General features: G+C 40.6%; 3 protein-coding genes across 4 annotated transcripts; 1 reads left to right on the top strand and 2 right to left on the bottom strand.

Moving 5' to 3' along the window:
* Positions 1–4,580: 4,580 nt before the first annotated feature.
* On the bottom strand, positions 4,581–9,940 carry LOC116399055 (dihydropyridine-sensitive L-type skeletal muscle calcium channel subunit alpha-1-like). Its single transcript, XM_031875900.1, has 4 exons — positions 9,711–9,940; positions 9,354–9,459; positions 4,847–4,986; positions 4,581–4,608 (listed from the first exon to the last, which is right to left on the bottom strand). Exons 1-4 carry the CDS (start codon positions 9,896–9,898, stop codon positions 4,581–4,583), a joined length of 462 nt encoding a protein of 153 aa, XP_031731760.1. The 5' UTR covers positions 9,899–9,940.
* A 17,963-nt stretch (positions 9,941–27,903) lies between these two features.
* Positions 27,904–40,097, top strand: apobec2a (apolipoprotein B mRNA editing enzyme, catalytic polypeptide-like 2a). The gene is made up of 4 exons (XM_031875901.1): positions 27,904–28,269; positions 34,748–34,972; positions 35,864–36,172; positions 39,621–40,097. Exons 1-3 carry the CDS (start codon positions 28,040–28,042, stop codon positions 36,165–36,167), a joined length of 759 nt encoding a protein of 252 aa, XP_031731761.1. The 5' UTR covers positions 27,904–28,039; the 3' UTR covers positions 36,168–36,172; positions 39,621–40,097.
* Positions 40,098–65,440: 25,343 nt separating this feature from the next.
* elf3 (E74-like factor 3 (ets domain transcription factor, epithelial-specific)) lies at positions 65,441–69,611 on the bottom strand. Of its 2 annotated transcripts, none has more exons than XM_031875897.1 (9): positions 69,459–69,611; positions 69,137–69,288; positions 68,307–68,540; positions 67,953–68,084; positions 67,731–67,865; positions 67,553–67,639; positions 67,334–67,453; positions 66,925–67,120; positions 65,441–66,386 (listed from the first exon to the last, which is right to left on the bottom strand). In XM_031875897.1, the coding sequence occupies exons 1-9, from the start codon at positions 69,569–69,571 to the stop codon at positions 66,275–66,277; spliced, it is 1,281 nt and encodes a 426-aa protein (XP_031731757.1). In that variant the 5' UTR covers positions 69,572–69,611; the 3' UTR covers positions 65,441–66,274. The 2 variants fall into 2 exon arrangements, with proteins under 2 accessions (XP_031731757.1, XP_031731758.1); XM_031875898.1 differs by having other exon boundaries at positions 67,953–68,051.
* Between the last annotated feature and the right edge of the window lie 2,478 nt (positions 69,612–72,089).

Below are 72,089 nucleotides of genomic sequence, written 5' to 3'. Positions count from 1 at the left end.
ATATATATACATATATATACAGTATATATATATACATATACATACAGTGTGTATATATATATACACAGTATATATACATATATACAGTATATATATATACATATATACAGTATATATATATACATATATACATATATATACATATATACAGTATATATACATATATACACATACATATATATACATATACATATATATGCATATACAGATACATATACACATACACACATGTGTGTATATATTTTCATATATACACTGTATATATATCCAGTTTATATATATATACTGTATATATGTACCTGTCACCTACTTTACTTGAGTGTTTCCATTTTATTCTTAGTATTTTAGTTCACTACAAGAGGGAAATATTTAACTGTTAACTTCACTGCATTTATTTGAAAATAATAGTATTCAGGCTACTTTGCAAATTCTTAATATAAAATATAGAAATATATGTGTGACTGTAGGCTTACAGTAAATATTTCATTTTAAACGGGCCTTTCAGCATTATGAGTATACTTTTACGTTGTATTTATGTAAGTAACATTTTGAATGCAGGAATTTTACTTGTAACAGAGAATTTTTACATTTTGCTCTAGAAAACAACTAAATCAATAAAACACAAAGGTGGTATTTATATGAATGAAAGTCAAGAGTGATAAACGTGAAGGGGTCCGTGTTCAAGACTGTTTGATTGGGTTGCCGAGTTGCAGCGGGAACAGAGGGCTCCGTTACTCCCAGCAGGGAGAGAGGGCTCAGCGAGCACTAACCTCACGGCCCCGGGAAGCAGCACAGTCCGGGCTAGCATTGCTGTAAAGCTGACACGCTGCAGAGGAAAAGTGCACGGAGAGAGCCAGACAGCCCACTGTTGAGAATTGTAAAATATTTTTGTCCATAAAATAGACTTTGACTGCCCGCTACAGTCTAGGTTCATGGGAAACATTGTATATGTACATATATGTACAGCTGTATTTATATTTATTTGTATGTATGACAGCAACAAAAAGCAGAGTCAAACATCAGAACTTATGGCCCAGTAAATTCCTACCACTGACTTCATATCTTTGAGTAAGCATTTTAGGAAATCTATTTTAATATAATACTCACTTGCACATACCTGCATGTGATCGTTCCACCTGTCCTTACTGACTGTGGAAAGATCCCTTTAAAAAGTAATTTGATTGTATAGATGGGGGTAGAAACCCACATGAAAAAGGACTGTGGATTTTGTCACCCATCACTTACATTGAATTTGATTTTAGAAGGGATCTCTTATTGCATCCAGTGTGGAGAAGAAGAATAATTACAGCCACCAATAAGTCTTTCAATGTAGGCCTACGTACGGGCATTTCAGTTTCAACATCAAAATGAAGCTCTTGCGAGGCACATGTTGGAAGTGATGAATTAGTATCAGACATGTCTTTCAACATTCATATTACCCTTCAGCAGCAAAGAGCAGACTCAAAGAAAACAGAGAAGACAACGGGCTTCTGGTAAAACAACACTATTTGGTAACAAAATGGCTGACTTTAATTAGTGATAAGTAACCTAATGTTACAACTAACAAGTGATTGCCATTGTATGCTACCTCGGACAGCAAAGACACCACATGTTACATAGTGGAGCGACTGTGTGGAGAGCAGGGCCGTCCTTCAATCAGAGGATCAGCGGTTCGATCCCCGGCTCTGGCTCCGCTAGTCGCATGTCGATGTGTCTTTGAGCAAGACACTTAACCCAAAATTGCTCCCGTAGCTGTACCTACAGTGTGATATAATCTGAATTGTAAGCCGCTCTGGATAAAAGCATCTGCTAAATGACTGTAATGTCAGAATGACATTTATTCTGACTTTATCTTGCCAACACATGTTAAATAAGGTCAGTATTGGCCTCAATCTAGCAATCAGATTGGTGCATTAAATATGGTATTGTTTTTAGTATTACAGTCATATATATAACCCTGTGGGCTGCATACTCTACCTGTGCCTGTGTAGTAGCAGGTCTTGTGCATTTTGCACTTGAAGAGCTCCAATCCCATAATGGAGTAAATGGTGACCATGAAAAGGACCAGTAGGGTGATGTGAAAAAGAGGCAGCATGGACTTCAGGATGGAGTTCATCACGACTTGAAGGCCTTCAGGGGACAACAGGACAACAGATCAGTATTCCTAAAGTATTCTCTCCAAGCAAGCAATCATTCATCGACATTTAATAACTGCGAGTGAAATTAGTGCCACACTTCTGTAGAACGTTGTCAGAAAGCTTTATTTCTAATAGTAATATAAATACTACCACTAAGAATAAAATAAAAAAGATGGTACAATTATGTTAGGCTTGATGAAATGATATAATGTAAGTGGTTCAAAGTATCTGATTCAAGCAGACCAGTTACTCACTGGGGACTCCAGAGACCAGTCGGAGTGGTCGCAGGACTCTGAACGCCCGCAGAGCTTTCATGTCAAAGCCACCACCTTTTTCTCCCACTGGAGCCTCCACTCCACTGATGTGGTTAGAGGCATCCACAAGCACACTGAACAAGCTAGAGGGATACAAACAGAAATATCAGATGGTTGTTTAGAACGTTTAAAGTGAGCATCCTTCCTGTTGTTAATGTTCATTAAATGGTGTTTCTCCTGGTGCATCCATGTTCCCTCACTCACATCCTTTCCTCTAATAGATGTCCTACCTGCTGAAGATGTGAGTGAGTGATGCAGGAAAAGAGGCAAGGAATGGGGGAAATCTGTTTTTAGTAAAATGACATGTTCTTTTCTCTCAGGCGTAATCTGAAGGGACATCAGTTCGTGATGAGTGTGGCACAACTGGATCAGCTGTCAGTCTTTCACAGCTTAAAGTGTCCATGCTGAGTATTTGTATTTGCACAGAGTGATGAAGTTTACAGTTACCACAGCCGGTGCTCTAGTTTGTCTCCATGATTTATGTCCTCTCACATGGCAAACACAACATCACATATCCTAAGTGTGCTTCCCCTTAAGATGAGTTGTTCTACAAGCATCTATCCATTTGTTACTACTGGCAGCAACAGGGTTATCTATTTCATTTATTCATTATTTGCACGTGCATTCATTTATACTCTGTTCATACATTTATTATCTAACTATCCAGATTATGATTTTAATAATATGTATAGATAATTCAATAGCCAATTTTATTTTAGGAAAGAGAAAATAATGTAAACGTATCTTTAGAGGATAGTTTCTACTTGACACACAGAAAGTGAACCCTCCAGCTGTGTTCAGCTTTCCTCTCTGAACAATGGAGTTCATGTTATTGTCATAAGGTTCCATGACTTTGTCCACAAGGCATCTGAACACACAATTCATTGAGACAATGTTCATGAAATGTGGGGTGTGGTGTTCCCACTCATTACAAATGAAATGGTGTGACAGTAGTGCATCACAAAAGGTTCAGGCCCATTCATCAGATTGACACACTTCCTCTTTTAGACCCCCATGTGCATGTGCTTGAACACACACAGACACACACACACACACACACACCTCACTCCCCTTCTTGCTTTCCATGGCTACCCCGACAGGAACATTTACTCACAGAATGTTTTACTCACAGAGCTACCTGTGGGCATTCTCACAAACTATATAGATAATATGGAGCTTTTCTCGCAGCTCTGGTATATAAAGATTTTGTGAGGTCTTACTCACAATTGATTCTGTGCAGCTAAATTATTTATTTATATATAAAATCATGGACGGGAACACAACAGATGCTATTTTGTGTCACTACTAAAAATATTGAAAGTGTTTTAAAACAAATGTCCGTGTCAAATGTTGACACAAACTAGTCTATGATGAATAGCACAATAGGTTTAATCTGAGTATTTGTTGTAGTCAAAATAATCCAATATGTTGTGCTTTCTTTCAGGTCAATGAAGCCTACAGGCGTGTTGGTACTGGAAGTGTTTAATTTAGATACACATGGTCTAAGGAGTGTTACAGTAGAAACCAGGGTGCTTTCATTTATTGATAGTGGTGAAATAGTTGTGTTAAACTGAGCGGTGAAAAACCACCAGCGCCCAAGCCATGCTGGCAGAGTGTGAGGGATGTTCTACTGCACAGCCCGGCGAAGTAAACCAAAGCGTATCTAGATTATGTGATGAAGGCGTGCTGGTTTGCAGAAAAAGCAGTAAGAGTCTGTTGCTCTTCATAACTGTGGCTGCTTGTTATTTATTTATTCTTTTTCAAACTGATCTGCTTACCAATTAGTGACAAATATGTTCATGTATTTTGGTGTTCACCTGCTTTTATTGTTGAACTTGGCGATAAGCATACTACAGCCTCACTGGTTTAAGAAGCAGTAACAGGACATGTTTGGTTTCCTGCAGTAACTTACGGAGTGTAGTGCAATGAAACTAAACTCCAACTGAATAAATTAGCAGAGGATACCAAGACCTCAATGGTGCAGCTCGCTGCGACTCTGTCCTGCTGTCAGGACTCAGTGGAAACACACGTGTTCACAACTTGGTGCAGCGAAATTAATGTGGACCGACCAGGCTCATGGTAAAGCAGCATTAGACCAACTGCTACACACACACAATACACAAACCTCTTATCTTAGGTTTATCTGAGAGATGCAGCTGAAAAGGTTCAATCATCATCACAACAGGTAACACAGGACCACTTGCAAGGGCAGTATGGACCAGGGTCAGCATCAAACCCACGTTCCTCTTGGAATGAGCTGACTCAAACACTATCACTACCTTTTCACCACTATTTTGCAAAGCAATGACACAACATAAACAGCATATAGTAATGTGGCCATTCAGAACATTACATTACAAACACAATGCCCTCAACAGGAACTTATACACTTACCCAACGGATACACAAACAAAGTCCAGAATGTTCCAGCAGTTTCTTAAGTAAGCATCTGTATGGAATAGAAATCCATAGGCAATGATCTTCAGGAAACATTCTATAGAGAAGATGATGAGGAAGATGTACTCCAGGCTTTCCTGTAAAACAACCACAATGGCTTTTGTTTGAATCTGTGTTACTTGTAGTCTCAAATAACTTGTTTGAGTACATTGGTTGCTTATATTTACTGACAGCATTCTGACATATTTGTAATTTTTTTGAACATATTAGAAGTTCTCGAGTTATTTCTTCTGTTGTACCTGTGTTGATGAGGCGTCAGTGTCAAGGTGTTGTTTTCACTCAGGGCTTACACTGTAGGTTGAGTAGTGAAGTCACCTCCCCTGCTCATGTTTCTTTATGAGAGTTTATCAACTTCTGTCTATTCATGTCACTTACAAACTCACACACCACTGAAAGGCTTTATGGCCTCTCCCATTTCAGCAAAGGTATTCAGTGAATGTCTATTTTAAAAGGCGCAGCACACACACAGTGCCCTTCAGGAGTGTTAAACTGGTACATAGGCCTAGTATTGTCCGTGTATCATTGTCCTTGGGTATAATCAAATCAAATTAATTCAAATTAGTTCATTAATCATTGTAATACAAAATAATCGTTCATAGAAGTTCATTATCTTCTTGGTGGATCATTCGTTGTTTTGTAGAAATTCTGATGTCAAGTTATAATCTCAGTGGGTACATCTGTACAACCTAATGTAGTCCAATACAACAGCTACAACAGATCTATCTTTACCAACTTTACAATGTTCAGTTTTTGTTGACATTGTTGGAAATGTGTAACTTCAACAAAAAGGTCCAAACACAATAAGTAATAAATGATCCCGCATTTTTTAATCAATCATTACAAAATGAGGGATCTGCAATTCTTTGAAAATAAAATGTAATAATACTGTGCATTATGTAATAACCAACCAAAATTGATGTCTTCGTCCATACACACGTGATATATATATATATATATACACAGTATATATATATATTTTATATTATTATTTTATTGACAGGTTATATTTTGAATAATTAGGCATTATTCAATCTTCCCAAATATTGAATGAGACCCATATGAACTGTGGTGCCTGCATTGCCGTTATACAGTATTTGAGTTCAATCTTAGTCTATAGCCACAGAAAAGCAGTACCAAGATAAGAATTGTATGGCAAAATTGAGGGACTTTGTTTTAGTGTATTATAATGTAAAATGAGATTACAAACATTATGTAATGCAGCTTGAATGCTATTTTTAATAAAAGTAGCCTGATGCTGTGGTCACACCAAATGCAAAGCAAATATTTTGCGTGACGAGATTACATACAAAGTCAATGCAAAGCAGCGAAATGGACGCGAGTGGACAAAAGAATCAAAAGAAAAAAAAATCAAATGTGTAGTTCAAATATTTCAACTCAAGCAACAAATAATGTGACGCTGTCGCGAAAGCCTATCAGCGTTGAGATTTTCCTCCTGTCATCATTGACGTTCTTGAATCAGAAATGGAGGAAAAAAATATGGTAGCCGTATGTGGACACCCAGATCTCTACGATACCTCATATTTATACAGAGACCAGACGAAACTGTGTGTATAAATGTATGTGTATAAACCACATTGTAAAACAATAACGCTGCCGCCATATTTACGCCTATATGATGTTATTTTGAGTGTTGATGGAGCAGCTACAAAGTTAGCAAAGCAACCAAACTTTGCGTTTGGTGTGAACACAGCATAAGGCAGAGAATAAAAGTGTATAATCATGGTGGGCTAAAATATTGTATGATATGAAAAACATTAACATTTGGAACAGGAGATACAAATGCTATTATTCAAAACTCGCTAGGTAATCTTAAATTGGAATTTATTTGAAATGTTCAATTTATGAAATATGGGGGCCTAAAAATTACTCAAAACTGTACGGTAAATGGGTGATCCTTAACTGGATTTGAATTTAAAGTTTCTCATAATGTCTTAAGGATTTGTTTTTGTATCAGTTCAAATATGAGGAAATTATAAATTATATCATTATAGCAAACTTTCCTGAAATGTTCTCAAAAACAGTAAAATCACATGAAATGTAATATGGACATAGTCTAGGTCACACGTGTCAAACTCAAGGCCCGCAGGCCGAATCCGTCCCGCCACGTTATTTTATGTGGCCCGCGAATCCACCAGCAAAAATTAATTTGGAAAAGTCAAGTCGAAAGTTGGTTAGACTTGAAAATAAAAATATCCCCATGGTCGAAATTATGAGATAGCATGTTGTGAAGTATTATCACCGTGGCTGGACATTGATTACTTGTCCTCCTAACAGTCACTTGGTAACAATATGGTTAATTAGTTATTACCTTTTTTTTTTAAAAACAGGTGGACAGGAGAGGGAACAGCCCGTAAAGCGGTTTTCCAACAAGTGATTGAGTTGAAAAAGATCGACAAATAATCCCAAAATGTCCACGAAGAGAAAGATTGATGCAGAGGGAAGAAGATGTAATTCAAGATGGGAAAGCGAATACATGTCTGTGCTTCAGGGAGAAAAACAGGTCTGTCTTCTGTGTTATGATGCGTGTCGGTGATGAAGGATACAATTCACGTCGGCATTTTGACACCAAACACGGAGCTAAATTTAGCCTCCAAGAAAAACATCAAATTATCCAAGAATTAAAAGGCAGACTGCAATCACAGCAGAATATATTTACAGAAGCTACAGCCCAGTGCATGCTAAAGGTCTGTGAGCAGGTGTGCTCCGATCAGATACAGACTTTTACAAATGTCAGTTTGTGAAGAAACACCATCGCAGACCGAGTTCAGGAACTAGCAGCAATCTAACAACACAGCTAGCTAAGAGACGAGATACATCATCTATCAATGTTTATAAGAGGCTCAAGGCAGACCTGACTCTCAGTGAGGAACTCTTGGATGTAGCTGCCATGCACGGGACGACGGCAGGGAGGGACATTAGTGATGTAGAGAGGTGACAAAAATAGCTTTGAACAAAGTTAATGTAATAACTTGTGTTTGATATTTGTCTTTGTTATTTTCTTTAAAAGTTTGATCTTTGATAGAGTAATGTGGGTTTCTTCACCCTAAATTAAAATGATTTATGTTATAATAACAGAAATGTGCTTAAATATATTTTTACATTGATATAACTGCATGTACAATATTTTTACACTTGAATAAACAATAATCAAAAGCAGAGACAGTTATTTAACAATATGTTAGGAGTAGTTACAGTTATACAGTCTTACAGTTACAACCGGCCCTTTGAGGGAAACCATGATGCTGATGTGGCCCAGAGTGAAAATGAGTTTGACAGCCCTGGTCTAGGTCATCCTGAACAGGATCCCTGTGGAATTTTTTGTCCCATGCAGAGAGTGGACCCCAACCGGGAAGTGTAAGCATATTTCTGGTTCATTATGATACTGTGGTGGGCCTACCTAGAGTGTATGTAATTAATGGGAAACACTGGATTAGTCATGAAAAAGAGAACCCTGCGAGCTTCTTTTTGCGTTAATCAGCAATAAAGTTGTAGCATGATGTGTTGACAGGTTGTATCTAGTCGGTGCTCTCCTCTCCTCTTTCAGTTTCCACGGTGCAGGTACTCCTCTCGTGTGTCTCGGCAGCAGTGTAGTGGCCTAGTAACCTACCTGCTGCGTACTGAGCTTGCATTTTGTGTCATGGTGGTCATTTTGTGATTTTAAGCCTGGTATTTCTGGGCTGCATAGACATAGAGGGCTATGTTAATTATAGATGCCACATTGTCTTCTTTGCCACTCGTAGTCTTTCAAGAGAGGAGTGTACGATAGCGCTGTCATGTGTCGAGCAGCAATTATAGCTCAACTATAACTTCTCAAAACCTTCTTTCTTCTCCGTGTAGATCATAAATCATTGAATAGAAAACCGACTCATTGACATTGGTGGAGACATTTTAAAGTTATAGTGCTTGTTACCCAGACAGATTATAGCTCCCCTGTATAGCTTTACATTGTTTGTGTGCGCTGATCTGTCTGAAACACTACCAGCCAAATTTGATAAAATGTACTGCATTGTATTACTACTGCAAAGTTACACCTCAAATTGTTCTGCAAATGTTGACATCTGTCTTATGGTCACTATTTTTCTGACTGCTGAGCTCCTGAAAAACTGCAGAGCAATAAAGTGTGTGGTGTTTCTATGACAACCAGTAACTGCGAGTTGTCATGTCTTCAGCTGAGACTCAACTGCATTAAACAGTTACCAATGTGGTCAATTGTATGGATTGATCTTTTCTTCGATTTTGATTGTTTGCAAACGTGACAGAAAATATAGATAATGTAAATGTTGCAATGTATTGAAACCTTATAAAAACATTATATGGCCTGTCCTCAATGCACCCCAGGGTACCAACTTTGAGAACCACTGGCCTAAACCACCATCAGTATCTACAGTATATTATAAAAACTAACACAAGCATGCTGACGTACCAAGTTGCTGTTGGTGTTGTTGCTGTCTTCCTCAGGCATGGGCAAGTACACAGCCAGGGCCACACAGTTGGCAAAGATGGCCAGTAGGATGATGATTTCAAAAGGTCTGAAAGTGATTTATAGGAAGCTTCCAGGCTAATCACCATAGCTCATATAGATTTTCCCACATTACACAAATTAAATAACAAGCACCTTGACACACACTCACACATACACCTACAGCTGTGCTACTACTAGAACTCCAAACATATACCATTTAATGACTACTGAAAGTAAATATGGTGTAAGGTAGCTACAATTACATCAAATGTCATTGTAAAATGTAATGTATAGGGACACTTTACTACAGCAGGATACTTCCACTCCACAATACTGATGCATGACTTGCGGAAGGGATTCCTGAGTGTCAAGAAGAGGAGAGAACGTGCAGGCCTCGGGTTGCCTCCTGTAGACATCAGCTTCTTTAGCTTCTCCTTTTGTTTTCTCTTCAGAGTTTCCTCATCCATGATGTAGGATGACAATGGGGGACTGCTGCTGTCTGCCATTGTGGCTTCAAGAGATTTGCACCAAGTTTACTTTGATTTGGAGGTGGTATTCCAAGAGGTCCTTTTTAAAATGCAGTAGTGCTGTTGGCTAGTTCTGTCCACTCATTCGTAACCCTTCTCAACTTTTCTCAATCATCTCTATCACACTCTCTGTCTGATGGTTTGACTGAGCTCCCCCTCTTTCTCTGTCTATATCTGTGGAATGGCAGCTGTCCCCTCTACTTGTAGGGGATTGGTTTACTGAGCAGCTGTGTGGTCAAGAGAATAAATATAGACAATGCGCATGGGTGTTGTAGCATGGGGTGACAAAAGAGGACATTTGCACAGATATAATTTGACTATAGGATATTGTTTAATAAATTATAAATGGGACAACATGGTACTGCAACTAAGAAATCCCTTTTGGCACAAAAAGTATTTCCACCACAGACTTAATGGTGTCCATCTGTCAGATTTTATGAAGTTGTAAAGATGATACGATTTCATAACCTTTCTGAAGGATCTCACCTAGATATATGACATTTGGTAGGCAGATGGAACTTGGAGACTCTCTATAAAAGCCTCTTGGTGGTATACCGTAAACCCAACAGGAAGGCAGCCATTTTGAATTTAATTTGCTGTTTGCAGGCATTTCTTGCCTTTTCCAGGCACTGTACTTTAACAAACTACTGCTAGACATTTCACCAGATTGACTTTAAATTTGGTCAGCACAATCCTAAAACCTTTGCAATGCTAAATTGAAAAAGCTTTAAAGTTTTGGTGGAACCCTGTTTAGGGGCAGCAAAAAAGTGCCTTTCACCATGAAACAAGAAGTTGTGACGACGTGCTCCGGTAAGCATATTTTTTCAATTCCTGTTGTCCGATAGCGTACCTTCACAGCTCCAGCTAAACTAAGATAATTGTGTGCTATTCTTCATTACAAGCGGCTAATTTGCTGCTGTAAATTTAAACACCCATAGCTCTCTCCATTTTTTAGCGACTTCTCGCTTAATCCAACAGTTGTTTACACGTTGTTCAGTTCTGCTAATGTTAGCTACCGTATTTCAGCTTAGCAGCTAGCGATGGCTCCCATCTCTACCTCTCTTGTTCGGTGTGTCACATATCTAGCCTTTCCTCTGCCTCCCTTAAGGATAATGGTACAAGTAATAAGTGTAGATTATTTGCAAGTTTGGAGGCGAGGCTTACAGTCTTTAGCCAGGCCCGAGGTGCACGAGAACGCGCGTTCAATTTAAGAATCCTCATTCCGGGGAGCACAGCTGAGAACACTTCGGCTGTGTAAGAACCCGTTTTTAGGCATTCATGAATCAGGCGGAGATCTTTTCTGACGTTAGTCTTCCGAAGTCCGTAAGAAAACATTTCAGAAGACGCTTCAGAAAATGTTTGAGAATGAGGCCCAATGTGTTTCTAAATTTATTTTTATTTTATTTTGGAGAGCGACAGGGAAAGTCTCCGAGATCGACCCGTCGATCGCGATCAACAGGTTGGCGACCACTGCTCTAGACCTTCCTCTCTAAGATCCTTGAGAAAGCAATCGCAAATCAGTTGTGTGACATTCTACAGAACAATACTTTATTTGAGGATTTTCAGTCAGGATTAAGAGTGCATCATAAGACAGAGACAGCTCTGGTGAAAATTACTAATGACCTTCTAATTGTATCAGATAAAGGACTTGTCTCTATTGTCTTGTTAGACCTTAGTGCTGCGTTCGATTCCATTGACCATTACATCCTATTACAGAGACTAGAACCTTTGATTGGCATTAAAGGAACCACACTAAGCTGGTTTAAGTCCTATTTATCAGATGGATCTCAGTTTGTGTCTGTAAATGATGAAACCTCGATGAACACCCGTTAGTCATGGAGTTCCACAAGGTTTTATCTTGGCATTACCCTGGCATCCAGCACCACCGTACATAATCAGATTTATCTTTGATCAGGATTTGTCCTTTAACTCCCAGATAAAACTAATTGCAAGGAATGCCTTTTTTCTTTTTCAATCTTTTGAGCAAATGTACCCACTCACATCCAAAATGAAGTCACAGATAATAAATGATCTAAGAGCCCAATATGATCAGAATCCTAACACATGACTTCACTGACCAACAATGAGCTGAAACAAGTGGTTTAATAACTACAGATAAAGTCCCTGCACACAAATGTCTCTTATTAGAAGATGACAAGAATATAATATCATGGTTTTCTTGGTTGACACCACTTCACCCTGAATGAACTGAATTTAAAGTTGCAGGGTAAAAAACATTTGTTCTAAAATGAAGTATTTTATTTTAAGATGCATATTTTTCAAAAGCTTTCTGTTATGTAATCTTTAATGCATCCCTTATTTTACTTGAAGTGAGAGAAGAACATTTATTTATTATTAGAGTATATATTATTTATAATTCGTCCAGTTCAGGTTTAAATCTGACAATAAATATTGTTGAGATATTATTCAATTGAACTTTCTTTATTTGATTTGACTGTATGTAGTCTACAACTAACTGACGTTAATACAACTGTTGGCTACTTCAATATATATGGGACTAAATTAAAGAGCAAGTTAGACATTATTGTGATGTTCCAGACCTTTGATGAGGAAATTGTCTCTAACTGGACCTTGTTGAACTCTTTAATTGAATACCCCTGCAGTAAGCCAACTGCAGTTATTTTCTTTTTGTGATTTATTTTGCTACCCCCCGCTCTGACAGCACAACCTGTATTACTGTTACTATGTATATTTCTGTGACATTCTGTGATATTTATTTTAACTTCAACATTATCTGCTGTCTTAAGTAGCGCCATTTGTATCATATTTGCTTCATAAGTTTCAAAGATCTCTATGTAATTAACATGAGCAATGCTTTCCTGAAAAACCTGTTGCGTACAATCCTATACATGTCTTCTGCCATCTGGTTGATTTTCCATGCACTGCAGGCAGTAGCAGGCATTTAAATGCCATTTCCAAAATGGCAGCCGTCACAAAGCGACTCGTTCGTTTTCGGCAGGGAAATCGTTGCTAATTTTGAAAAAGTTAAGGTAAGAATAACATTTATAGTGTTACTAATATTTCAATATGAATATTTACTGTATTGAATTAACCTATAATTACTTAATGTTTCATTCCTTATTTTATTGTAAAATCGTGTTGAAAATATAGGTACAGCAGTACAGCAGGTACGTATATAAAGTAAAGTTCACCTGTAAATCCTTGTATTGTATTTCATTATGCAATCTGGATTATGCCATATCACAATGCCAAATACACTGTTTTGATAATTTAATTAAACAAATTAAAGGTAGTTTTTGTTATAGTTAAGGAACTTACTCAACTTGAGGCTCGGCGTCTCTCCAGATTCTGCAAATTTGTAGTTATCTGCCTATTTGTCTCAAGTCTGTTCACTCAGTACAGTCTTACATACATTTCATAAAGCCGACAAGAACTTCTGGACATTGGTTTCCACAACTTGGACAACTCTATCGGCAATCTCCGGCTCATTTCAGAGATTGTCAAGACACCGGATACTACCAATCCAGCTCCGCCGGCCGGAGAGGCTCGCAGGCGGCGTCGAGACCGTAAACATGGTGGGGGAAGGAGGGCTAAGGGCTAGGCTAAGGCTATCTCTACCCAGCATCTTCCTCGCCAATGTACGGTCTCTGGCGAACAAAATGGATGAGCTGCGGCTGCGGACCATCACTCAAAAAAGGATTATGGACTGCAACATCATGATCTTTACACTTTCCTAATAGTGCCATTGAGCCAACGGAACGCTACATGCTCAGGGCAGATAGGACAGCAGACGACTCCAGTAAGACCAGAGGCGGGGGCCAGTGCATTTATATAAACAAAGCTTGGTGCACAGACACTGCTGTAATTGTGAGTCACTGCTCTGCTAACCTGGAATATCTCATGGTTAAGTGTAGACCTTTCTATCTGCCCAGAGAGTTTACATCTACTGTTGTGACTGCAGCATATATCCCCCTGGATGCTAATGCTAAGCTTGCAGTGAAGGAATTGCATGCTGCCACGAGCAAACTTCAGACTAAACACCCGGAGGCAGCCTTTATTGTTGCGGGTGACTTCAACCACTCCAACCTGAAGTCTGTACTCCCCAAATTTTACCAACATGTCTCCTGACCCACCAGAGACGACAAGACCTTGGACCATGTTTACACCAACATGGCTAAGGCACACAAAGCCATTCCCCTCCCCCACCTGGGACAGTCGGACCATCTCTCATTGTTCCTACTCCCCAAGTACACACCACTCACCAAACGTGAGAAACCATCAGTGAGAACAGTTGAAGTGTGGCCAGAGGGAGCAAACTCTACACTACAGCACCGGTTTCAACTAATGTTGCACGTTGCATCGATACCAAAAAGGTACCGCGGTACCCGTATGTTAAAAAACGATATGATTTTGCATATTATTAGTATCGATACTTCATTAAAATAGCGCGCACCCACTGTTACGCATTGACTGCAAGGGGGCGGGGCTGCCCAGCGCTCACACACGCAACAGGCAGCAGTGTTGCCAACTTGGCGACTTACTCGCTAAATCTGGCGACTTTCCAAACCCTCATGGTGACTTTTTTTGTCAAAAGCTACTAGCGACAAATCTAGCTACTTTTTCTGGTGTTGTTGGAGACTTTTCTGGTGTTTTCACTCTGACGTGAAAGCACGTACCGTTCAGCATGCGGGAGCTGCCGTGAGCCCCTCCGCCGCTTCAAAGCACTCAAAGGTGATTAGTGTCACAGTAGCCGTGGATGAACAGAGAGGTCCACCTACTGCTGAAGGCACGTGACACCGCCTTCAGATCAGGTGATGCGCAAGCCTACAGCTCATCCAGAGCCAACCTGAAGAGGGGTATCAAGAGGGCCAAGCACAGCCACAAGCTAAGGACTGTAGGGGGCGCTAGTGAGCCATTTTGTCATACATGAGCATGCGACCCTTAAAATCGCAAATTTTCACGCAGTCCTGATACGCCTGCCAAATTTGGGGAGTTTTTGAGTATGATAAAGCCCTGAAAAATGCAATTTTAGAGGCAACGGAATAATAATAATAATTCTTTGAATTACAATAGGGCCTTCGCCCGACTTCGTTGGTGTTCGGGCCCTAATAATAATCTCGTGCTTTTATTTTGAAGCAGATTTTTTATGCAGCGGAGTTATTCACACTCCTTCACAGTATTTGGTGTTAATGCCTTGTAATGCTAATAGACACCTGCCATTTCACAGTATAGCAGAACACCCACAAAGTTTGTTTTCACATGCCAATTGAGCATGGTGAAACGCAAGTACGACACCGACTACATGAGATATGGATTTTCTTAGATTGAGGCTTTTTCCCTCTTTTGTCCTCAGTGTGTTTCGTGCAGCGAGGTTCTGGCACAAGAAAGCATGAAGCTGTCAAAACTGAAGCGGCATTTGTTGATCACTCCGCAGAGGATGAACTGAAAACTTTACCTCTGTTAAATGAGACTATAAGTATTGAATTGAAGACATGTCAGATGACATCAAACAACAGACCACAGCTCGAATTAGGCAAGTGGTCATTTTGCATTACAAATGGACGAATCTACAGACATCACAAACAAAGCAGATTTACTGTTTAACGTGAAACATGTGTGGGACGGGGACTTACAGGAACAATTTATCTGCACTAGAGAGCTCCCTACACTACGACTGCAGAGACATTTCAGCTCAAGTTCAAACTGCACCATCTTTATGTAGCCTAGTGGGAAAACTGATGTTGCCACTAAAGCCACTAGAGGGCGCTGTACTACAGAGAAAGCTGGGACGTAAAGAGCGAAAACGGAAGTGAAGTCTTTCTTTTCGAGCGGATAACCTGTGGAGCGTTAGTTGTTTTCCGTTGCTGTATGGGATTGGTGTGCGTGGTGCCAAATGTGCATTTAAGCTAGCAGAAAGATAAGAGGTTGTGAGTATATTGAGACATATATGTATATTCTCTTTGTTAATGGACCAAATGTTTCATGTTTTCATTTCAGAGTTAACTGTGTGGTATTGTTTGTTTTCTTTTCTTTTTACGAACAGAAGAGTTACCATTACAGTTATTTATGCATTGACAGTGTGCACTAGATTAATGCACTGTACAGGTTACTGAGTTACTGACCAGGGTTTTAAAGAGAGAATTTGTGTCTACAGTGTAACTTTGAATGTACAGGAGCATCTTTGTTAAATCTATCACCAGTTCAACATCCCCAATTTCTTTAATACTACTCTTCTCTTTTAAGAGTAATCGAGAAATAAAGATCCCTAAAAATAGTTTTGTGTCCGGTGTCATATAATATTTCACCGGCCTACATTTACATTAAATACATTTGAGAAGTTGAAAATTTGGGTCGCGGCTTGTCATTAAGGGGTGATGGTGGGTCCTGCAGCCAGACCAGTGGAGATCCAATGCTCTAGATGAAGCGGATATATTATATGCCTATTAATTTACACACAATCATTCTGCATTTGTCAGTTTAGTCTGGATTATGACTTTAACTTCTTCTAATTTGTGTATTTTTATCTAACGATCCACATACCAAGCTTTGATTGGTCAGAAGGCGGTGCTTTTATGTGAGTTGATCTCCAACATAAGTATGCAGCATCATAAGAAAACATTGTCTCTGTATTATTATTTATTTTGTCTAAATTAAGATTTCTTCAAATGGCGGTGGGTACTATACTCTTTTTCGGAACTCTTTATATGTTTTATTTAGGGCTGGGCAAGTTAACACGTTATTATCGCGTTAACGCATTAATTAATTAATGCCGACAATTATTTTATCGCACATTAACGCAGTTTTTAAAAAATTATTAAGCGGACATTTTTAACACAAGAACCGAGCAGCGAGCGGTGAACAGCTGTGTTTGTGTGGCGTCACACATGCTACATCCATATTACTCCGTTTCTATTTGTAAGCAGATTTGTCAAATAGAAACGATCTCCGTCCACACAGGCGTTTCAGCATCATTCTCGAGTTGATCTGCATCCACACGGCAGCCTTCGAAGACGGGCAGCACGTGACCATTAACGTACACTGGGCATGCGCGTGACGGTGTAAACAAGAAGTGGATTGGTTGCTGAGTTTAAAAAAAATACGACAGAGTAATAAAGTAGTCTTTAATAATGAAAGGTTGTGTTTGATACTTAAGATCTTCCTCTAAAATCTCCCTCTATAAACTCAAACAGACACAGTTCGTGGAACGTTTTAGAAGTTTTATTTTTCAGACGTAGTTACAGCGCTGCGGGTCTATCTCTCTCTCTCTGTCTCTCTCACATCAAATTTACTTTAAAATCAACACTTACACGTAAACGTTTACTAGATTATGGTCCATAAATGTGGTCAACACACGTCTCTCACTGATTTCCTCCGTGTTGTTGTCTGTTCTCACTCGTAGCTCTGAACATCATGTAACATGTCCGACTAGCTAGCTTCTAAGCTAATTTTAACATTACCGCCAATGGAGAAATGCTAACCGCGATTAACATTTAATACAACACAAATGCTATACTAAAAGAGCGAATAGAATATATCTTCATACATCTTTTCATGCTTCATAAAGACATACTTACAGACTAAGGTCTCTCAAGGCTACCAAACGGAAGAAGTAAAACGAAGCAGTGTGTCTTCTCATTAGAATCTAAAAACAACGAGGCACTAACTGTTGTTCTCACTCGTAGCTCTGAACAGCATTTACGGCTAACTGTGGCTTGGCCGCTGGTCACGCCGCTCGCTAATCGCTCCAATAACAGCTGCTTCCTCCACAGAAATGCAGACTTTTACTGCACAGCTGTTGTGCTAGCAAGACTCCTCCGTTTAGGGTGCTCCTAAACTCCGGCGTAGTGTGGCCGCTCAGTGTAAACATGGCAAAAACGGAGTAAAAACGGAGTAATGTGGACATGGCCTTACTTCTGCTGCCGCTCTCCCCACCACCCTGTGACATGCCCGGTCTGGAACTGTCGGTCCCTCCTGTCTCACACACACACGTGTGCGATCGTCTCGTTACAGGATCATGACAATATCAAAATACATATTGTCGTGTTTTAAAATAAACATATAAGCACGTGAGAACAAACTGCTCTTAACTGCAACTCTTTATTAGCTTAACTTCCTCATGCACATTACTGTCCCGGTACAGACTGGCCAAATCCCAATCTTCCCCCTTAAGGACTCAGACTTTGAGGCGCGCTCCCGCGAAGTCTGTGAGGGTTTAGGGATGTCCCACTGTCACATCATCGAGTGTTTGAGAGCTCTCTAGCAGACATTTTGAGCCCTTTATGAACCCTTTCCGTAAGTCAGCATGGTATGCCAGCTTTGCCTAAGGGAATTACCCACAAATCATTGCAATGTGACATTAAACACGGGGTAACCAGCGGACGCATGGAGACGTAAAAAAAAGGTAAAAAAAGAGGACGGCTCACATGTGTTCAGCCTGTCTTATTACATTTACTCAAGATGGAACAAAAAATAAACATGAAATCAGAAGATATTTATTTATTTATTCATCAAATATTTGATGTTGTCATTGAAGCTGTTTTGACAAAAACGAGTAACTAGATTATATGAAGTTACCTCTCATCTTGTGAGTAAAGAGCCTGAAGATGTTCAAATCAGGGAGTACAAAGAATAAAATAAATACACACAATTATACATCATATTTTTTGTCGTTTTCATGGTAACGTGATATGTTGCAGCAAAGTGCTGTGCCATTCATATTTACAAACATGACGGAGATAGGTTTGCAGTTTTCAAGGTGTATATTTAAATTGCATCTCTTACACACATGAAGATAAAGTTGAACACCGGCTGAATATCTATTATCAGAATCATTATAACTGTATTTTAACACACTGCCTACTATTAGACCTAAACGTCAAATGTCTTTCCGGAACTGGAAAAGCATTGACTCAGCCACAATGACCACGGATCTCCAGCTCATCACCTGCCCAGCCTCTGCATCAATGGATGAATTAGTGGAACTCTATAATACATCCCTGAGCAGTGTTTTTGATCTCCATGCCCCTGTCAAGTCACGGGAGGTCAATTTCTCACGCTCCGCTCCATGGTTCACACATGAGCTGCGGAAAATAAAAACAGCTGGGCGTGTTCTGGAACGACGCTGCAGACACTCTGGGCTCACTGACCATAAGCAGGCTTTCCGTGAGCATCAAAGGGCCTACTCCAACTCCCTTAAAGATGCTCGCTCACAGTACTATTCCAGCTTAATCAATAAAAACCCTGGCAACTCTAAACAGCTTTTTTCAATCATAAACCATCTCCTGAAGCCACAACCATCCTCTTCAACTGAGGCTACAGAGGAGCAATGCAACAGCTTCATTGACTTTTTCAGATCCAAGGTCAACAACATTCACTCTCTGATGTCCAGCTCTCCATCTATGCTTCCCTCTGACACCAACACCTTATCTGCGAGTGTGCTGTCTCTACATCTTGCTGAGGTTCAGGAGAGCCATGTTGAGGAAATCCTCAGAAAAGTGAAATCCTGTACCTGTACCCTGGACCCCATTCCTACTGCTCTGCTCAAATCACATATCCCCAATCTCAGTCCTTTGATCACCAAAGTTGTTAACCTTTCCCTTCAGTCTGGCTGTGTCCCACCTGCTCTCAAGGTTGCTGTCATCCGTCCCCTTCTCAAGAAGCCCACCCTGGACCCAGAGGTTCTAGCCAACTACAGGCCTATCTCCAGCCTCGCCTTCCTGTCCAAAGTGTTAGAGAAGGTAGTTGCTTCTCAAATTCAGGACCACCTCAAACACAACAACTTGTTTAAAAAATTTCAGTCAGGATTTCGTTCAGCCCACAGCACTGAAACAGCTTTGCTCAGGGTGACGAATGACCTGCTGATGACAGCCGATGCAGGATCACCCTCACTCCTGGATCCTCCTACCTTTCAGGCAGAACTGAATATGTCTCACTGGGAAGATGCAAGTCCAGACTGCTCCCTGTCTCCTGTGGTGTTCCGCAAGGGTCGGACCTTGGCCCCATCCTCTTCATTATTTACATGCTCCCCCTCGGTCGTGTCATCGGCAGACATAGGATGTCTTTTCACTGTTATGCCGACGATACACAGCTCTTCATCAAAGCTGCCCCAAGCCCCTCTGCAGCCCTGTCATGTCTCACCGCCTGACTTGGGGAGATGAAGGCGTGGATGAGCAACAACTTTCTCCAGTTAAACAGTAGCAAAACCGAAGCCCTCCTTGTTGGCACTCCACACCAGGTTCAGTCATCCTCCATAACTCATCTCACCTTCGACGGTCAGGTCATCCCCCTCTCCTCCACAGTCACTAATCTGGGAGTTAGGTTTGACCCATACCTGACCTTTAATGACCATATAAAACACCTTTGCAAACCTCGTTTTATCATCTCAAAAACATCTCCAAACTCCGCCCCACTTTAACCCTGTCAGATGCAGAGAAGCTCGTCCACACCTTTATCTCCTCAAGACTGGACTACTGTAACTCACTCTTCACTGGGATCACTGCCAAGAACATCCAGAAGCTGCAATACATCCAAAACAGCGCTGCCAGGATCCTGATGAGAGTCCGGAAGTAGGAGCACATAACACCCATTCTGCACTCACTACACTGGTTCCCTGTCTCATTCCGGATTGACTACAACGTCCTACTACTCACACATAAATGCATAAATGGACACGCACTTCCCTACCTACAAGAACTCATCACTCCCCAAATCTCCACCCGCACCCTCAGATCATCAAACAGCTCGCTCCTACGGGTCCCCAACACCAAGCTCCGCACCATGGGTGACCGGGCCTTTGGCTCGGTAGCTCCACGCCAATGGAACAGTCTCCCTGACCACCTAAGGGCAACACAGACACTGGTCTCTGTTAAAACTGGCCTAAAAACCTTTCTATTCAGGAAGGCGTTTCTGACCTAAATCACTGTCAGTTATTTATTTTGTGTTTCTGTTCATTCACTGTTTTTTTTTATGCTTACTACTTCTTTTATTATAGTTTGTTTTAACTATGTTTTTTACTATGTACTGGCTCTGTGGAACTCTGAGATTTTAATGAAAAGTGCGTTACAAATAGAATGCATCATCATCATCAACTGCTACTGTGTAAAGAGAATACTGCTGTTAAAAAGCACCTTATCTGTTTAAAGTGTTTGCAAACCAAATGTTATTGCACTTTTGTTCATATGCTTTTAAAATAAAAGTGCATTTCATTATTGAATTTTGCGCATAACAATGCAATTAATTGCAATTCAAAACTTTAAATGTTGCCCAGCACTAGTTTTATTTGAAGCTTACTTTTCCTATCTTTCCTCTTTTGAATGTCTTTTCTTTGTGATACCTTTCCAGAGGATGTTCTTCTTTCCTATTAAGTATTGACAGTTTACAGGAGATCATGTAAGACCTTATCACCGCCAACAGTATTTATCAATGGAGCATTGTGAGGGGCATAAAGTGATGGGTAGTGATGGGTAATAAGACATGAACCTCTTGTTGTCTCATGCATAAGTAATTTTGCTCTGAACTTTGTTGAACTTCATAGTGTCTCTGTTGTGCAAAAGACAAATTCTCCCTTGCCTGTTCACAAAGATAACTAACTGTTGTATGAGAATGTTCCATGCCAAGGCCTTTGGGCCGCTGGTTTTGGTTGCTGGCTGTTAGTTGTTCTTTGTTGTTCCCAGTGGCGGCTGGTGGAAGTTTTTCTAGGTAGGGCCATCCAATCAATTTCAGCAAACATCCCAGTATGATTTAATGCAAAAAAGTTAAAGTATCAAACACGTATTACTAATTTGCAGTTAAATATTTAACATTTATTCCATCACGAAAAAAAAAGCAGTAAATAACACTTTGATAAACACGTCAGGACATCTTATTCTAGTCACCCTCACAGGCAATTCAGTATAATATTCTATATCATAATAATATTCAGTATAATATAAAACACACATATATATATATATATAGGGATGACACTTTTCAAATTGCTGCGATTTTTGGTCAAACGTCAAGCGAATGGACATGATCAATGTGTTGCAGAAGAAGGTAAAAACATAAATCTATAATAACAGCTATGAGTAAAGCAGTACTTATTCATTTTGCCTTTATATTTCTTTAGAGATATTTTAATCACTCAATTCATACATCTCACCATTTTACTTTATATATTGTTATATATTTTATTGATGAGGAAGAAACAAACAATCTCATTCCCTTTTTTGCATATTTCATGTCCAAGTGTAGTTGTTGAAGCAACAGCAGCAGAGGGTGCCAAAGAAGACTTCCCTGTGGATGTATCTCATAATCTGCCAGCAGGGGGAAGTGAGGATGCCTTCCTGCAGGGGGCCTGTGGCAGACCTAGAAGTTTCAGGTGTAGGTGTAGGTGTTCAGACTGTGGAAGTATCAGACCTTGGAGAAGTACCCAGCCACATCTTGAAATACTGTGACAGGCAGGGGCGTTTCTAGGATTCAATGAAAGGGGGGGCTTAGCCCCAAGGGGAGTGGCATGTTTGCACGTGTAGTGTGCGGCAATTCTTTTTAGGGCCCATTTTGGGCCATGGATATCCATTGTTTCAGACATTCCATAGATTGGTTCAATCAGAAAGAGTGTGATTTTGCTCTGTAGTTTTGCTTGCATTCAGTATATAACACAAGAGACAGAATTTCAGGGTCATAGTGAAATTTGACAACACAAATATGAACTTTTCTCAAATAAAGAGAGAGACAAATAATAAGAGAGAGAGAAATAATTTTCCTACTTGTAAAGGAAAGACGGATAAACTAGCTTTCATATCCGTGTCACTCCCAAATCCTAATTCTTAAAGGGACCGCACACAATGGATGGAGATTGGACCTGACAGTGTCAACTTTATATCGTTAATTATGATGATAGGCTATTGGATTGTAATTTGAAGGGGGAGAAAACATGCAAACCAGAACGCACGCACATATGTAGCATGTTAGTTATAGATAACTTGTCCATGTGAGAAACAATAGTTTAAAACCTTTTAACTACTAGCCCTATTTTTAGGCCTCAGCTCGAAAATTGCATACCCATACTCAAGAGAGTCCCCAGCTCTAACTACAAGGTCTATTTTAATAATTTTGATGGTCAATACAGGTAACACTTGTGAGATGTGTTGAATTGTGTAAATATTGTGTACATGTTACTGGTTAATAACTGATACACTTATGGCACAGCTCAAGTTGAAAAACTTCCAGGTTCGCCTGAAAAAAAAGCACTTTCATTGAACATTTTTTTGGAATTATTGCAGAGTGAAGCCTACAAATACTCCTGTGTCATAGCACAACAGGGTTGTGGTCTCTCTAAGCTAATTTTACTTAGATTGAGTGAAGCAGGCCAGCATAATAGGAGGTCTGAGTACAGAATTTCAAGCCGAATGCTCATTTCTCTCTCATGCTCTATTCTAATTTTATATTAGAATTAGCCCCCCTAAAATAGGCCTAACGACGCCCCTGGTGACAGGTAAAGCCATTCCATCATCTCATCTCTATTAGGCGGACGCTTTTCTTTGATATCATGATATCAGTTTCTGTCAATGTTGTGCAATTGTTTGATTCATTCAATCTTTAATTGATCAGGTTTCATTCAGTGATTTATATCAACTGTTTGGTACGTTTTTGCAGCTGAGATAGCACACATTTCAAATATGGAAGAATTAAAACTAAAATGTAAGTAATAGTATTAATTCGGTAAAATAAGGTTAAATTAAATAATCAAGATAATAGTTAAAATGGGAGTGGTTTTGCTGTTCCTGTCATACAACTGCACCCCTTTCTCAAGAAGAAAAAGCAAGAAGACGTCAGTTCTCACTCTCTTCTACTCTGGACTTCGACTCTGGTTTTTGAAGCTGAAGGGTGTTCTCTGAAGATTTATTCCAGTAAGATACTCTGAAACCACTCTGAGATTAAATACTTTTTAAAATGGCAAAGGTGCCATAATGACCCCTGCTGCTACAAAAAGATGACTCAGCATCCCGCTGAGAGAGATGAAGACGAGGAAGAACAGTGCAAGCCGAACCTCAATGAAGAAGACGACCGGGTTCTGAAGATATCAGAGAAAGCCGAATCAATTGCCACTGAGCGAAGGATGGTAGAGAGTGATTCAACAAACTACCAATCGCACTCTTTCAACTGTCAAGCAGGAGAGAGGCCCACAGAGGAACAACCACTGCTGCATGCAGCTCAACCTCCATCAGAGCCGTCAGGTGAAACGATAGCATCTCCAGACGTAAATGAGTTTGCTGTTCCTAGGAAAAATGTATTTAAGTCAGTTAACAAAATAATCTTAGCTAGAAATATCTAATGAGACCTAATGATTAAATTCAATTTAAAACTAATATAAAGGTGTTTCACAATCTTCCCTGGTGCTTCTCAAACTCAGCTGCTGAACGTTGCACAAATGATTGGAGCCAGATTTAGGGTATAAACGTCGAACAACAGATTTAATTGATAGATTAATGATATAAGTTACTGATCCTACCTGTTCACATGTAACCCTTTTCATTTAGTTGTGGTTCATCGTTATGCATTGTACTGTTCATCATATCCTTCAGTCATTCATTTTATTTATTTGATCCTTTCTTCATTTATTTTCTGTTTAGTAGTTAAGTTATGCAGTTAGTCAAATAAATATTAGTGCTGGGCAACGATTAAAATATTTAATCGCGGTTAATCGCATGGATTTTTTATGGCATTGTTATGGCAAAGTTCAATAATGAATTCAAAAGTAGTGTATTGCGCACTTTTATTTTAAAAGTACTGCTATATGAACAAAAGGGCAATAACATTTGGTTCACAAGATGCAGGTAGCATGTTTTATACTTAATGTGAATATAATTCATACTTTGTTGGCATCTTATTCTGAAAACCGGATGTTCGTCTGAAGAAACCGGATGTTGTCTCACGTTAATCTTTCCGCTAACTTTCAAAGGCCTTCGCTTGCTCCTGATCTGTGCCGTTTAAATGCGTTTACCGTGAATGTCAGCATATAGGTGCACTAAAATTATTGACTATAGGATGTTTGCCGGCTTTTATCCCACTGTTCTTGTCATCCTCTTGTTGTTATGTATATGTATTGTCTCTTGTCTTTCAATTAACAAAAAATAAATAAAAATAAAAATTATAATAAATTTAAAAAATGCGTTAACGCGCGATAAAATAATTGTCGGTGTTAATTAATGAATGCGTTAACGCGAAATTAACGCGTTAACTTGCCCAGCACTAATAAATATTTAATTCATAAAGAAATTGATGATTTGATTTGTGTGTACATGAAACACTAGGTCCCTGTACATCTTGAAAAGAACTCCGTAGCAACCATGAGATTCAGATTTAATGGTTAATATCAAAATTTTGAAGTTTTCCCTATTTTTCCACAATTGGGTGGCGTCCAAATTTGAATCTTCAGTTAAATTCTGTTAGTTAAACTAATGGTGGCTCATGGCATAAGCCGAGTGCCATCAATCTTTTGTACTAATGTATGGTTTATAAGTCAGAATTGAATTAGTTATAATCGTTGCATATCTTGATATTCATCAATCATTATTTATTAAATCTGCTACCAGCAAAGCTACAAAGATGTCTCAATAGAGTAACATTTTTTGGTGTTTAAAAAAAATTTGAATTTCTTTTTCTGTAATATTACTGAGTTCAACATCACTTTACTGCTAGTGTGTCATCGTATCATTATTGGACCAACGTGATGTCAATATTGTATTTTGGTTGTTGACTTGTAATGACCCAAGGGGGGGTGGGGGTGGGGTGGGGGGGGGGGGGACCTGGAGCATCATTTCACATGTTTTTGCCAATAACAGATTAGCATGAAAAAAATGAAATATATTTAACTGATACAAGTGGTACAGCAAGAGTCTGCAGGTGGTATTGTTGTTGTTGAAGCATTTTAATTAGAATTTCAATTATTTCCAAAGAAGAGATTAAACTTTTTTCTATAAATTATACTGAGATTTGTTAATGGTATAATTCAACCAATTACTCTTATTTTTTGATCTTCTTTCCTCAAAACTAGAATGAGCATCCTCTGCCTCTATGGAGCAGCCTCCTCTGATCTGGATGTTTATAAATGGCTGAAGTGTCAGTCTTGGAGTGACAGATGCATTTACCTCTTTTAAACATCCACAAATGGTCCATTTCAGTAAATGGACCATCATTTACTGAATGAACAACATGCTGTATTGAAGAAGACTTGAAATTAGCGATTGAAACCATGAACTCGTGTTTTTGTTCATGTAAACAATGTTTACGGAGGTAATAAATCAAGTGAGACGCAGGGTCATTTTCTCAGACTTCTACACAATTGAACCTCTTTTTGCAACCAGGGTCGCTAGCTATTATAAAGAATTCAGGATTGAGACACTTCCGCATTGGCTTCACTTTTTGGAATGAGAACAGTTATATTAATCAACTTAAAAATATTTATTTCATCATAGCAAACAGTCAGTTTTGGCTGGTTAGGGTTTTACATCTACATTGTTTTCTACATCATGTACATCATTTTCAAATTAGCTGACATTTATATTGTCAAATTCAATCCAACTTTATTTCAGACACATGGGTCTATATAAAACAATGTGGCTCACAGTTTGATTATTGCGGAAGTTTCAACAATAAAAGCTACATAAATGCATCACTGGAAATAAAACACTGTTCCTTGCTGAGCTTTGTTTAGGCAGCTAAAAGACATAAGCATGAATGACCCACTAACAATATTGGCATCCACACATATTTTTGTAAACAATATGGTCTTGAATATTTTTTAAATTAATTCTCATCAGTGCATCATTAACTTTCTTGTCTGTTTGACTGCTGCATGTTTGCAAAATACGGACTGTAATGTGTATGTATACAAATGATGTACCATCCTGCGGAGGTGCTATTGGTCCATAGTGAGAGAGAACACTTTCAGAAATCAGGATGCTCATCATGAGCATTTTGTTTGATTTCCTGCATAACCTGATTGCTTTGACAGACATACAGCCTAAGCTACAGTCTAAATACAGCTGATAACGGCAGTCTCTCTTACACTCTTTCTTTTTTAAATAGATGTTCTACCACCATCTAACAGAGAGCCTTCTAATGAGAATACCAAATGTGGACTCAAGCTAGCCTTTTCTTGGCCAGCTGGCACCTATACTGATCCCGTTATTCAGTCCACACTGTGCAGTTACATATCTGAGATACTAACACACTTCGGCCATCATGCATGCTGTCATACAATGCTTATTAAGCTGCATTCAGCCTATTGCATTAGCCTTTTATCCAGAATAACTGTACGCAGCTTATTCCCCACACTGCAGACATATGTGTGTCTTGTGTATCAGTAGACAAAATCAGCTGCAGTCTCAGTCTGTCAAAATGCACATAAGCACACACGCTGTGTTCGAACTGAAGAGCTGGGACACTTCCTCCCCCACCCTCAGGATCTGTAAATAGACCTGCTTGGTCTGGTAGCTGCAGCTGCCTGTGTGTATCTACCATGGTTTGACCCATATGAGCCTTTAAAGGCCAGTGCCGATATGCCATTTTTAGATTTAAGATGCTTATAGACAGAACTATATGCTGAGTCAGTAGCCTTAAATCTTATACATTATGTGCCAAAAAACAATATACGTATATGATCAAGTGTTGCCTTCTGAAAGCCTGTTAAATCACCCATCAGCTGATGCTTTGAATGCTATCAGAATAAAACATTTGGTTGGATAGACGCAACTAAAAGCTTTGCATTTGTTTTTGCTGGTTTCATTATATCTGAATAAAGTTTTTCCTCACCACAGTAGATACATTTTCTCAGTGAGACATCTAACAGATAAGTAACAAAGTGTTCATATCAGCCTGATTTATGGACAAACCTATGAACTGTATGGTCTAATCCTAGCATTCCTCTCTCTCTCTCTCTCTCTCTCTCTCTCTCTACTCTTCCACTCCTCCCCCTCATTTGGTCCCTTATCCTTTCTGCTTGTCTTCTGTTAAGTCTGTTTAGTTTCAGGTCTTCTTTCTTTCCCTCCTTGTCTTTCTTTACATATCATATTTACATATTGTCTTTTCCACTTTTAATTCTTTACACATAGATTTTCTGAACCTACAGATTCTCTAGACAATCATACTTTCACCATGGCTGACAAAGGTAATTCGCTAACGAGAAGAAAAGAGAGAAAAGAAGAAGTGTCTGCTGAATTGACCAAGGATGTACAGAAAATGAAAGATGGAGGAGAGCGTGCAGCGGATAACGGAGAAGTCCCTTCAGCTGAGGCGGCAGCCTCTGATGGTGCAGTAGCTAGCAGTCAGGATGGAGATCTTCAGGTTGAGCCAATGGAACTACCTCCATTTGAAATCATCCAAGGGTAGGTCATATCAAAAAGTATGGTTCAATAAACGGTTTCATAGACAGAGTCAAGGATGAGCATGGCTGAGTTACCTCATTCTACATGTGCTTTATTTCCAAAGTTTCTCTTTTGCTGAAGATGCCTTTCATTGTGCTGACAATGGTGAGAGGATAGAGAGGATCCACTAATCCCACATGATTGCACTGACAACCAATCAGAGTTGACTTGAGTGAACTGCCTGCCATTAAAAAGTGAATCTTAACCTTTACATTCCCATGGTGGAAACATTTGAAACGTACTTTGCCAAGTGATAATGTGATAAACCCAATGAAATGTCCGTAATGATAGAGACGTTGTTTTGCAGGTTGTTATAATGCAGTTATTACATATCCAAATGTATATTAAGACCAACCTCTAACTTTAATTAGAAACCTACAAAAAACTCCTACTTAGCACACTTTAAAATAAAAGCCATACAAACGTTTTGCTTTTACACGGCAAATCAGCTTCATTAGATGCTTGAGTGTTGAGGAAAAACCTGGTTTAATAGAGTTCGAATTTACAAGCATGATTTATGTTGTTTAGTAGAGTCTCACTAACATGAGTGTGTTGTATGATTTCCCATCTAGCTGCTTCCATGGAAAATCCGTTTGGTCTTATTTTTGCAGTTTTGTAATCTGGGAACAAGTCTATCACTTCAATGCATTGTATATGTATGTATTGTATTTGTATGTATTGAAGTCTATCACTTCAATGTATTCTACACAGCCGACTATTTCCATAATACATATCATTTGTTGCATATATTGTGCTTTTTGAGTGACAGTTGTGGCATGTTGAGGTCAACACGAACAGAGTGACTAACCCTAACCCACTTTAAAAAATAGTTGACTTAATTACAGTAAGAAAAAATACTGTTAAAACAGATGCTATTTTCTTGTTTTTAGAATGCAGAAGGGATGAGGGCGTGACACTTCACAGTATGGTAGCTCTTTGCTCTCAGTCTCTGTGTTGCTGGAGGCTGACCTACTTCTACTCCTCAGGAAAGTTTGGCCGGTGTTACCAACTTGGAAACGTTCTAGCTAGATTAAGCAACTTTTCAGACCCTCTGAACGACTTAATTTCTAAAAAGCGACTAGCGACTTATTCAGGCCATTAGTGGAAAAGCGAGCAATATATTCAAATATAATGTATTGTAATGAATTCCTAGTAATGCTGATCTACAAGTTGGGCTGGCAAAAATGATCTTATTATTGTCTGATCTTGTAAGCCAGCTACTTTCATTGGTTCTGCCTTTGTGTGACTCCTCTGCTCCTCAGTGTTGCTAACTTAACCTCTTTCTCGAGATCATGAGTTTTTCTAAAAAAAAAGTTTCGTTTGACAAAACTCATGACTTTTGGGACAGCCCTCCATTCACGTTCCTCAATTGATAATAGCTGGCGACATTCTATACCTAGAGTGCTTTACAGTTTACAATAAAAGCAAGCAAACAAGAGCACACAGAATAAAAACAATGAAACACAATAGATACATGAGATTTCAAAAGAACAGTAATTCCAAGCAATGGTGAACAGATTGGTCTTTAGCTTGGATTTGAAAGTTGTCATCCCAGTACGAATACATGATAGCCCTCTTGTAAATCATTGGGTTATAAAGGTTGTAAAATGCACTAATAGCAGAGCTCTCCAGAGACAGAGAGAGAGACAGTGAGATTACTGCATAGATGATAGTTGGTTGCTGCTATATTCATAATCTAAATGAAAATACAGCTTCTTTAAGTACTGCAAAAACATTTTGATGATAATATTTGCATACTTTTACTTAAAGTAAATTCAAAAAAGTGAACTGGTTCTGAAACAGTCTCAAGTTTATACTGATGCCTCTATATGACCTACATAAGGAACAAGACTATCAGACATAAGATTGTCTATTTCTATATAGTTATTCTTAATGGTCATCATCTGTGCCAGATCCGGCTTAGCTCCCGAGGTAGGAAGACAACTCAGCGTAGGGCAACAACATCTCCTCCTCCAGCCACGGGTAGAGTTTTGCCTCGCTGCTACACCAGTCCTTGTGGGAGCCAACACCAACACCACGCTGCTGGAGGCCCAGGCTGTATTGCTGGCCCCTCTTGAGGGAAGGGAGGCACGGGAGAACCAGAACCAGGACTGAGAGGGGCAGACTGTCAGACCCTGCTGCAGTAACATGAGATGTTTTCTAAAGGGAGTCTGGTGCTCTGAAACACTAACCCTTTTGTCCACAGAGCTCGCCACAATCAACACAAAATGAAAGTTCTTTGTATTACCTTCAAGCTTCTAAATGCAGGACTTTAACTTTTGATGGAGTATGTTCACTGTGTTATCTGTTTTACCCCAATGTTGACAAAATATTACCAACTTAAAAAATACATAGATTGTGTAGGCAGCTGCAAGACACTGACATGAATTAAGACTATCATGTACATGCCTGCCTTGATATTACTAATTGTTATGGAACTGTTTTGCTATATTCCCACCATTACTTCTTTGTGGATGGGAGAGTCAGAATTTAGGCCCTTTAGTTTGGAAAAACATGTACATAACCTGCCACTCCTAACAGCTGGTTATACAGTCTTTTCTGACCCATTGACAATATCATTTGGTGTGTAGACTCAATGCATTCACTCAACTGCAGCTATGGACTGGCATTGTCAGTGCAACTTAAACAAGTCTTTTGAGAGAGGGGAACATATCATGGTCTAGTACACGCTTATGTCTGGAGTTGCTCTCTTTCTTTCGGGCTAATCATTTCTTAGCACAAGCACCTCCTTTGGTTTCAGTTGTTTCTTGTAGCGATCTTGTGTTGCTGGTTCCTCTTTATTCACATCACTTCTTTTCTGCCGGGTTGCTTTTCTGCCTGTTGGCTATGTTGGCTAGCCGTCCTCTCATGTTGCTGGCTGACCTGAGAAGTTAAAACAGATACTAAGATCAATAATAGAATTCTATACAAGCTACCAACTACTTTTTCAAATCCTAGAGTTTGCTCTTCAGATCTGCTACTAAATTTGTTGTGGTGGCCAATGATGGAATGAAAAACAATACTTGCATTAATACATACAATAATCCAACGACATAACACAACATATAGATACTATACACTTCTATTCTACAGATAACTCATTAATTACTAAATTATTTAGTACAGGGGAACTATTACTAAAGATGATGTTACCAATCAACTCTGTCTTTGCTTATGTTAAACAAGGAAATGCATAAAATATTACGATTACCCAGAGAGTTAAATAAACAGGCAGGCAGGATGAAAACAATCTAAGATTAAGTGGAATTCGTGACAGTTACCTTATCTTTCTTAGATTTTAATCTGATATTATTTGATATTTTATGACTAGTGCTCATATTGCTGAACATGCCTGTATTCTTGTCCAACATGTTTTATTATATTGTTGACACTGTGTCATCTTACATATGACTAAAACTAATAGAAATTAAAATAAAAATGTAAAATAAATAATAAAAAATGACTTAAAAACTGAGCTGAACCTACCATAGAGAGTAGAATAGAAAATTAAGTGTTGCCAGCGTTGACTAGTTTTAAAAGAAAATTAAAGCGGTCACCGTTCTTTGCAATGGCAACTCAACTAGTCTCTTTTAGGGGGAGACAGCAGGTCAACAGTATATGCCACATAGAAGTACATCATCTGAAAGCTGGGAACCTGAAGATTAATTTGCCATGCAGCTCAGCAGTATGTGTAACGGGTGTGGAAAGGACCCAGAAGCAGTACGACGGACACACGGAACGAAACTTCATTCCAGGCTGAACACACAACAGGCAAACATTCTTGGATCTGGATCGGTGTACGTTTTGATGGTCTTTTTTACCGTTTAGTCGAAAATACAGAAATACCATGGTTTTCTCGTTTTTCATTTTAAACCAAAAATGGAAAAGCAGAGTCGTATTTCCCTTTTTGTTGTCTGAATCCAAAAACAAAAAAACGACAGAACCAAAGTCAAATAACGAGCCAAATTAGTTTTTTGCAAATCCCTTTTTTGTTTTTTCCTTCGTCGGTGCTTGGGCCCTAATAATAATCCTTTGAATTCCAATAGGGCCTTCGCTGGCCCAACGTTGTCGGTTGCTCAGGCCCCAATTAAAGCTGCGAGCAGCGATGAACGGGCCCTCGCATCCTCCCGCACGTCGGGGGTGCCGGCGGGACTCCGGCCTGCGCGTCCGAGAACGTCCGCGACCGTCAGACAGCGCGCCCGCGAGTGAGAGATTTTTAATCCTGCGTGGACCGCCTGATGCTGGAAATGATGATTTGCAAATAGTCCGATGCTTCCTGTATCCGCTGCCTGGCGCAACAGAACACGTGCAAAGATGCATTATGTAGCTCTATATCAAATGTAAACCACATTGTGTAAAATTCATGTATAAATCGGATGGTGTTCATCACAAAATGCAGATTTCCTTTAGCCAGCAGGTGGCGCTGTGAGTATTAGTGAAAATTAGCTTGTAGTCATCCTCAGGCCATGAGTGTTATCAAGCATGTGAAGTTTGGGACCGTTTGGAACAAGTCCAGCTGAGTTACATCAGCTGTTTTCATGGTGAATCACTTAAAGTAGCCGCCCGCTAGGGCTAAACCATTGCGTCAAACGTAAAGCTTTTCATAACTTTTAATCACAACGGTCTTGACATTGTACTGACAAAATTTAAAGTGGATCTGACAAAGTCCCTAGGAGGAGTTCATTAAAGTATCGCAACTAGAAATAGGCTAAAATCTACGGAAAAATTACACAAAAATCGAAATGGCTGATTTGCGGTATGGTTTGGAGCATGGTCCCAAGAGACTTTCTTTTAAGTATCCATGGGATACATGTGCCTACCAAGTTTCATACATTTACCTGTAATGTAGTACTGGGGCTGCTCTTTTGAATTATTGTAGGGGGCGCTATGGAGACAATTTACAACAACCAAGCCAAGAACCCATACAAAATATGTCTTCCCATCACTTATGACACATGTACAAAGTTCCATGACTTTTTGAGCATCCCAAGCCACTCAACCATCAGCTTCTTTTTCATGGCGAATGATGCGTTGCCACTCTAAGTCAGTTCCCGTGATGAATTCTGTTTTAAGTGTATTTGGACATCAGGATAGAAGCTTAACATAACATAAAGTATATTGTTCCCAATTAATGTTATGGCTGATCAACATTCTTTTGAAAATGATCCCGTAAAGTTTCAATCCAGTTTAAATATAAAGGATTGAATGTTACTAAAAATGTGCAGGTCTTTACAAGAAGAATTTCTTAAAATCATCTGCAGAGATGGTCCCATATGCCCATATCTTTAGCAAGCCAAATTAATATATTGTTAAAAAGACCATCCTCTCGAAATTATTTGTTTGTACCAATGTATTCCAACATACATGAAAAAAAGATGTTTTTTTGGCAGCATAGATAACATTCCGATTGGAATAAAAGAATACCCAGAATAGGGAAGGCACTCTCACAGAGACCCAAATCAGCAGGAGGGGTGGGGTTGCCAAATTTTCACCTTTAATATTGGGTATGTAATATAAGGATGATGACCTACTGGCTACCAAACAACCTCCTTTATTGCTAAACATAGAAAGGGCATATTGCTCCCCCTCTTCTCCTAAACTATGGTACTCTCAGTCCTAGCCACTGTAAACCCTGCATCATTAGAAAATCCAGTAGTTTCTCTTACACTCAAGATTTGGTCCCAGGTCTGAAAATATTATGAATGGCAGGTTGGTTCCCTCCAAAGTCCTCTCATTGAAAATCACTCTTATGCGCCCTCATTTTAAATATTTATGTATCAGGTATTTCCATAATTTGAGCAGATTTTAAAAAATCATTAAATAACTGCAAGTGCAGAACTTTGTTAAACACAGTAATCCATCATGCTAACTCTCCAAACTAGTCTCAAATGGAACCGATACTTCGGCGAGATCCTGACAGTAATAGAGGTATATCAAATATATATAAGAAACTGTCTTAGTTGACAAGTACAACAACTATGGAACAATTGAAATCAGCTTGGAAGGATGACCTTCATAAAGAGATCAGCTGTAGAACAGATTCATAGCACTTCAGTGTGTGCTAGACATGGCCTCCTGCAATTTAAGATAATACATTGTTTACATTGGTCTAAACAAAAGCTCAGTAGGATACTTCCAGAAATAGATCTCTAATGTGAATGCTGTGGGCTTGCACCGGCATCACTAGCGAAGTCAATGCAACCATAACTGGACACCGAAAACATTATGCAGTTTGCTGCAACAGAATACGAGATTAGCTGTGGACAGACACAGGTGCATACTCAGTCACTCACAGATGCACACACACACACAGAGACGCAACCAATCTCATGATCTCCTGGCAGAGATAATAAAGAAACAGTCTCCTATTGGTTTCGCATCATTTTAGAATATGAAACTAACATAACAATGTTTCTTTCATTTATTCTGTTTTACACAGGGACCGGATTGATCCTTTCGCATTTAAGTTCCAGTTCAAGAACGTGGAATACTCCTCGGGACGCAACAAGACCTTCCTGTGTTACCTGGTAGATTTGGGGAACACAGCTGATGGGCTACTGAGGGGCTATTTGGAGGATGAGCATACGGGGTCGCATGCTGAGGAGGCCTTCTTCATACATTGCATCCCCAACTACGATCCTTCACTCAGATACACAATCACCTGGTACATACCTCTCTTAAACTGTCAGATGGTATGTGACATAGAAAATGTAGCTCATTCAAAGATGACTCATTTTCAGTCTGGACAGTATTTTTTTGTCACGTCTGAAAATATTGTTTCCATGACAATTTTGAAAGTGTTGTCACTTGCACTCGTATAGATGCTTGTATGTTCTTAAATGCAAAAATAAACCTAACATGCATTTTTGAGTTCTGGTCAAATATACATCACAACAATCTCCTAAACGTTATACTGACAAATGTCAAATTTTAATTTTATTTTAACTTTATATTGTATGTTCCAGATTCAGTATGTTTATGTTTTTACAGAGAAAATAAGAACTTCAAACGATCAGCAGAAATTTTTTTTCCTTTAGTTCATTTTATTATGAAATACACAATAAGTTATTATAGCCAGATGAATTCCCCATATTATACTATGTGTCTGTTGTTATACATACAGCACTATCAATTGCAATTCAGATCTTATTTTTTGGGGACTTAAAATAATCGTTTTATGTTGACATGTCAGAAACTCAACAATCGATCAAATGCCAAAGTAACTGCATCATTCCTCTAATTCTAGAGAAATAAAAACTAATGTGAAAAGTCATGGAAAAACAAGGTCAAGTTTGAGTAGGCTACTTCCAGATGTGAAATGTTTAAAGCAGATGTGCTCTCAGGTTTCAGTTCTCTCCTTCAGTGTGAACTGACCATGTCATGTACAATTGGTTGCATGCCCCTTTTAGCTCCATACTTGTACACAAAAATTAAAAGTTCTATGTCCACAAATTAAATCACATCTGAAAATGATTATGCTAATAATGCACTGATACAATTATATTCAGAGATATGTGAAATGAAAAAACGTTTCTCTTCATTCTGTTCATTTCAGGTATGTGTCTTCCAGTCCATGCTCTGCTTGTGCAGCAAAGATAGCTGAAGTGTTGAAGGCCAGGAAAAACATCAAGCTGAGCATCTTTGCTGCTCGGCTGTTTGAGTGGGAGGAAACAGAGATCCAGGCCGGACTGAAGGCCATGCACGCTGCTGGCTGTAAGCTGAGAGTGATGAAGCCTCTAGACTTCTCCTACACCTGGGATACATTTGTGGAGAATGAAGAAGAACCTCTGAACCTGTGGGAGGACTGCAAAGAAAACTATGAGTACTACCAGGAGAAGCTGGCTGACATTCTACAGTGACCACAGTAAGTGTGATAGTGACGGTAGGGATACAGGCAGTCTATGTGAAGAAAGGTCAAACATGCAACGAAGGTCCAAACCATTGAACTGTGGACCTTGTGATTACATGGTTATCTTAACCAGGTGGCTAATATACACTCCAATGCTCTTCTTTTTGCTCTACTTCATGATTGATCATTATTGTGTCTTATTGTCTAACAACAATTTCCTCAAACTGTATAGACTGATACAAAAATAATACTCTCAATCATCCCTTGTGGCCCACTAGAAGTGTGCGGTGGTGTCTGCACAGAGACCCGGCCCTCTGCCTGTACTCTCTCTGTTCTTCTTATTGTCCTGTGTTCAGGACTCATCTGGACATCAGTAAAGAGCTCTTGGAGCCCATGTTGGGTTGTTACCCTCAGCCAATAAGCACGGTGTGCAGCACAGTGTGCAGCCCGTTCTCATTCCTACGTCAAACACTGCCGCCCTGTGTGTGTCAGCCCTGTGTTGTGTCGAGTAGTGATTATAACTTAACTATAGAGATTCTAATTAAATGGAGACAAAACGTTATTTCTACTCCCTGGAGATCATAAATCATTGAATATAAAAACAACTGATTGAAATCAGCTGAGACATGTAGCTCCTTGGTTTCTTTACAGGCCAGTCGAGTTCAGTTACTTAAATCCTTCTTGAACTCAAATTGTTGCCAAGCCGGTAGTATTCTGCATGCATTTGAATTTATTAATTATCAGTAACCAGCCAGTTATAATCAGAGTCATTAATAAATGAATCTGGTTATAAATCGAGTCTGCTCAGCAGTAATAGTTTGGTAATGTATCATGATGTAGCTATATGCAGCTGCTAACAGAGCCATGCTGAAACAATCACACTCATTTGTTGCACAGGTTTAGTTTTATTGTGTGGGAGCAGTCTTAGTCAAAGGTGAAAGGACACAGATATGGTGGAATTGAATGTGTCAGCCTTCCAGCTAGAAGTGGCAACATGAGATGCTCTCTGTGATTTATCAGATACCTAGTTTGTGCTCATCTTAAATGGATTATTGTTGTGCTTTTTTATGTTGAATATCATCTAAATTAGTTTTTTCATAGCCTTTATATGTTCTTTTCTTTCTCTAATCCCATCTTCTTTCTCTTCTTTAGCTTGGTACGGCAGCTTATCTTTATTATGAGATGCATTTTGAGCTACATGAGGTCATATATTGTAGACTTATGGGGCCATAATGTGATTATATATGATACGTGATGAGTGATTGAGTGATGTAAGTATGCAGCCAACACACTCACACTCCCAACTCATCAAATACCAAGGCTTGGTCAGTGGCCCTAAACTTCAATCTATGATGCCCGAGTTACCCCTCTAGCGCCAGAGACGGCGCTCCAATGTTTCCAAATCAATCTCACTTTTCACAGGAAATTAGATTTAGGCAACAAAACGGCGTAGTAAGGGTTAGGAAAGAGTGTGGTTGACATTAACTTGAATGCGTAACGACTCACATAAGTAGAAACTCAAATGACTCACAGTACTAACAGTATTAAGGAGTCACATGACTAATGTGACAAAATAAGTCAGCTTTGACTTTAACTTCAGATGGGACATGAACAGCTGTCTTCTGGGTGAAAGTCCTGAGTTTCAGTCCTACTTACCACTTGCTGTAGCACAGACATCAACCAAAACTACAAAGTGAGCTTTGAGACCTACCTCCTCGCACTGGTTGTTCTACTCGTGTGATTAGAATAGAGCTCCTAGAGACTGAGATGATGACGAATTGAAGTGGATCCACATGCAATTGAGGACATACTCAGGCACTCAAAGACAAAAACAATGTACTGGTAGATCTTCATGGGATCACAGCATGAGAGTAGCTGCTTCCACATTCTGCTCTAACGAGAAGAAGAATGGTCAGACTCGCCTCATACACTGTGTATGGACAGACATCGTGGCAAGATGTAGTTGATGTCCTTAATGACTGTAGAAAGAGGAGTTCATTAGTAAGCTGTGGGAGGGGTGTACTCACCTTGTTGGCTTGCAAAATGGTATCTGTGTGACAACAAGAGCTAAAGACCATTGAGTCGGTTGTGTGCAGACTTATTTGCTCTGGCAAATAACGAAAACATTGATGGCCCTCGTCATATGCCTTTATCAAACTTACTGCGTTCCTAGCAGATCTATTAGAGCTGATTTCCTGATTCATTTGGAAGTCTCTAGCTCATTTGGACAGCATCAAATTCCTGGGGCTCCAGATTACTGAAGACCTCACATGGTCCCTGAACCCATCACACCTGGCAGAGGCTCTTCTTCCTGAGGAAGCTAAAACAAGCTGGCCTTCTACAGAAGTGTGATCGAAAGCATCCTGTGTCAGTGCTTTACTGTGTGGTATGCCAGATGCACAGCAGAGAACAGGAGGTACCTGGCCCGTGTGGTTAAAGCAGCACAGATGATTGTGGGAGTTACCCTGCCTGACCTGGACACTGTGTATGCTGGCCGCCTCCAGAAGAAGGCCAGAAACATCTGTAAAGACATCAAACACCCGGGTCACTCTCTGTTTGTTCCACGACCATCAGGAAGGAGATACAGGACCATCAAAACCCGGACTAACAGGCTGAGGAACAGCTTCTTCCCCAGAGCGGTTTCCTCCATCCCACCCACCACCCCACCCAGCTCACACCGGACAGTGCTGCGGTGAAACAAATATAGTCAATAACACGTCACTTTAACTAAGCACATTTTTCACTTTGAAGCCATTAATGCCTGTGCTTTATCTTGTTTTATATTGTGTATATTTATTTAATGTCTTGTTTTAAATCGTCTTGTCTTAATGTTTTTATACACTTTTTTAATGTTGCTGCTGTACTGACTGATGAGTCGCCAACTTAATTTCGGTGTATGTTTTTACAATGACAATAAACATCCTTATCCTTATCTGGACATGTTTGGTCTTACGAACGCCTCTGGAACAAGTCCACAGTGTTTGTCAGGGAGGAGAGTTGGTACTTCTGGAAGGTGTTTCTCCCCTGGCTTTACACACATGACTGTGGTGCACTTTGGTAATGTTCATTTTGTCAACAAAAAGTAATCAGTCAACAGGTTTTCATTTTCCTTTTTCTTATGACAAGAGAAAATATGTTGTTTAATTTACTTCCTTTCTTACCATAAAAAGAAAAGAATGAGGTCAGGAATATGATTATTTAATGATACTGAAGAATGAAGTGAAAGCATGTTTAATACTGAGTGTATGTATGACTCTAAGATGAAAGGCATGGTCACTTCTTAGAATATTTGCTTTATTGAGGGAGCTTTTTTTCTTTTAATGATAATGATGGAATCTGCTTTTTTATTTTTGATTAAATATTTGCATAAATGAAGTTGGGCATTTGACCAGTGTATTGTAATACATATAGATACAGTGCTTTTTGAAAACGCATAACTCTCTTTTTCTCTCTGTTGACACAGGAATCCGGTTGGGAAGGTGTGCACCCTCGATCAACATCATCACTTCTTTACAAATGATTCATGTTGACATTCATATTATTGTTGATGATTGATAGTGACACTGATTCAAAGTGCAGATGGATCTGTGAGAGTAGAAGCTCAGTGTGTATGAGTGTGTTCTCTTTGTGTGTTTATCAATGCTGTGATCAGATCTCATGTGTCATGGTGAAAAACCCTCCGAACCACATCTGATAGTAAACCCTCACATCTGGTGTCCTCTGGGGTTGTCCAGGGCCCCGTTCCTCGTACGTGGTTCAGCTAAGTCGATCAAATGTCCTATTAGCCAGCCTAAATTAACCAGATGATTGATGTCAGGCTATCTCGGTTTCTCCAAGGCTGATCCACTCAAACAGTCTCTTTAATTTGAACCAGATGATCAGGATCAGGATAATTGCGCGTGCCCGTCCTACTTCAAAAGGGGGAAGCGTTGATCACCGAAACCATGATTTTCTAACAGTACAATGGCAAATAAAGTCAAAGAAAGAGCCTCTTTTTACTCCGCTGACGAGCAGGAGATGATCATGAACGCATATAAGGAATTCAAGACCATAATCACGGCAAAATATAACACCGCCACCGCTGCGAAGGCTAGACAAGAAGCACGCAAAATATCACAGACAAGTTAAATGCGTAAGTGTTGGGAAATGTATCGGCTCATTTTAATGCCTCATCACCCCAATCAATCAGATGATATGTCTTTAAATGAGCTGCTGGCAGTAGGCTTAATGAATGCATCATCCAATGAGATCTATAGCGACAATAATGATCTCAACTCTTTCACAATAAGATAAAAACAAGCCCAAAGAGTATCTACTGATACTCATTAATATGAGGATATATGTACTGTATGCGCTTATGTATCATGTACTATATATGTGTATATACATGTATGTGTAGATTACCATATAGAACTAGCAGTTTGAATATGTGTGTGTGAATCTGTGTATGGGCGGATCAGTGTGTGTGTGTGTATTATTCATCATCAGACATTCAATCAACTGAAGCAGTGAAGATAAATAGTGTGTGATTCTCTCTATTCTTATCATGAGTCCACCTTCATCATGTTCTACAGTAATGATATGCTGGTGTACTAATAACACTGCCATATCATTATGACTGCTTTAACCCTCATGTATGCAACACAGCCATCAAGAGGACATGGGAGCAAGTAAACACTAACACACACACATTACTCAGAATGCTGAGTCAGTACAATATGTGCCATGGTAATGTAATGAACACATCCATAAGTTTATTAAGCGCCAAATAAACTTTACGAACAGCACGGCATGCAGCGGCTTTCCCCATGTTCTCCGCATCGCCAACACTGTACAAAAATGTACCACTCGCAGAACAGCTCAAGGCTGCATCCAGTGTGTGAGACATCAATGCTCGGCTGCAGCGTGTGGTGTTCAATGTATGCTCCAGAAGGTCTGTAAATAAATGATTTCTTGTGGGCAGAATGGATAGCGCTCGTATAGGAAGTCATCATGATGCGATAACGGATCTTGGTGATGTGGAAGAACTCTCTCCCTATAAAACGCTAATCTAACTAATAGCCTCCTTCATCAGTGGATCTCTGAGGAAGGGAGCTGTACATTAATGCAATAGAGGCTTCTTAGTTTGCTCAGCTGCTTTTAATGGATCACTGTGTGTCTCACTTTACATGCATTTCCGGAAGCTCCTGTATAACCCCCAGTATATGCGCAAGCGCATTAGACTACCGTATATGACAGGAGCTGCCATTTTTTCCGGGGGAGTGGCAGGTTATCCAGCTAACTTCAGTTAGCCTGCGCTGGAGCAGGTTCAAGCTTATGGATGTGTTGCCATGGTGATTTTGCCAAACTTGCTTCGTGGAACCGAAAAGCCTGATTTACGTCATCTTATCCTGAAAAGTATCCGGCTAACTCAGTTAGCCACGTACGAGGAACGGAGCCTCCTGCCTCCTGCCTCCTCACCACAGAAAGCTGTCTTATTGATAGCTCAGCCTCAAGCCGTTTTACGCCATTCAGATGCAGAGAAACTTGTTAGGGAGATAATTATGAGGTCTACACCCCTGTGACCTCATGCTGTAAGCTACTGGACCTATTGTAGGATTTTGTGAGAATGTATGCTAACACTAAAAGAAGAGCAGCAGATACAGGGGCGCGAGACAGCAGCACTTTGATTGACAGCTCAGCCGTTACTTTAAAGAAGTCAGAGTAACGAACAAGGTAGGTCACCAACATTACATTAACTTTCAACAAAGTTGGTATTAATACTTGGCAATATGAACCCCCATGAAGTATTCTATAAATATAATAAGAAAATAAAGTCATCTTTTAGCTAAGATAAAGTAAATTTCTCCCATTAGATGTCAGTATAAATTACCGAAGACCAGCAGCTAAACTTTACCTTAAAAAGGAGCACTTAACTACCATTAGCTTCATAATGTTGTCACTTAACGCTAGCGGCGTTACATGTAAGTTAACGTTTATGTCTACCAAAGTCACTTCGGGGACAGACTGAATTTTTCGTTAACTTGTAGCTATTGAAATTATGAACGAGTAGCAGTCAGTTTGGTCTTTAAAGCTGCCACAGTAGTTTTAAGTTAACGTGGTACAAGCACACACCCCATAACATTAGCTATGTAACTAGTGTTGCATTGACTCTAGCTACATTTAGCATTAACTGTTGTCTCTAGGTAAATATCAATATCACTCTACAGTAATAGTAATCGACCACTCACAGTAAAATCACTTTCCTTCGTCTTCACGTTTGTCTGAAACTTCTATATCTTCGGTACTTCTACACACACAACTGTCTCTTGCCGCATACCCTTCATTATGTTACCGGATCCAGAAACACATTTGTTTATTGGCAGGCTATTAACCAGCGCGGTGTGAGCATGTGCCTCCTTCTCTAGTGGAGTGTGCAACATCAACAACGATCAGGCTATTGATATTAATAAGATATGTTATGGTGTGTTTGTTTCATTGCCTCATGTATTTTTATGTGTCTGTATTTGAATGGCCCTCCCAAAAAATGTTGGAACTGCAATGAAGCCCTACTCAAGACTGCCTGCAGTGACAGTGAAAATTATATCAATTAAAGTCCATAAATGGTCTTTTTCTGTTGGGGGGGGGGGGTTAACAGACTTGTCAGGCCATACCAATTCAGTGATTGCTATCACGGACGGCACCAAGTTATTGAAATTCCTAATGTTAGAAGACCTGGCAAACCAGGTTGATAAAGGGAAGTGTTATGTTAGCAAAATATATTGAATCAGCTCATTTGGTGCAGATAATGCTCAGGCGAAAAAATATGGCCTTATATCTTTGTGCCCCATTATGGTACCCAGCCAGCTTGGAGAGGAAGTTTAAGTAAAAAACAAATTTCACATATGTATATAAATTTGCATTGTAGGCTACTGCAGACTCTGCGGTAGCCTACAATGCAAAATTTATATAGTATCTCTCTGCGGCTCAGAGAGATGCTTTATTGAATTTTGAGGTTTTTAAAGAACAGAATGTCCTCCTACTGTCACATTTAGCTTGAGGAAATCCAGCCACACCACTGTGAACAGGGACCACCAATCCCAATAAGGATTGCCTTGGTTAAACAGGTAGGGAGTGGATGTGTTTATTTCAAATATGAAGCTCAGCTGTCACTTTGTTGAAATACTGGATTTCATACATATTATTTTAGATACTGAAAAATTGCTTCTGTTTTTTACAGTGTCACGACACGGCTCAAAAGGCAGTAACATGAGGGAGACAAGACGAGTTAAAAGTAATAAATACACATTTATTTAGTGGACCAATAACTAAACTAAACTAAACAAACAAACAAAAAAACAAACCAACAAACAGCCAGGTCCTCCACACAGGAGTCGGAGAGGAGAGGAGCACCAGCCAAAGAAGTGTGTCTTTATAGCTGGCCACTTCCAGCATGCTCAGGTGGGGCTTGTTAGCTGCCGATCAACATCCTGCAAGAAGAACTGACAGGAAACAGACACAGACCCCTGGTGGAATCTTCTTGTCTGACAACAGTCAGACAAGTAAGTTATAAAGTCACTTATCTGACTGTGTCCTACCTTTTAGTAGGAAGTAAGCACTGCTCACACAGCATGTTTTATTATTGTAGGAAGAAGCAGTGATGAAGGTTGTGTTGAAGAGGGAGGCAAACTTCACACAACTACAAATTTGAGTGCCGGTCAGACTGACCCATATGAACTTATGGGTCTCAAGCACAAAGCGCTTATACAGAGGTTCAAGTGAGTGAATTACTTTATTTATTGTATTAATGCTCCCCTTAGGATTGTTCTTTTACTGGCCATCCAATTAACAGATTTATTTTCCAGAACATCATTGGTGCCCAAATGCATCAAATTTCAATGTGCAAAGTAATGGTAGTCCTGGTGTTGTTGAATGACCACATTGCGCTTGTATGTACAGTTTCTCCTCCGCGAATTGCCACCTTAATGTGGTGGAGGAGTTTGAGTGGCTCAGTGATCCTGGGAGCTATGTTGTCCGGGGCATTAGCCCCTGGTAGGGTCTCCCAAGGCAAACAGGTCTCAGGGGAGAGCCCAGACTAAGAGCAGTTCAAAACGACCCTAATGATAAGCAGCCCATGGATTTCAGCCACCTCGCCCGGACCAGCGAAACCGGGGAACCCTCCCGGAGCCAGACACAGGAGGGGAGCTCATCGGCGAGCATCTGGTGGCCGGGCCTTCGCCCATGGGGCCCGGTCGGACCCAGCCCGAAGAAACAGCATGGAGCAGCCACCACCCGCAGGGACAAGCATCGGGGTCGGGTGCAATGCAGACCGGGCTGCGGGTCAGGCGGGAGGCCTGGGCGAGCCGATCGCCGGCAGCATAGACTAGCTCTGGGGACGTGGAACGTCACCTCGCTAGCGGGGAAAGAGCCAGAGCTGGTGCAGGAGGTGGAGCGATACCAGCTAGATATAGTTGGACTCCCCTCCACACACAGCGCTGGCTCTGGAACCAAGCTCCTGGAGAGGGCTTGGACTTTGTCCATTTCCGGAGTTGCCCAGAGTGAGAGGCGGCAGGCGGGAGTGGGGATACTCACGAGCCCCCGGCTGAGCGCCGCTGTGTTGGAGTTCTCCCCGGAGAACGAGAGGGTTGCCTCCATGCCCCTACTGGTTGCGGGGAGCAAGGCTCTGAATGTTGTTTGTGCTTACGCACCAAACAGCAGTTCAGAGTATCCGGCCTTCTTGGAGTCAGTGGGAGGGGTCCTGGGGTCCTGGAAGGCCTACCGACTCCATAGTTCTCCTGGGGGACTTCAACGCTCACCTGGGCAATGGCGGAGAAACTTGGCGGGGGGTGATTGGGAGGAACGGCTTGCCCGATCTGAACCCGAATGGTGTCTCGTTATTGGACTTCTGTGCTTGCCACGGTTTGGCCATAACAAACACCATGTTCGAACATAAGGTGGCTCATAAGTGTACCTGGTACCAGAACACCTTAGGCCAGAGATCAATGATCGACTTTGTAATCGTATCATTTGATTTGCGGCCGTATGTCTTGGATACTCGGGTCAAGAGAGGAGCAGAGCTGTCAACTGATCACCACCTGGTGGTGAGTTGGATCAGATGGCAGGGGAACTGGTTGGAAAGACCCGGCAAGCCCAAACGTGTAGTGAGGGTGAACTGGGAACGTCTGGCGGAGGACCCTGTCCGGGAGGTCTTTAACTCCCACCTCCGGAAGAACTTCTCACACATCCCGAGGGAGGTTGGGGACATGGAATCCAAATGGACCATGTTCAAAGCCTCTATTGTGGACGAGGCCGCTAGGAGCTGTGGCCGGAAGGTCATCGGTGTCTGTCGTGGCGGCAACCCGAGAACCCGGTGGTGGACACCGGATGTGAGGGAAGCCGTCAAGCTGAAGAAGGAGACCTTCAAGGCCTAGGTCTCCTGAAGCAGCTGACAGGTACCGGCAGGCCAGAAGGGCTGCAGCTGCGGTGGTTGCGAATGCTAAAACTTGGGCACGGGAGGAGTTCGGGGAGGCCATGGAGAAGGACTTTCGGTTGGCCTCAAGGAGGCAAACCATCCAACAGCTCAGGAAGGGAAAGCAGGGCTTACCCCAGGCTGTTCTCAGCAGGGAGAGGGAACTGCTGACCTGGACGGGGGACATCATCAGGCGGTGGAAAGAGCACTTTGAGGAATTCCTAAACCCGACCAACATGTCCTCTGCAGAGGAGGCAGTGCCTGACGATCTTGGGGGAGGCTCACCCATATCCCTGGCAGAGGCCGCTGAGGTAGTTAAAAAGCTCCTTGGTGGCAAGGCGCCAGGGCGGATGAGATCCGCCCTGAGATGCTGAAAGCGCTGGACATAGTTGGGCTGTCCTGGCTGACACGCCTCTTCAATGTCGCATGGGGGTCGGGATCAGTGCCCATGGACTGGCAGACCGGGGTGGTGGTTCCCATCTTCAAAAAGGGGGATCGGAGAGTGTGCTCGAATTACCGGGGTATCACACTACTCAGCCTCCCGGGGAAGGCTTATGCCAGGGTGCTGGAAAGGAGGCTCCGACCGTTTGTCGAACCTCAGATTCAAGAGGAGCAATGCGGATTCCGTCCCAGCCGTGGAACAGTGGACCAGCTCTTTACCATCGCAAGACTACTGGAGGGGTTCTGGGAGTTTGCCCAACCAGTCTACATGTGCTTTGTGGACTTGGAGAAGGCTTTCGACCGGGTCCCTCGGGGGTTCTTGTGGGGGGGGTGCTGCGGGAGTATGCGGTGCCGGACCCGTTACAATGGGCGATCCGGTCTCTGTATGACTGCAGTAGGAGCTGTGTCCGCATTCTCGACAATAAGTCAGACACGTTCCCGGTGGGTGTTGGCCTCCTGCCAGGGCTGCCCTTTGTCACCGGTCCTGTTCGTGACTTTCATGGACAGGATATCTAGGCGCAGCCTGGGGGCGGAGAACGTCAGGTTCGGGGGTCTCGGGATCACCGCTGTTTGCAGATGATGTGGTCCTGTTAGCCTCCTCGGATCGTGAACTCCAGCATTCACTGGGGCGGTTTGCAGCCGAGTGTGAAGCGGCGGGGATGAGAGTTAGCACCTCCAAATCTGAGGCCATGGTGCTCTGCCGGAAACCGGTGGATTGCTCCCTCCAGGTGGGGACGGAGTGCCTACCTCAAGCGAAGGCGTTCAAGTATCTCGGGGTCTTGTTCACGACTGAGGGTAAGATGGAGCGGGAGATCGACAGGCGGATCGGTGCGGCTGCAGCAGTAAAGCAGGTGCTGCACCGGACCGTCTTGGTGAAGAGGGAGCTGAGCGGAAGGCAAAGCTCTCAATTTACCAGTCGGTCTACGTTCCTACCCTCACCTATGGTCACGAACTCTGGGTCGTGACCGAAAGGACAAGGTTGCGGCTACAAGTGGCCGAAATGAGCTTCCTCCATAGGGTAGCCGGGCTCAGCCTTAGAGATAGGGTAAGGAGCTCGGTCATCAGGAGGGAGCTTGGAGTCGAGCCGCTACTCCTTCGCGTTGAAAGGAGTCAGCTGAGGTGGTTTGGGCATCTAATTAGGATGCCTCCTGCCTCCCACTGTAGGTTTTCCAGGCACGTCCAACTGGGAAGAGACCCCGGGGAAGACCCAGAACATGCTGGAGGGATTACAACTCCCAGCTGGCCTGGGAACGCCTCGGGATCCCCCAGAATGAGCTGGAACATGTTGCCGGTGAGAGGGTAGTCTGGGTCAGCCTGCTTGGCCTGCTGCCACCGCGAGCCGACCCGGATAAGTGGATTAAAATGGATGGATGGACGGATGGATGTACAGTTTCCTCACTTCCCATTAATGCTTCAACATGGAGTCTTGTGATGTCAGTCTGATCGAGTATGCCATTGTTTGGAAGGTGCCTACCCAACTGTCGTCCTGTTACTGGCTCTCATTGGTGTTATTTGTCTTTTCCCAGAAGGCTGACAGTCTTGATTGATGATTGTGAGAGGGGGAGGTGAGCGCCTTCTTTTCCAAAGCAGGAGTAGGTTTCACCTGTGTCTCCCATGAAGTCATGTTTTCTCCCATAGACGGTCACTGGTATGGTAGGTTAATCATTGGGATGCGTTATCTCGCTGTTGTGGGGTTTTTCACTCTCACTCCTTGTCTTGAATTCTCTCCACCATTGCGCATTGTACTGCCTTTGCGCAGCTTCTTGGTACCTCTGCGACTCCTGAGGCAGCTGCTCCGTTACATGTCGCACCTGCCTTGATCTCTCCTTTTCTTATTTATTTTCTTGTTTGCCGCTTTTGTTGTCTTATACTCGCCATGCACCAACTTTTCAGTGTATCCATCATCACTTTCTTCACTCTCACTACTGGTGGTGTCTGGTGTGTGAATCCTTGTTTTCCTATTCCTCTTCTCTCTTTGCAGTGGTTCATCGCTGTGTGTGGAAACATTTTGTGCTTTTAGTTTTGTGTGATTTTCCTTTTTCTCTTTTTTACAGTGTTCTTCTAATGACTTCATCGGTTCGTCCTCTGAGATCATCTTTCATTCCTTTTCATTTGATTCTTTCATTGTTTTTCAAAGTTTTGCTGCTAGTTCAGCATGTGTTGGTGTCCGTGCACCTGAGTTCATGGTTGTCTCTCTGCTACACAAGTCTGTGGCAATTTGTCGTGTTTGGCTTTTCTGCTCTTCCAGTTCTGCCACTCGCATTTTGAGCTGCCGTGTTAACTCTCCCTGAATATCCACTACTGAATATCCTGAATATCAACTACTTTGTCTCCCTGGTGTTAGGCTGCTTTTGCTAACTTCACTGCTTTCATCATCAGACATGTTGTATTGGCCTTCTCTGAATGGATTGTTTTGGCCAGGATGTGGTGGCGGGTCAGGTTACGGTGTTGGTGAGATGTACTCTTGTCTTGTTTTATCTACACCTCAATAAAAGCACTGAGAGATAGTGCAGTCAGAATCACAGGAGTGGATTCTGACTGCACTATCTCTCAGTGCTTTTATTGATTATCTGTAATTGGTGCCTTCCTGTATATACCATGCTAATACTTCTCTCTCTTTCTTACTTTTCCCACCCTTTTATCACTGTTATCTTTCTTGTTATCTGTTCCTTGTTCCCTCATTCCTGTCAGGATCGCTGAAAGGCAATGTGCAATACCAAAATATTCAGTCCACAGAAAAAAACTCATCACTGTTGAAACCACTTCCGTTATCCCCTCTATTGAAACGGCTCAAATCTATCTTCTTAATGTTAGATCCCTTGCCAATAAGTCTTTTATTTGACTTTTTTTATCATCACAGAATCTTGGACTAGCCTTTTCAGTTTATTTTGTATCGCCCAAAATCACAAATCACAAATTGGCCTCAGAGGGCTTTACAATCTGTACACATATGATATACTCTGTCCCAGGACCCTCACATTGGAACATTGGAATTAATTAAAAATGTTAATTTAAATTCAGTTCATTCAGGTGTGAAGTTATCTCAACCAAAAAAAAACATGATATTATATTCTTCTCATCTTGTAAAAAGAGACATTAGTGTTCATGGACTTTCTCTGCGGTTATTAAACCACTTGTTTCAGCTCTATCCTCTCTGGTAACATCATTGTTGGACAGTGAAGTCATGAGTTAGGATTCTGATCATATTGGGCTCATAGATTGTTTATTTTCTGTGACTTCATTTGGGATGTGAGTGGGTACTAAAAAGAGTTCAGCTTTGTCTCGAAGTGGCACTTCACATTACTGCTTTTAATTATCTCTGAACACATGAGACATACTGGTTTTAAACCAGTATGTCCGCCTATTAGTGACCCCTGCTCTATCAGAATGGATAGAAGTGCCATAGATGTCATGTGTACTTTAATGGCCTGGCTCCTTCCCTCACTTTTATCTAATGATTTATTGTTAGATGTAACAGATTGTACTTGTTGATCATGTAGAGTCTTGCTCCATCTTGTTTTACCTCTTTGATTTGACATCTTATTTACTTTCATGTTTTTATTGTGAAGCACTTTGTAACTTTGTTTTGAAAGGTGCTATATAAAAAAAGTTATCATGGTAAACAGTCCGTATTTTCTACTATTGTTTCTGGTGTATATTAAAAATATATCTAGGCCCAATGGCCTTCTTTATTTATTGACCTGATTCTGGTTCAGATGAAAACATGAGCTCATGCTCTATCTTGTGTCGCTCTGTGCCTTACACCATGGCTTGCCAAGTCTATTGAGTGTCAGCTTTCCAACATTCCTTTCTGGCTACATTTAGCTGTCTTGGACCTTAGCTGTGTGCAGTTTTGATTTTATAGAGCAGGGGTCACTAATAGGTGGACCACGGTCCAGATCCGCACCCAGACGCCGTTGTGTCCTTTTTTAGGACCCTGGACCTAAAACCGATAGATAATTGAGGATTATTACATTTTGACGGAGCGCTTATATTTTAACCAGAGCAGCTTTTCCAGCCTTTATGGCACTTGTTCAGCGCCGACCAATTACATGTAAATCACATCATGTGATGCTATTCAGCCAATCAAATATGTTTATTCTGACAAGCTTCCTGACTCGAGTGAGTGATACACGGGGCTGAGACGAGGAAAGACAATGAAGATTAGGAGAATAATTACGTGAGTCAGAAGTTATTTGACATGATGTTCTCTAAAGAGAGAAAAGTGGTCAGAGAGACCAGAGTCTTTTACCAAGAATAGACAGACTCTTACAGGTTAATTCTTCCCACGGACAGTTTAACACCAGTATGGCTCATGTGTTCAGAGACTGCGGCGATTATTAAAAGCGGTATATTATTAAAAGCGGTATATATATATATATATGGCACGAAATAGCACAAGTTAGATATTATTGTAATGGTTCGGACTTTTGCACGAGGAGATTTTCTCAATCTGGACCTTTTGGAATTGGAATTAAACACCCCTGTTATTGAGTATATTCTTCATCAATTCCACCACAGGCTTTACTGGTAAAGTTGTTCACTACTTCTACCGAGTTGAGTTTCAGCACAGAGGAAGCCCACACATTCACTGTCTCATATGGGTAGAAGGTGCATCTGTGTTTGAGGAGGATGATGATCAGACTGTGTTGGATTTTGTGTCCAAATACATCACAGCTCAGCTGCCTGACCCACATTCACAACCTGAACTGTACAAGAAGGCCACAGAGTGCAAATACACATGTTTCAGAAGTCCCAGCTCTGGTTGCAGATTTTGATTTCCCAAACCACCTGCCAGAAACACAATCATAACGGGACCTGGTGAGGACGTTGATCCAATGCTTTAACCACTAAACATGTGGTTGACCTAAAACTGCCTCTCTCAGTTTGCAGCAGCTGCTAGCTCAATGTAATTTAACAGTGAGTATTGCAATGTTATTGCTTGTAATCAATAATAATGAATTGATATTAAAATATGTAACAATTATGAATCATTAAATTATGAATTATAAACCCCAAAACTGATATAAAAAGGAATGATGGTACTCAACTTACGCCATAACACACTTTAACATTAGATTACATTTAGGATGCCATCTAAACGGGGGGCGGGATTTGATATGAATCAAATAAGTTTCAATCTCAGTGTTGCTCCAGAGTTCTTGTCATGGTGTACAGAATCGTATAATCTTATATACACACAAATCAAATGATCAAGTTCTTTATAAATTAAATATTTATTGGTCTAACTACATAACTTAACTACTAAAAATGAATCAACGATTTACAAAATCAATGAAATAAATAAAGGACATGATGAAGAGTACAATGAATAATGAAGAACCCCGTATAACTGAAAAGGATTGCATGTGACCAGGTATAATCACTGACTTATATCATTGACAACATTTTTCTTTGACGTTCATCAATTGAATTTAGTCCAAAAGATTTATGCAGTGTTCAGTTTGAGAAGCAGTTCATACTAGTTCTAATTGAAGGGAGATACTACTCGAGGTCTAAAGCTCATTGATCTGCTCATTCATTTTTCCATCTGAGGTAACTTATTAAATTATTTCAGTATCTTACTTTCAATTTATTTGGCCTAGAAAAATCTAACTAATTCACATCTGAAAATGCATTGTTTTCACCTGACGGTACTGGTGGGCAGATGGGAGGTCAAGCTGTATGAATTGGTGGCTGTTCCTCTTTGGGCATCTCCTTGCATATTGAATCTTGTTGGATGATAGTAGTTTGTTTGGATCACATTCTTTCATCTCTTGCTCTTGGGCAGTTGGTTTGGCTTTCCTTTCTCTTCGGAGTTGGTCGTCTACTTCGTTGAGGTTCGGCTTGAACCGTTTTTCTTCGTCTCTCTCTCTCTCTCTCTCTCTCTCTCTCTGCGGGATGCCCACTTTGTAGCTGCAGGGCTCATTGTTTCCCAGTTCCCAAATGTCTTTCATTTTAGAGTATTTTTATTTTAAAGTCTCTTTCTCTTAATAGGAAAATAAATTGCAGCATGTTGGACTGCAGGGCACATGAGATAGCACAGGATGGCCATAGTCAACGGGGCAGGAACACAAGGCCAGAACATGGAGGGTTATGGAGATCAGCCTTCAATTTCAATGTCCAGAGTAGAACAGCTTTCTTCTGACTTCTTCTTGCTTTTATCTTCTTGAGCAAGGGGTGCTGTGGTTGGCACACACAGCAAACCACTCTCAACCTAACAACTACCTTGATTCTTTCATTTATCCTTCTTCGACTAAATTAATACTAGTTTGAAAAATGAACTATCTCAGCTGCAGAATGGTAACAAACAGTTTGAAATAAATCACTGAAAAAACCTGATCAATTCAAGTTAGAATGAATTAAACGATTATAAAACATAAATAGACCTCGTTATCATGACACAGACAGACCTATGGTAAATGAACTGTACTTGGAGAGCTTTTCTAGTCTTCCGACAACTCAAAGCTCTTTAACACTATGTCGTCATTTTCCCATTCACACCCACTTATACACTGATGACAGGGGCTACCATGCAAGGCGCCACCTGTCCATCAGGACTATCGAACATTCATACTACATTCTCACACACAACTATGTAGATACATATGTGAACCTATGTTTCTGCATTATAAATGAATGGATAAGATTCAACTTAACATTTCACCACAGAACAGTGTCCTGGGTGAGACAGAAGAAGGACAGGGAGAACACAGGCTGGTGGTCTTTGCTTTGGTTGAGAGGTGTAAGCAGAACAAACAACATCCAGTTTATATGGCCTGAAACTAAGAGAATTGTCAACAGAGTTGGTAATTGTGGACGTAACTATTTATAAACTCTGATGTTTTCACTGTTGAAATTTGGTAAACTTAAATCTTGCACAGTTAATGGTTAAAGACACTATATTTAGTTTATTTAGTTAGATTAATTTTCCATGTCTTTCCTAGAGAAGCGGTATTTTGCACTCAACTTCTAATATGCTGCTTATCCACTATCCCAGTTTCTTGTCTCATAATATTGATTTTCTACTACTATTATGAAAGTGCACATAGTTTTCAGCGCTATGCATAAACATGCATAAATGTGTATGTATGGAACCAACATTTCAGTAAACACATTATTAATGCACAGAATCAAGTCATTATTACATCTGTTCTTTTCTAAAGTGATCATTCAACAAAAACGTTTTCCATATATCAAACTGCAAGGTTAAAAATAATACGACAACTATTACTAATTTGAACCATATTTCAAACCATTATTAAAATCTTACAGTCTCAATATTACAGAGATCTTACCACCGATGGTCACTAGATGGCAATGTGACCCCACATTTGGCACGGCCTTAAAATGGTGTTTACACAACTTGTCCATTTCTTCTGGTACAGTCCCAGTAGGTAAATAAAATGTATAGAAAACATCTGTTGAATAACTTTAGCTGGGTTATTGAATAATTGTAAGACTAATTCACTCAAAATCAGTCCTAATCAAGAAAACTGCACACGATATAGAGTCCCTTCACCTTAAAGAAAATTCAGTCTTTGTGCCATGTTAAGTGAAATCCTATAATGTTCTTATAGGTCCCACAGCTAAAAAGACCTCAGGAGGTCATTAGGTGTTTTCACGTCCTGTTGTTAGAGGTCAAGGAGGTCAAGGAAAGATGTTAAGCAGAATTCATTAGGACTTAGGAAAAGACAACTGCGGTGCTGAGACAATCTAACTGCACTTTCAATAAGCTACAAAATGATTATGCGACGGCGGGCAGATGTTATTGACGTGGATCTGCAGTGGTGAGATTACAGTGTAAAAAGCGCATCTGAGATACTTCAGCTGTGTGTTAACCCAGTGAAAAGTATTACTTTATCAACAAGGTGTGAATTGAAATTAAGGAAGGGTTATAAAAGTGAAACCAAATGGTTGTCAGAATGACAATGCTTACTCATGCTCACCCTCCTGTCCACTCATATTTATCAACATGGTTTGTATGAAAATAATATACTTGATAATACTTAATGCAAGATATGCATAATGAGTTAGGCCTACAAAGCTACTACTGTGCATATCATCAGGGCCCGAGCACCGACGTAGTCGGAGCGAAAGACCTATTGTTGATCTCATGTTTATTATTAGGGCCCAAGCATTTTGAATTTTATGACGTTTTCTAACCATTTTAAGGCTCCGTACTTTAAGATTTAACCCGATTGACTTCAAATTTGGTCAGAATGCTCTTGAGACCTTGGCAGTGAAAAGTTATCAAAAGTTATAGCACTATGTATCGGTGGTGTGTCAGCAAAAAACTCCAATTGCCATGAAACAGGAAGTTTAACTCGGCCGTACACTGTCTAATCTACTCCAAATTTGTCATATGTCATAAAATCCTGACCCTGAAGACATGTATATGACAATTTACAATCATATGCATAGGTTGTGTTCTGTTATATCCTGCTCCTCACAGATTAATCAGATCCCTCTAAAATGTTGTCAGAACAGCCTTAATACCTTGATAATGCTTCATTGTGAAGATTGTAAGAAGTTGTTGAAGGGCGGCGACGTGGCGGCTTGGCGAATTTCGATCCTTTATTCGCCATGAACGAATAAACTGATGTAACTCGACTCCACATCATCAGATCTTTTCCAGATTTCACATGTTTGATTAGACTCCAGGCCTGAAGACATCTGCAGGCCAATTTTGAATCATAGTCATAGCGCCACCTACTAGTAACAGGAAGTTAAAGTCTAAGTAGGTAAATCAGATCAACATCAAATTACTTCCACACAAATGTAAGAAGTTCATAATGCCAGTTCATGAAGCTTTTGATGTTTCGTCAAACGCCGTTGCCGTGGCGACGCAGTCTTCACCGTGAAAAACGAAGGTAATTTTGAGGGGCTAAAAATGCTCGAAACATAAGCAAACTTGGCACACAGATTACAAGCCCAAAATGTAGTTATATAATATGATTTTATTGGTTCAGAGTGGCAAATCGGCTCAATAGCGCTCCCTACAAAGTTTCGACGAAGCAGCCCTCGTAGTACGTTTCACATAAATCTATAAAATTTGGTAGGCACATGTATCACATTTGGACTTAAAAGAAAGTCTCTTGGGGCCATGCTCTAAACCCAACCGGAAGTCAGCCATTTTGAATTTTTTATGAATTTCTAGTGTTGTTTCTTTGTCATTTCCAGGCGCTGGACTTTAATGAACTCCTAGGGAATTAATCAGATCAACTTGAAATTTGGTCAGTACAATCTAAAGACCTTTGTGATGAAAAGTTACTCAAAGCTTGTTGTTTCGTAAAAAGACGTTGCCGTGGTAACGCATTCTTTGCCATGAAAAACGAAGGTGTTTTTGAGGGGCTAGAAATGCTCAAAACATAATCAAACTTGTCACACATTTAAAATCCTGAATGTAGTTATCTAATGTGAGTTTAATGCTTCAGAGTGGCAAGTCGGCTCGATAGCGCCCCCTATAATATTTCGACGATGCAGCCCTCACAGTACCTTTCACCAAGGTCAGAGGTCGGCAACCTTTACTATCCAAAGAGCCATTTTGCCCTATTTTTCACCAAATAAAATTTGTCTGGAGCTGCAAAAGCTATTTGATATCACAGCCTATAAAGTTTTATATATAGTTATATTATATATACAAAACCTATAGTTTGTTGTATTTATGAAAATATAGAACAAGAATAAAGACAATTCTTGACATTTTGTTGCTATTTTACCTGTTCGAACAATATCAAACTCTTATGAAGAGGAGAAAAACTTTGCTGCAGCTGAGAAATCGCTCTTTTTCGTTCATCTCCAGCGTGACACTGTTCAGCAAATGCTGTGTGCTTGTTCTGGAAGTGTCTTTCAACATTCGATTTTTTGCACATATCAAGCATACAGGTAAGCCAGCATCGTTGGCAGTGAAAATAAATTAATACGTCCACGCAGAATTAAACTCTATTTTCCTCAGTGACTTTTCTTTTCTTGATTTAGCCATTGATAGTTTACCGAGGGCGGGGGTCGACGTAATAGGATGTGACGCACATCTACGCTGGAGTTTTCAAAGCACCGAAAATGGAGGAGTTACAGGTATTACTGACCTTGGGGCGACCGTGGCTCACTGGGTCACGTCAAATTGTACCTGAGCAATACACTGAACCCCAGGCTCCCCAGGCACCTGTCATTGGCAGCCCACTGCTCCCTATATACAGGGATGGGTCAAATGCAGAGACAAATTTCCCCCTTAAAGGGATCAATATAGTATAATAAATTAAAAAAAAAAAAAAAAAATTACTAGCAGCTGTTGTTCAGTTAAAGTCTGCATTATTACGGAGGAAGCAGCTGTTATTGGAGCGATTAGCGATCAGCGTGTCCAGCGGTGTTAGCAGACCTATTAGTGGCTTTAAGCAACCAATCTACTTCCTGTTTACACCGGTAACCATCCGCATGCCCAGTGTACGTGAATAGTCACGTGATATTCGATTTCAGGTGTTTTAGTCTGGACCGAGATCATCTTGAAAACGATGCTGAAACGCCGTGTGGACGGAGATCGTTTTCATTTTAAAATGAAAACGTATAGTGTGGATGTAGACTCAGGGAGCCGCAACAGAGGGGCTGAAGAGCTGCATGCAGCTCCGGAGCCGCAGGTTGCCGACCCCTGACCTAGATGTATAAAATTTGGTAAGCAGATATATCGCATGTAGACTTAAAAAAAAGTCTTAGGGGTCCATGCTCTAAACCCAACCGGAAGTCAGCCATTTTGAATTTTGTATGAATTTCTCAAGTTTTTTTTGCAATTTGCAGGTGCTGTACTTTAACGAACTCCTCCTAGGGAATTAATCAGATTAGCTTATTGTTTAGTCCGAACAATCTCAATACCTTTGTGATTAAAGTTACTAAAAGCTTGATGTTTCATCGAACGACATATATGTGTTGTGGCAACGATTTTACATGGTTCGCCATCATCCATCAAGCTGTTGTAACTTTGTCAAAACTGTCCCAAACTTGACATGCTTGATGACTGTCATGGCATTAGGACTTCTGCATGCCAATATTAACTCAGTCATCGCGCCACCTACTGATAACCATGGCCGTAAGCAGGATTCTATAATTACAGCGGCCCAAACATTGAAATTATTGAAAGGGTTTGTGGGCACACCATGAGAAAAAGACTTCTCTGATCTAAATATGTGCAAACTAAGATGTTTGGAGAGCAGAAATTGGATAAAAAAGGTTTCCAAATCACGCTTGTCATGGAGTTTTCATTAATAGTAAATTGAATTGTTTTAGTTTGTTTTGGAGCCAGGCCGTAATGTAATTCATTAAACGTGAAGTTTGTTTAATGAAATCAAACTGCACCCAGCCTAATTTATATGATATATTATTCTACATTGAATCACCTTTTGGCTTGAACTTATTTCTTTACAAAAAGATATTTTTTTTCCACATCGAACAGCTTTGAGTCACTCAGCAGTGATTGTCAGAGCTACCTACACAAACAAACAACCTGCATTTACTTTGACAGTCTGTTATGTTACACAGCGCGTTCACAAACATTCAGTTTTTTGACGATTCTGCACAGTTTCCTTCAGCCAATCACATTGTTGCTGTCAAACTTTAAAAAGTGTTCTCTTCTCTGCTGCTGTCAGTTGTCATTTCAGCTCAAAGCAGATGCGATACGAAAATTGTCCTCACCCATTTAACATCTAGTTGTGGGTAACTAAGACAATGACAGATTCAGACTTCGATCCTTTTCAGGAAGAGGCAGGTCTTAACATCTATGTTTAGCCGGATCCGGCATTCAGCCCGCCGAGCGGCCGGCGCACTCCCTATACAGTCTCCCTCTTACCACAGTCTGTTGACTTTAGATAGCGTGCTCATAAATGTATAGTTGTTGTTAGTTTATATATTAGTTGACTAGATCATTATTATTGGAACATAATAAACTCTTTTATATTTTAAAGAGCAGCTGTCTGTGATTACTTTGTGCATGTATTGTGATAATAGCTGTATATGTGGTCTGTGCTCGAACTTAAACCTTCACTTTCACTCTGAATGTGTAATATAACTCAGACTGTTGACATTGTGAGTGAACACTAATTATGAGACTTAGTTTATAGTTTGGTTATTGGTCCCTGTTCACAGGGTGGTGCCCCGTTATCATTAATGATCGTTAATAATTTGACTGACATCAATAATTCTATTGATGTCAATAATGTAGTTTTCTTATATGTTGATAACTCAAACAAGCTCCTTTTCATTCCCAACACCAGCGACCCCTGGCCCTCTAATGCAGACAACGCCGTCATCTCCACAAAATCACCTCCACATGACAGTTCAAGCTCCGCGCTGCTTGAACTGAAAGTTTGTTTCCGCTCCTCGGCATTCCACCGACAGATGAGGAAACCATGGATGCGACACACGTCTGGAGTTCCGTAGCATCCCTGTCATTCAGTCAGTATGAAAGCGTCCTTTCCAGTCGTAAAATTGGATCGCATCCACAAGATTACAAATCAGTATGCACAGAAATAAACATAACTAAGCAGCAGTTAAACTTAGTTTATCCTTGACGTAGTGATGACGGCGCGAGGCCTGCGCGCGGCAGGTAATGATGTAATCACAGCCGGCGCGTGATGCGGGTATGATCGTGATGCTCGCGATCAAATGACTATCACAAATAGTTCACTGTTAACATGTTTGGGGATTATAGGAAATGAGCAATTCGTTTGAGATGCTTCAGAACAGCAGGGTTTTCATTTTGAGTAAAATGTTTGAATGGCTGAGAGGTTTGTATTTAACAGTATATTGTTTGCATCTTGCAATAAATATTGATATGTTCTTGAGCACTTTGTGTTTTGTCTATTTGCCTGTTCTGTTGAGAAGATAACTGAGACTTTTGTGGGTTTTGAGGCACTGCTGGCCTTTCAATGTCATTAATAAATGCTTTATAAGGCATAGATCCTCACTTTAGATGAGGTCACACAAAATACTTTACTAACGAGTAGTAACTACCTTAATAAATCATGAATTAATCATGAATTGCAGTATTAATATGCGTTTATAAAGCATATATTAACATAGTCCCTAACCATTATATATATTAATGCATGAATAACGTACATCTAAATAAGTTATTAATCATTTACTAACACTTTATAAATGATGTTATTAATCTCCTTAATAATTGGTTTGTAAAATATATAATACTTCATTTACAAATGGGGAATCCATCATTTATAAAGTATGAAAACGCAATAATGAAACACATAATAGACCAGCTTATTAATCAAGAATAAAACATTTATAACTTGTTATGAACTGCATACTAATGAGTGTTAATGTAGGAACAATGCTTTATATATGATGAATTCAGTGTTTACTCATACTTAACTAATGCTTCATAGTGTGTAGTTATTATAAAGTGTTATCCATTAAACTTTCTCTTGTCTGCTTCTTTCTACTTCCTCACTTGTTGTTCTTTACATATTCCCTCTTTTCCAGAAAAAAAACTCTGACACTAAACGTACAGTATGTCATTTCTGACGCTAGAGGTCTCTCAAACAAAACACCAGCTTTGATGACATCATTAAATAGTGTTGGATCATGGTAGTTCTTTACTTCCTTTTTAACAACCACCATTGCTGATGAGAATCTGACTTGCCTCAGGTATGTCATGTTCACGGACAAGGTAATGTATTCATTAGTAATATTGCAGCAAAGGTTGAGTCTGGCTCAGCTGTTGTGCTGGACAGCCCTGCATTGTCTTGCCTGAGCCCCATGTGATATCAGCCACGCTCTGTTGTTGGTCTGGCTCCAGGAGAGGGCTGTGTGTTTTAATGTGAGCTAAAGCCAGTCTGAGCATGACCTACTGATCCCTGTTCGATAATCATGAGCGACATAAACTTCAAAGGCGGATTATCTGGTCTGGGACCATAAACGTTCATGATGATATTAGATAGGAAAACCTACTATTGAGCTACAGTCCACACTGTTAAGATGTGTGATGAGATGATACTAGATTGATAGCTGGTGGGATTGGATGTAGCCTGGGGAAGCTGTCTAAAAGCTCCTTTACTGTCATGTTTCCCCTGTTTAGTGATTGGCTCGGAGAGTCCTGGAATTTCCGTCAGGATGTAAGATATCCATTCCAGAAGATAAGTCTTTCAATAAAAATAGTATTTGTAATGATATAATAACTCAGGTTTCCTGCCTATAGTCATGATATAATAGTGACAGTTCATTTAACACAGGGGGATGGATAAGAGTGGTGCACAGAATGTGTAAGAGGTTAATAAGTAACTGTGAAGGGCATAATGACTCTGTGTTTATCCAGTGACAATGCACTGAGATCATAGCAGTAAATATCCACCCCTCCTTCCCTCTCTGGTAATGTTTCTGGCACGGATCATCAAGTTTCCAGTAAGCTACGTGCTACACACACATTCTGGCCTGTGGCCAAATCTACCTGCCAGACAAGTATGTTGACCTAGTAGGAGGAGAGCAGAGCTGCTTTCGCCTTATGAATGATTGTGTGTGTGTGTGTGTGTGTGTGTGTGTGTGTGTGCTTGTACACGCATGTGTACCTATTTGTTTTGCGAATGCCGTGTTTAGTTAATTGATAGATTAAACAATGGCAGTGAGTTATGATTAAATCAGGTATGTTAGCAGTGAGTGGAAGATTACAGATGAGGTAAATGAGTGCCCACTGCTGTAGTTGTCAGTGCTGTTAGAGGGCTTTAGTTTGAGGGAGTGAATCAGTGTTTCTTGGCTTGCTTTCACTCTTGTAGGTCCATTGTTATGTTTTATTTCTGGTTTATATAGTGTTCACACTGAGTTATTACAAACAAACAAAGAGGTGTAAACATGGATTACATGCATTTACAGCTATGTCACGCATGGATTGGATAGTTTTGTCTTTCAGCCTGCATCTTCTGACAGCAAGTCATGCAGAACTTTATTAAGCTTCTTTTTTTTTTGATCATCTCTGGTGTCACACAGAGCAGACCAACTAACAGGCCTGTCATACTTAATAAGTTACAGTTTGAAACTGAATGAAAAATATGCATTTTATTGTAATAAGTTACTGTGTGGCTTTACTTTTTTGTTTTTTAAGGAGGAATTGCTAAAGTACAGCATGACTGTGTTTGAACTCCTCTTCACTGATGAAAGTTCATACTGACGAGGAGATGTCTCAACTTTGGTTACTATAGATTATCTTGCATAATGTTACTTAAAAAATGACATATCTATCTATACTGTGACATGGAAGCAGACTAAAATCCACTTTTCATGTGTACACAGTCTGGCTGTATAGTTCACAACAGAAATGCAGTGACACAATTCTAAATGAACCAAACAAAAGGGGCAAACAACCCAAACAGGTTGGGTGAGAAAGCACCGCTGAGGACTGCCTTGGAAATCTGGCAATAAGTGCTCGATACTGGAGTGAAACATAGACTCAATTATGACTCAATCAGCACTTCCCTGCTCCACACCAACACATTTCATCTGTTTTTAAATGAGCAGTTCCACTCACACAGCTGGGGGTCAAACACCTTGAAAAGGCACCAACAAACCAAGGTGGTTGATTACCAGACAGGTCATTTATTTCCTTTTTGGAGTAAAAATAATAAAGACACAATAAAGACATTCTCATTCTCTCAACTGATCTCTGAGTTTACAGTGAAATAGTTTAGCAGTTTTAATGTTTTCCATCAAGCACTGTCGCTGCCAGGACCATATGCTGCCCCTGGTCCTCCACATGTTACATAGAGAGGATGAATATCTTGTATGGATGGAAATGCCAAGTGGTCTTGTACTTGTCTAGCTCTTTTCTAGTCTTCACTCAAAGCGCTTTAACACTACTTTTAACATTCACCCATTCACATATTTAACATTCCCATTCACACACGTAGGCACAGCCTACGGTAGCAATGTGGGGTTAAGTGTCTTGCCCAAGGACACATCGACATGGACTAGGGGGATCCAACCGCCGATCGTCTAATTGACACTCAGCCACAGTCGCCCCCAAACAAGGTTCAAAAGAAATTAGCATACACTGGGTTGAAGCAAGCTTCTTCTCCAAAAGCTGTATTATCCGCCATGGCACAGTCAACTTCAGCGATTTGTTTTGCTGCCCTCGCAGTCTCACATTTTCATTGGAGTACTTACTCCATTGCTGGCGTTCACCAGTGATGGTTTGTGTAGCAATGTAGTCCAATGCTGATTAAATGGTAATGGATGGTAAATGGATTTACATTCCCATTCATACACTGATGACAGGGACTACCATGCAAGGTGCCACTATTTCACTATCTGACATTCACACACAGTAGGCACAGCTTACGGTAGCAATATGGGGTTAAGTGTCTTGCCCAAGGACACATCAACATGGACTAGCGGAGCCGGGGATCAAACGCCGATCTTCTGATTGAGGGACGACCCGCTCACCCAGTGTAAGGACCCTGGAACTAGAAGGTGAGAGTATGAGGTTAGCTTATCTTTATGACATTTTTATGACATTTTCCGTAGCCATAGAAATATAATTATTTTTATGTGTGCAAAAACATTATTTTCACTTTTTGCTGCAAGACATGAACATCACAATAGTTCCTGCATTGCTCCAAAACCATCAGATAAAAATGTGACAAGACAGAGTGGTGGCAGCCATTGGCACGAAAGGAAGTTCTTCTACAACAGACAAGCCATCAAGATGTTATCACGCCCTGTCATTTCCAACAGGCCAAACCTGTTGTGCACCAAGCTGAAACCAAAAACCAGTCTGCCAGTGTCGGTTGGAAGAAGCAGACAGAGGTGTGTAAACCACACAAATCAGTTTTCCTGCTAAATGTTGGAAATCTAACAATGGTGGATTGATCGTGTGTGTGTCTACATATCATAGCTATCAAAGACCATTATTAATTGTGCTGTCTCATAATGTAATTATACACAGACAGTGCACCTGCACAATCTATCGACACAGAATGTCTGCTTTTTCTCATGCTTGTTGACTTTCACACTAAAATGACACATTATATGGTTCATTTGAAAGCTTTATGCAAGTGTTGGATTGCATAACGCTGTCCAATTGTGCCAGTTAAAAGGTGCTATTGTGCAACACGGGCATTTTCTGAAACCATATCAGTAAACAGGTGTTACAGGTTTTTTTATGGCACCACATTGGTGAGTTTACGATATGGAGAAGAATGAAGCCCTGTTTTCATGATGGTTATTGTTACATGGCAGGGCTTTCTCTGTATTCTGTACCCCAGTGCATGCTATTATGATGGGCTCACACGCACACACACACACACACCATTTGCCATATATATATATATATATATATATATATTATGCAGAATAATATTCGATCGGTTCAATATTAATGTGCCATCTTAATTCAACGACATAATGAATGAATCTGCATTATAAACAGATAAACGATGTGTGGTTCTTCTGTTGTATTTCTGACAGATTAGCTGCTTCAGGCTGGTTTGCTAACCCAAGTGGTTGATTTGATTTCAAACAGAACTGAGGGGGGCTGTGAGGTATATGAGTGCCGGTGGTTTAATCGTCTGCTCCTGCTGTCCATGTCAGTGTCTTGAGCACAATACACAGAACCCCAAATTACTCTTGCCAGATAGCTCTGCCTTCATCATTGTGAGTATGTTAAAGATGGGCAGTATAATTACCGTTGAGTTATTTGTAATTGGCCTTTCACTAATAAGGAAAAAGTGTGTGTGGCACAGGGGATGGTCGGGCGGATACAAGTGGGTGTGTTGGAGGTAGTGTTGTGGCTAAGGTGAAGCTGGTGGGTGGAGGAAGATGAGTCGGAAATAAGCTGGGGATGGTTGCTGGCGGACCTGTGGAAAAAAGGGGTGCATTTAAGGTGGGATGGGTAACGTTAGTTACATTTGGGTTATGAGGAGAGGGGGTAGAGGGAGGGGGAAAAGCGGAAACAGGAAGAAACGAGGGGTTTTGGCTGTTGACTCTACCATGGATCCCCACTGTTGGAGCGGTCTGAGCAGCTGAGGTAGCCGGTATCATGTTGGAAAGGATGCTGGCATTGGTCATGGGATGGTAGCGGACAATGGGTAAAAGAGACTGCAGGGTGAGATGTCCCTGGGGCAGAGAGAGTTTGGAGGGGGTGCAATATGACCTGGCCCTCTGGAAGGGCTGGTGTGGGTGGCTGGGCTTCTCCGGCCGTGGTGTGCGTTGTGACGTCATCCCCGTAGCGGCTGACACGGCGCTGGGAATCCAGAAGTGCTCTGGAGGCTTGGTGAGCGAGAGTGGTTTTGTGCTGAGAATCCATGAGTAGTTTGTAGAGTTTTGTTTTTCTGCCGGACTGATGGAAGGGGATATTGTCCTGGGTGAGTGCGTTCTTCAGTCGGGAGACTGTCCACTCGGAAATGTGGGATGTTTGTAGGCTATCGGAGCGTCGGAGTGGTGGAGTCGGCCGTTGTTTGGGCGCTATATCTCGAGCAGGTGGAAGAGCGGCATCAGGGAGGGACGTTGTCTCTCGGACGCCGGAGTCAGGATCTCCCCCTGGGGCTATTGGAAGGCGAGGGACCGACGACTTCGGAATTGTCCGACGATAGATGTCGGGAGAATGGTTGATCGCAGCTAATGGGAGAAGGTGGGATCTCCGGGACTTCAGGCGTTAGCTGATCTTCTTCGAACATGTCATTGTCAGAAGGAGTGGGGGGGATCTCCAGGTCCAAGTTGCAAGGTAAGTGGTTGAGGTTTCGATTTTTTGCTTGGAAATCGCATGTCATGTGGGAACTGAGTTAAAGAGGAAGTAAACAGGTTCGTTGTGCTTAAATACTTTGTGCGGAGGACATGAGCTGTGTTCGGGACGTGGTCCTTGTTCCCAGACTAAGTTTATAAAACTCAATTTGACAGGGAGGAAAAATAATTTACATAACAAGATACTTTGTAGTTAGGTCATTTTGAAATTCCAAAATACTTGATTGATACATGATTCATGAAACAAAAATATATATTCATATATACATAATACATCTTGAAATGAAGAGCCAAACACTAAGATACACTCACACACTTTGATTTTGTAAGCCCAGTATTTCCATAAACAAGTTAATTTGCGAAGTTGATAAAACCAGATCTTGGTAGAATAGTTATAGAATAGTGGTTATAATTGGACAAGAACTGGGTACCATAGGACCAAATCTTGATAGAATAAGATAGGATCGGTTAGAATAGGACCAGAAGTGGGTAGACTCCTACCAAATATGGATGGAATAGGACCTGATCAGGGTGGAACAATGGTTTGACCAATGATGTGATAATAATGAATTCTCTTCAATGATGCACTGTATGCGTTTTGTTTTTCCGCTCCCACTACGTCGGTGCTTGGACCCTAATTACACATAAAAATAGATCAGAAAAACAGTATGGAACTGATTTTATGAATGATTAATACAAACTTTTTTTTACAGATCATATAACATTTGTGATATAGTTACTCAGAAACTACTTTTTACTCTTTACATTGTGTGTACAAAATGTAAAATAAGTGAAAACAACATGCACCAGCATTAGTGCACATTGTTGCTGTATTAATGTGAAGTAGTATTCATTATTTAACTGTTGTTCTCTCTCTTCAGTTTTTGTCCATAACATAGAATTTACCAGAAGAATACTTTTACAGATGTGTCTCTACATTCAGCTCCACAACTGTTTTTAAGTTAACATGGAAAACTGATGGTGAAAGTTTCACCCTTTTAGAATAACAACAGCAATATATGAAAGTAAGACTATAACATTTCCAGCATCACAATACAGTCATTAATGCCCTTATACCCAAACAAATGATATAGTGACAGATTAGGATGAAGTCGTCCTGCATCACTAATGAAACTCAAATACAAACACCAGTTAATTCTGTACAATAGTCAAAAGTTAGCTTTTTTAGCCTCTATGTGCTTACAGACATTCACAAGCATCCAAAACGATGTCCATTTGAGTTACTGCATACATACTTTCTGCAGTGACAAACAACAATACAACATTAATATTGGTTCATAAAACCTACTAGAGCCAAAAACACTGGCTTACATTTTCTGCAACACCTTCCTTCTAAGAGGAAGTTAGTGTCTTAAACATCATGGGAAGAAAGGTTTTTCTTTTTTTTTTCTCAGACAAGCCACACAAATGATTCTAGTTCCTTAACTACAGCTCTGATTGGCTTTTTGGTTTGCACCTATTTGTTGACGGATGCCTCATATGCCCATGCCAATCTCTTCAATCTTCCAGCCGCTGGAGTTCTTTCCAAATTTGTAAACGAGCCTACGGCCATCGACTCGCTCCAAGATCTCCCTCTTATAGTAATACCTGAGGGAGGAGGGGATTCAGTTAGTGCAGGTTTAAGACACAAAGTATGCAGTTCCCTTCATCATCTGATGAACTTCACTAATGCAAAGCACTCGTTAGTAAATTAAAATGTCAAAAGTGGTTCCTAGTCTCTTTCACAATATTCTTCCATTAGTGGCCAGACCAGGATTAAAGGGGTAAAGGTCAATCGACCAATCAAAGAAAGTATTACTGAGACTTTCATAATGTCTCCTGTGGCTTCGGAGGAGCTTTGCCAACTGAAGTTAGAACAACAAGCTTGTATTACAAACTAGGGTGTGGTAAATCACTTGAAATTCTGCCTAACAAGATAAAACTACACCGTCTTGGCTGGTTGTCTATGTTAAAACATCTTATGCAAACAGAAAAAAACACATCTTGACACAATTCTAGACTCTTGAACTTCTGAACCATATACAGTAAAAACTTAATAATTTGAGATCCAGGCAGATCCAATGAAAAGCTGATGAAATAGCTGGAATTTCTACATCAAACTCTTTTAGCTGCTACATGAACTCACCTCATGGCACGGCTGAGTTTCTCGTACGTCATGCTGCTGTTCTTCTTCTTCTGGCCCCACATCTGAGCCACAGCCTCAGACTTGAGGAACTTAAAGACACCCTCACGCTGGTCCTCCCACTTCATCAGGCCCTGGTTCCTCTCAGGGTGGATCAGAATGTCCCTTATGAATTCCCATAAGTGAGTTCCTCGGGGTGCTGCAGACAAACGGTGGGGCACAATTAGCTAAATGTGTGTTTGTATGTGCATGGATCTATATGAATAAGCAGGCAAATCAAATAGATATGAATGTTGCCTGGTTATGATGCAAAGTAGAATCTGTAAAACAGTTCAGCAGTGTTTATGTACAGAGGCCTACAGAGTGTTTTACATGATGAATGACATTACTGATTCTCCAAACATGGCCTTACCGTGTTTTTTTTTTTTTTGATTGTCATAAATGCTGCTGGTATGCTCTCTGCTGACCTTGGGAGGTCGCCCACGTGGTCGCTTTAGTCGAGACTCTCCTTTTTCTATTTTGATGTGTACCTCTGTCAAGACAACAGTTCATTGTAAGACATTTACTTAATCTCACTGACATGGCTGAGACTGTGGAGAGAACCTTACAAACAGTGATGCTTGCTACTCACTTGAAATAGGAGGGTAGGAGAACTCCGGGTCTGATTCGCCACTGCCAGACTCCAGTGAGTCAAAGCTTGAGGAGTCAAACATGCCACCTGAGCCACCAACATGAGAGACATGTTTCAGATATACAGCATTATTAAGAAACTGAAGAGTTGAGCAATATGATGAGAATGAAATACTGACTGTTGGAGGAGGAGCTGTACTCGCTGTCAGACAGGTACTCAGAGTCTCCCAGAGGTGTCTTGGGTGCCATGGCAAGACTAGTGAAGTTACAATCATCCCTGTACTCAAACTCTCTCTTGTTGACAGCTCCTTCTGCTGTTGGTAGCAAGTTGCAACATTAGCCCACACAATCCACACAACATTGATTTATGCTAATATGTAACATTACTATACAATATGTACCTTCGCCAAATTTAATGGTGCTGAGCAAAGGGAAGTTTAAGTTGTCCAGGAAGTTGTCCAGGAGCTGGCAGGTTTCACTCAGCTCTGGTCCTGACAGCTCTAACATGATGAGATGAAACATGATGGTGTTAGCTGTAACATATAACAGCAAAAGAAAATTCCAGCAAAGCATATGCATGGAACTACATTGCCTGTCTTTTGTCTGAACAGAGGTCAACCATTGACTTACTAAAATATTTGTATTGTAATTGCTGTCCAGCAGTCAAATAACAGATTGAACCACATATATGCATATGTGGTTCAATTTCAGCCAGAAATTCTACAAATCATTCCCCATTACAAATGCAGTTTTACCAAATTTGGTCTTGTGTTCCTCCAGACTCTGGTGGAGGTGTAGGCCAAGCTGGGTGCCAAAGACCACGATGATTTCTTCCAGGTTCATTTGGCAGAGAGCAGGGCCATCCATGGCGCAGTAGGCCAAACTCAGGGTGCTTGCATCAAACTTGGTGCTCTCTACGTGGTCGCTAATCCACTCCAGAACGTTGTCTGCTGTCCAGCAGTAAGGGTTAATATGCCTGTACCACTGAGCTGCAAAGAGAGAGACATGAAATACTTAATAATGGAATGATCTCTCTTTGCACTAGTTGCACTGACCATCATTGAGTATTTCTATCTATATATGGCAGTGAGACAATGAAGTTCAAAATGTTAAAAATTGCTTGTTAAATGTACTGCAACATGTCTCCCCTGCTCAGCTACCAGTGATGTGGACTGATACCAGTCTGCATCATCACCGTCTCTGGATTTGTGTCTCTAAGGTCAGACAAACAAAGTCTTCACTGTTTCAACTATGAGGTGGCAGCATTCTCCTGTTTGACGGTTATGCTGAGTTAAACATTGGCCTGGTAAATGATTGAGCCAACAGTGTCTAAATGAGGTCAAAGCAAAGTTCAGTGAGCGAAAAGTCCCACCGGCTGAAGTTTGAAAATAAAGGATCATGTTTACGTAGAGATTAGTCTTTAGGTGAAACTCAGACTGAACGATAATGGCTAACAAAGGCTTCACAGCCAAGAAAGACACTACACAATTTAAAATCTTTGGTCTCGCACAGATCACACAATTGAATCTTACAGCAATGACAAGACAGAAATTAGGTTCACAGACACGGTTGGTGTCCCTCTTACCAGTGCTGAATGCTGAATTGCTGATCTGCAGGGTGTTGATGCTGGGTAGCACACTGGGCTGCTGCGGCCGGACATCAGGGATACCAGTCTGATACATGGTACGGTTGGCATGAGTCAAGATGCTGCTGAGGCACGGTGATGACATGGAGACACTAAGAAACATAGAAGTTAAGTTTACACGCCAAGATCTGCTTTCAATTCAAAGAGAATGTATATATAATGAACACATTTGTTTGTTGTCGTCTAGTTTTGTAACGATCAAATTCTGTGACATTAGGACCACTGTAACATTTCCAATAAATAGTTAACTAATGTCTTTTACCTGATGACAGCACGAGCCACAGTATGATGCAGAGGAACTTTGCTCTTAAGACAATCCGCAGTTCTTGTATTTGATAATTTCCACTGTTCAAGTATCAGTGCTCTCCTCTGCATGTTCTCTTTGTAACCTTTGTCTCTGAGGCAGATATGCACCTGTTGCTGAATAAACCACCTGTGGAGCTTTATACTCCTGTAAAGGAGTGGGGGATGGATGCAGGTGAGTTCAGGGGAATTCCACCTGCAGCTAGCCACACCTCCAACCCTCCTCCTCCTCCCTGTTCCTGAGAACTTGATCAACAAAACAAACCTGCTCTGCTATTCTCTCAAAGTGTTTCTCTCTCTTTCTCATCATCAGTTGGGGTTCTATTATATTAATAGACTGGGTTAGCTTTTGCTTTGCGTTATTACATACGTTTGAAATGCGTTACAGGATTTTAAAAACGAGTTTTAAAATGACTTGTGTTGAAGGTCACAACTTATATATTTATATACAGCACCTGCTCATCTTTAGGATTATGGAATGTTTCTACACTACATGCTCAGATGAACCCTGAGGGGAGACTAAATAGAAAAACACAGACACAAAACTCAGGGCAACGGTGAACAAGCGGAATGTTGATGATAATTGTATCCTTACAGTGAGAAAGACAGTATACACCCTTTAGCAGGGCTGTTCAGGTATCATGTTGCAGAGAGAGGGCTTCAGGTTTCTGTACTGCAGTAAATCTCTGAAACTTGTGGCTCACTACTGGTCCCTAGTGGTTAGTGCTCAGCTGCCTAACACCTCTACTACACGTTCTACTGCTACCATACATAAACAATGTTCTGATAAGATATGGGTAAAATCAATCAGCTGGTACACTTCCTGACTAAAAGTATGTGGACAATCGAATATTACAGCCACTTAATCTCTGAGATGGCCACAGGATTTTGGAATCTGGCTGCAGGGATTTGCTTCCATTAAGCCACCAAAGCACAAGTCCAACAATAACGTGATGTTGGGTGATATGGTCTGGCTGCACTCTAGTTAATCACAAAGGTGTTGGAATGGGGTTGAGGTCAGGGCTCTCAGATTTTCCTTACAGTGATTGCTTTTACTTTGCTTTTCAACAATTGTAGCATGTTTGAGCCCATAACTACATTACAAGTACACAGATTAGACACAGTAATAAATACACTATAACATTTTCACTTAATTTTCTACTTCTTTTCAACAGTAATTGTTGCCTGATTTAAGTACTGATTTTGATTATTCGTTAATGGTGGATTCAAATTCTGAGACTTTATTGTCGGCTCAGCTATCCAGAGCCAAAAATAGTGACAATGACAATATCTCTACAAAGAATGTCACAAACGTATAAAGAGTCACGGAGTACAGGTATCTTGGTTGAGGTGAGCATTTCAAGGAAAAATATTGGTTTCTTTGATGGTATTAAAGCATATTTTTCTCTGCATTGAAGAAGCCAACGTATCAGTCTGGGATTATGGGTGCATTTTATACATGCATGTTTCAGTTGCGGAGGACTTGTTGTTCTTCTAATGTTTATTATTAGGGCCCGAGCACCAACGAAGACGGAGCAGAGGACCTATTGTTCTTCTGATGTTTTTTATTATGGCCCGAGCAACAACGAAGTCGGAGTGTATTGTTCTTCTAATGTTTTATTATTATTATTATTATTATTGTTATTATAAGTTCTCCTTTTTGAATAGCCCCAACATTTCATTTCAGTCAGCGGCATGAAAATTAGTATGTAACATATGTATCATATGTAACATGATGGGATGTAAAAAAAGATATGCCCTAAACCCGACAGGAAGTATTTTATGACTTTTTTCTACCGTTTCAAGAAGCTGTACTTTAACGAACTCCTAGAGATTTAACCCGATTGACAAATCCGGTCAGTATGATCTTGAGACCTTTGCAGTGAAAAGATATCCAAAAATCAAAAAGGTATGGAACTATGTATCCGTGGCGTGGCGGCAAAAAAACACCATTCACCATAAAACAATAAGTGGTTGTAACTCTGCTGTACATTGTCTAATCTACTCCAAATGTCTCATGTTCCATAATATTCCCAACTTCAATCCCAACATTTAAATGACAATTTTGACTCATAGCGCCACATAGTGGTAACATGAAGTTAAAAGTTGTATACTATTACATCCTCCTCACAAAATAATCAGACCCATCTAAATTTTTGTCAGAAAAGCCTTAAGACGTTAATGCTTCATTGTGAAGATTGTAAGAATTTGCTGAAGGGCGGCGACGTGGCGAATTTCAATCCTTCGCCATGAACGAATAAACTGATGTAACTCGACTCCACATCATCAGATCTTTACCAGATTTCACATGTTTGATGAGACTACAGGCCTGAAGACATCTGCAGGCCAATTTGGAATCAACGGCATAGCGCCACATACTGGTAACAGGAAGTTACAGTCGCTTTACTTTGGCTTGCCACACATGGTAGGTAAATCAGATCCACCTCAAATTTGTTCCACACAAATGTAAGATGTTCATAAAGCCAGCCAACTAAGCTTTTGACCGTTCGTTGAACGGTCCGTGGCTACGCATTCTTCATCATGAAAAACAAAGGTGATTTTGAGGGGTTATTAAATGCTTTATGTTTGA

This window comes from Anarrhichthys ocellatus, unplaced genomic scaffold (assembly GCF_004355925.1).
Source record: "Anarrhichthys ocellatus isolate YVR2014 unplaced genomic scaffold, GSC_Weel_1.0 scaffold99, whole genome shotgun sequence".
In the NCBI taxonomy this organism is placed as follows: Eukaryota; Metazoa; Chordata; class Actinopteri; order Perciformes; family Anarhichadidae; genus Anarrhichthys; species Anarrhichthys ocellatus.
This window is presented reverse-complemented; position numbering and strand designations above follow the sequence as displayed.

Bases quoted from the DNA above. Each gene is read 5' to 3' on its own strand.
- LOC116399055 (XM_031875900.1), bottom strand. From the start codon at position 9,898: ATGGCAGACAGCAGCAGTCCCCCATTGTCATCCTACATCATGGATGAG. The intron at 9,460-9,710 runs GTATCCTGCTGT...AATCACTTTCAG, and splicing joins ATCAGTATTGTGGAGTGGAA to ACCTTTTGAAATCATCATCC. The intron at 4,609-4,846 runs GTAAGTGTATAA...GAACCTTTTCAG, and splicing joins TTTGTTTGTGTATCCGTTGG to CTGCATCTCTCAGATAAACC.
- apobec2a (XM_031875901.1), top strand. From the start codon at position 28,040: ATGGCTGACAAAGGTAATTCGCTAACGAGAAGAAAAGAGAGAAAAGAA. The intron at 28,270-34,747 runs GTAGGTCATATC...TGTTTTACACAG, and splicing joins CCATTTGAAATCATCCAAGG to GGACCGGATTGATCCTTTCG. The intron at 34,973-35,863 runs GTACATACCTCT...TGTTCATTTCAG, and splicing joins CTCAGATACACAATCACCTG to GTATGTGTCTTCCAGTCCAT.
- elf3 (XM_031875897.1), bottom strand. From the start codon at position 69,571: ATGCAGAGGAGAGCACTGATACTTGAACAGTGGAAATTATCAAATACA. The intron at 68,085-68,306 runs GTAAAACTGCAT...TATATGTTACAG, and splicing joins GGAACACAAGACCAAATTTG to CTAACACCATCATGTTTCAT. The intron at 66,387-66,924 runs GTGAGTTCATGT...CTCCTCCCTCAG, and splicing joins AAACTCAGCCGTGCCATGAG to GTATTACTATAAGAGGGAGA.